This window comes from Prionailurus bengalensis, chromosome D4 (genome assembly GCF_016509475.1).
Source record: "Prionailurus bengalensis isolate Pbe53 chromosome D4, Fcat_Pben_1.1_paternal_pri, whole genome shotgun sequence".
In the NCBI taxonomy this organism is placed as follows: domain Eukaryota; kingdom Metazoa; phylum Chordata; class Mammalia; order Carnivora; family Felidae; genus Prionailurus; species Prionailurus bengalensis.
Genome location: NC_057359.1, coordinates 37,695,382 through 37,767,470, shown reverse-complemented (window position 1 = coordinate 37,767,470; position 72,089 = coordinate 37,695,382).

Genomic DNA, 72,089 nt, shown 5'->3' with positions numbered 1-72,089 from the left:
ATATTTTTATCTAGGTATTATATCAACTACCAAACAGAGATCTTATAAAATATTTGTGGCATCCATTTCTCCCCTAATGCTCTCAAATTTTCTTCATGTATTTTTAGTTACTGTTATTAGTATGCGTTTATTAGTTATGTGTATGCATTTATAATCATGTCTTCCAGATGAATTGTATCTTAAACATTCTGTGAGATCCCTCTTTTTCTCTGGCAATCAGTTTTGTCATGAAGTCAACTGATAATGAAATCATTCGCTCAGTGTTTTTATGTCTACTCTTTCCGTGATGTATATTTGTCTGTCTACTTGTTTGCAGCATATCTGTGTCTTAAATTTTTTCTTCTAAAAACAGCGTATGCCAGGTCATGATTTTTATACATACTATCAATATATTTTTTAATTGGAGTGCTCAGGGTATTAACATTTAGTGTAATTATTAATATGGTTGGAATAGATGTATCAACTTACTATTTGTTCTTTTTCTCTTTCTTTTCTGTTTCTCTGTTCCCCCATGCATGCCCTCTTTTGGATAATTTGTTGTTGTTGTTGTTGTTGTTGTTGTTGTTCCATTTCAATGTATCTTGACATTTTGGTTATATTTCTAGTGTGTGTGTGTTTGTGTGTGTGTGTGCGCGCGCGCGCACGTGTGTGTGTGCATGTTTGCTCTAAGGATTATGTTATAATATCAGTTTTTTCAGTTCACTTAGAATTAATATTGTACAACCTAACATAAAATGTAAAAAACTTTACCTTTACAGGTACTTTTGACATTCTCTCCAATGACCTTTATGCTATAGGAGTGATATATATTACACCCCCATATATTCAGAATGTTACCAGACAATGTTACAATCTTTGCTGAAAGCAGCCACATATATTTTGAAGAATTTAGGAGGATAAATAGTTTTCTGAAAAAATATTTCCTCAAGTATTTACTGTTCTTCTTCTTATATTTCTTCATCCTCACAGATCCATATTTCCATCTGGTGTCATTTCTCTTCTGTCTGAAGGACTTATCATTTCCCATAGAGGAGTTAGGTTCTTGCTGAATTCTCCTAGTTTCCCTTCATCTGAGGATGCTTTATTCTTGAAGATACTGGTTATTTTTCTTTGCCTCACTTCTTTCTCCTTTTGTTCTAGTGCTCCAAGGACACATTTGATGAATTTTCAGGTAATATTTTACTCTAGCTCCCTGTATCTGAGTTCATTTTATTGCAATTGTTTTTTTTTTCTGTTTTTTACAGATTGTATAATTTCTGTGGACTTATATTCATGTTCACTGTACATTTATTCTGATATCTGTATTTTGCTATTGAACACCAACCATTATATAAATATAAATATATGATTATATACACACATATACATATGATTTTCAGAGGTTATAATTTTTTGCTATTAAGCACCAAGAATCATATATGTGTGTGTGTATATGTGTGTGTGTGTATACATACATGATTTTCATAAATTGTTATTTTCAGTTCTAAAATTTCCTTCTGGTTCCTTTTTATAGTTTCTATTTCTCTACTGAGTAATCCAATAGTTTCAAGTGTGTGTGTGTCTTCCTTTGCTTTATTTAGGTGAATTATAATAATGGATTTGAAATATTTATGATAATTTGAGTATATGGGTCATCTTGGAGATGACCTTTGTGTTAGTCATTTTGGGCTGTTATAACCTAGTGTCATTTAAACGACAGAGTGTCATTTTTTGCTGTTTTGGAGGATGAGGATTCTAAAATTCAGGGGCCACCATATTTGTTGTCTGGTGAGAGCCCACTTTCTGTTTTATAGAAGGCCATCTTCTCCTGTGGTGTCACATGGTGGAAAAAGAGAGCAGAAGCAAGTTCCCTCATTACTCTTTTTAAGGGCACTAACCCCATTAATTAGTGGCACCCTTGCAACCTCATCTAATTCTAATTACCTCCCAAAGACTCCACCTTCTAAAGTCATCATATTGGGGATAGGATTCAAATATACAGATTTTGGAGGGACATATTCAGCCAAAGCAACATCTCCCAGTTTTCTTTTTTCTTGAGAATGGATCACATTTTCCTACCTTATTGTATGTTGAGTAATTTGGGGTTATCTCTTGCATATTTTGAATATTGTTTTGTGTAGACTCTGGGTCCAGTTATACTCTGCTGATGAATCTTGTTTTTGTTTTAGTAGCTATCCAGTTAGTTTCAGACTGTAAGTTTTGTCTTGTGTGCAGCCATTCAAATTGTACATCATTTCTAAAATCTTTGCTCTATGGTTAGCAAACTATTTTTCTATGCATGCATGTTTCACAGGTTAACCTGCAGTTTGAACAGGTCTTCAAATCTTAATTCAGCTATCAATGCTTTTTTGATACTGACTTGGATTTGTTTCACTTATGTGTAGCGGGGGTGAATAAACTGGTACAACTATCTTGGTGTTGGTTTTTGTGTGGGTATAAATTTTAAACACATTCGGGTAAATACCAAGGAGTGTGATTATTGAATCATGTGAAAAGTATATGTTCAGTCTTCAAAGAAACTGCCAACCTATCTTCCAAAGTGGCTGTACCATTTTGCATTCCCACCAACAATGAATGAAAGTTCCCATTGCTCTGCATCCTTGCCAGCATTTGGTGCTGTCAGTGTTTTGGATTTCAGCCATTCTAATAGTTGTGTAGTGGTATCTAATTGTTGTTTTAATGTTCACTTTCTCATCTGATGAACATCTTTTTGTAGGCTTACTTGTCATTGGTCTATCTTCCTTGGTAAGATGTATGTTCAAGACTTTTGCCCATTGTTTTAATCGGGTTGGTCATCTACTTATTGTTGAATCTGCCTGTTTCATACAATTATTTTTTCCTGAACCCAACCCCACTACCTTGAAAAATGGAAAACAATCTTACATTTGACAATAATTTCAGAAAATTACCTTATTGACATACTAAAATGAAGAACCGAAGTGTTGAAAACCAGAAGAAAAATAATCTTCAACTCATCATAATTAACCAACCACTCTACTCATGCAATTTTTAAATAAGTGAAAATAACATTTCAATTAAGATCTGCTGCAAATCCTAGAATATCCATTGCTTTAGAGACAAAAGCAAGCATAATGAATTTTTGTTAGTGATAGAAATTTGTTTCCTTTTTTATACCATTTTGCCCAAATAGATTTTTTTTCATTTTTCAGTTTTATTTAATTTTGTTTATGTTTTCATTTTAATTCCAGTTAATTTACATATGTGGCACATTAGTTTCAGATGTACAATATAGTGATTCAACATTTCCATACAACATCCAGTGCTCATCACATGTGTACATCAGGAAGTTAAATAAGTGAATTCCCATCACCTATTTAACCCAACTCCCCACCGACCTCCCCTCTGGTAACCTTCAGTTTGTTCTCTATAATTAAGAGTCTGTTTCTTGGTTTGTCTCTCTCTCTCTCTCTTTTTTTTCCTTTGCTCATTTGTTTGTTTCTTAAATTCCACATATGTGTGGAAACATGCAGTTTGTCTTTTTCTGTCTGACTTCTTTCCCTTAGCATTATGCTCTCTAGCTCTATCCATGCCATTGTAAACAGAAAGATTTCATCATTTTTTGTGGCTGAATAATATTCCAATATATATATTCCATTATACACACACACACACACACACACACACACACACACACACAAAGTCACATCTTCTTTATCCATTCGTCAATTGATGAACACTCGGGCTGCTTCCATATCTTGGCTATTGTAAATAATGCTGCTATAAACATGAGAGTGTATGTAGTGCTTTGGATTCTTTGGATAAATACCCAATAGTAGGATTGCTTGATGGTAGGGTAGTTCTGTTTTTAACTTCTTGAACTTCCAACTGTCTTTCAGAGTGGCAGCATCAGTTTGCATTTCCACCAAGAGTGCACAAGTGTTCCTTTTTCTCCACATCGTCGCCAGTACCTGTCGTTTCCTGCGTTCTTGATTTTAGCTATTCTGACAGGTGTGAAGTGATATCTCATTGTAGTTTTGATTTGTATTTCCCCGCAGGTAAATGATGATGAACATCTTTTCATATGTCTGTTGGCCATCTGGATGTCTCCCGTACTCTGAAAACTATAAAACACTGATTAAAAAAACTGAAGACAATACAAAAAAATGGGAAGATATTCCATGCCCAAGGGTTAGAAGAACAAATATTATTAAAATGTCTATACTACCCAAAGCAGTGTTTTTTTTTACAGAACTAAAATTTATATGGAACCACAAAAGACCCTGAATAGCCAGAGCAATCTTGAAAAAGGAAAGCAAAACTGGAGACATCACAATTCTGGACTTCAAGATATACTACAAAGCTGTAGTAATCAAACTATATGGTGCTGTCACAAAAAAAAAAAAAAAAAAGAGATAAAGATCAATGGAATAGGATAGAAAACCCAGACATAAATCCACAACTATATAGTCAATTCATTTTTGACAAAGCAGGAAAGAATATTCAATGGGAAAAGGACAGTCTCTTCAACAAATGAGTTGGGGAAACTGGACAGAAACATGCAAAAAAAAAAAAAAAAAAAAAGAAACTGCACCACTTCCTTACAGCATACGAAAAAATATTCTAAATGGATTAAAGACCTAAGTGTCATACCCGAAACCACAAAAATCCTAAAAGAGGACACAGGCGGTAACCTCTTTGACATTGGCCGTAGCAACATTTTTCTAGATGTGTGTCTCCTGAGGCAAGGGGAACAAAAGCAAAAATAAACTATTGGGGCTACATCAAAGTAAAAAGCTTCTGCACAGTGAAGGAAACAATCAGCAAAACTAAAAGGCAACATATGGAATGGGAGAAGATATATGCAAATGACATATCCAATAAAGGGTTAGTATACAAAATATATAAATAATTTACACAATCAACACCAAAACCAAATAATCCAATTTAAAAAATGGGCAGAAGACATGAACAGACATTTCTCCAGAGAAGACATCCAGATGCACTAATAGATTTTCTTTCGAGAGATTCAGTAAAGCAATAAGAAAGAAAACCATTCATTTATTTTTATGCCTTTTTATTGTGTTTATTTTTTAAGTATGTATGTATGTACGTATGTATGTATATACGTGTGTATGTAGACCAAGCTGGGGATGGACAGAGAACGTGCAACAGAATCCCAAGCAGGCTCCAAGTTGTCAGCACAGAGCCCGGTGGGAGGCTCAAACTCATGAATTGTGAGATTATGACCTGAGCTGAAGTCAAAAGTCAGACACTTAACCAGCTGAGCCACCCAGGTGCCCCTATTTATGCCATTTTAATCCTGTCTGTGTTGCTCAAAACCCCTAAGCCTCAAATTGCTCCTTTTAAAAACAGAGATAATAAGTACCTCCCCTCTTAGATTCTTGTGTGGATTAAAACGGAATACATTTTTAATGATCCGTCTCCCACTTAGCAAACATACAATAAATGTTAACTGATGTAACTATTAGAATAAGTGTATATGGGATTTGAATAAAACCTTAATGAATTTGATTCCACTATTGCTGATTCACTTTGGCATGCTTAAACTTGTTTTGTTTTCCACGACAGTGCTAACTAAAAGGACTCTGCTGTGTAACTCTGAAACACTTGTTTCTAAAGTTCTTTTCCTCAGGTGAAAATGACACTTGTTTGACACGTTCAGAGGATCTCTGAATATATCTGAGGCTCCAACTGCCTTTACATTTTGCTTTCCTTTATTTCTCTTCGGGAGGATATAAATTGATCATGTTGCCTTGAACAAATTGGACTGGGGACACTTTAATTTGGTTCAGAGATTACATTATATTTTGGAATTGGAGAGGACCCAGAGGTTTTCCTGCTTGTTATTTTTGGCGTGCATTATATGATGCTCGTCAGATCTCGCCGAGCACATGTGCGCATTGATTAAAACAGCAAAATGATTAAAGCAATATATCAAGTGACAATCTCCAAACAACTTGAAAATCCCAAAGAACTTCCTTTCCTAAGCTAGACAAGTACAGTTAGTGTTCATTTTACAGTGTGAGCAAGAAAATTTCAAAAATTTAGGAAACATAGTTTCAAATGGCCAAGCCTCATACTCAGTGAGTTATTTGAGAAACAACTCATTTGTCTTTTTTTTTTGCCTTAAGGTTGATGTTCACCTAAATTGAGTACAAATCCCCACCACAATTCTTAAAATTTTTATTACTAGACTTATTCCATGATCCTGTACAGTGATGATTCCCCTGTATAGCTTAGGGCTTATTAGGATTTAAAAAAGAAAAAGAAAAAGAAAAAAAAATTCTTATCAAAATGGTTAATAGCTATAATAATACATGTAAATCTTATGTGCTATAACTATTACCATATTAAGATAAATAAAATATATTAAAGAACATTTTTAAAATATAGTTTTATAGTGATAGTATTATTCTACAATGTACATTCCAAAAAAATGTAAAATACCTCAGAAAAAGAGAAAAATAAATGAAAATAAAGCATCAAGCTACTGATAAATGTTACTAGTAATCAAATTAAGATGAAATTATGTGGAAGAGAGCAAGCCCAATTTGGTCAAAAATGAAAGGCAGATTTTGATGGGAAGCTTCATTCTATAATCATTTCTCAAAGGGAAAAAAATCTTGAAACAAACATCATCTGGAATTGACTTATCAAATTGCTTTCAGTAGAATATTTAAAGAGTTCAAGAACTCTTTGATGATCTGACTACTTTGATGATCTGTGATCTCGAATGTGTGGCTGGATGGGACTATAGGTATGGGTTACTGGACATCTAGGGATAGGAAAGAAGGAATTTAGTGACTGGGGAAGAATTTTCGGTAACGCCTCAGCACATGTGGATAAGTAAAATATAAAATGATACTTTTTAAAGCTTGCTACATACACTCCCAAAGCAGGCAGAAAATAAAAATGAATGAAGAATTATAAAATACTCTTGGGCAAGAAACTAAAGGTAAAGTTAATTTTGATAACAGACTGAAGGTAGCAGTCATTACTGTCAAAATCACTTAGCCTTCTCCTTTTCTGAGTTTCCTCCCCACCATGGGTTCCTTCAGTTGGGCTTGCAATGTGCTCCCTAGGTCTTTGCCTGGCTGGCTGTATCTTGTCTATCTCAGCTTCTTGTTTTGTTTCCATCATTCAGCTCTTACTACTAATCTCTTTTTTACACATCTGTTTATTTATTTATTTTATCTCCCTCCCCTGGAATATAATCTCCCTGAAAAAAAGGATCTTAGGCAGATCACTCTCTCACCCGTGCGTAGGACAGTGTTGGGCACAAAGGAAGTGATGAATATACTTTTTTTGATGACTATTTTATGATTATTTTGTGCGGCACAAATTTTATCACTGGAAATACCTAGCCCTCTTGAGGGCAGTGTTGATTAAAAAGCCAATAGAACAGCGTGTTTACACAACTAGATGATAAGATTTCTTCTTATAGCCGGAAAAAGTCAAGTCCGTCTTCCACTAAACACCCCCAATTCATAAAAAGAAAAGAGATATTCCCATAATTCCACTTGATCACTTTCAGAAAACATACAGTTGTTTCGTAGCCTGCTTTATCACGGCTTAGTATATTCTTCAAACTTCTCTACCTTTACCCAAGTGTTCTTTCTCATTTAGACCTCAACTCTAAAGGTAACTCCGTAGGAAGCCTACTGTGCCACCTGAATCATTATTGACATGGTTTTCTCTTCACCCCTCTGGAATATAATAATACATTGCTTGAATTGTAGCTAGCAAGACCTCTACTCTGCTTATTGCTTCAACTATTTGCTTGGAAAACTTCCCTCTTACTTAGCAAGCTAATTAAGAAAAGGAACAACATTATTTATCTTTGCATTATTGACTACACCTAGGAAAGTAGCCTATACATGCTATGTCCTGAAGTAGTAAAATTAATGAAAGTCAACGAAGGTGAATTTAAGAGTTTTTTTTTTTCAAAGTGCTATAAAAATACTAGACAATGAACAAGTGTTTCTATATAGTATCTTCTGATAAATAAGGAAAATTCTAATACAATTTATATTTACATTAGGTCTTGCCTTAATCCAAATTTTCAGATACAGTGGTGGTCGGGGTGGAATAGAAAGTAATCTATTATGGGCCTCTTGGGTGGATCACCCGGTTAAGCATCTCACTCTTGATTTTGGCTCAGGTAGCGCTCTGATAGGTCATGAGATGGAGCCTCACTTCAGCTGTCAGCACGGAGCCTGTTTGGGATTCTCTCTCTCCTTCTCTCTCTGCCCCTCCTCCACTCATGCACTTGCACGTTCTCTCTCTCTCTCTCTCTCTCTCTCTCTCTCTCTCCTTCAAAATAAATAAGTAAACTTAAAAAATTGATTATGAGAGGACAAAAACGAAGGGTCTTTTTTTTTTACAGTACAAATGGAATAAAACTGCTAAAATCTATGTTGACAATTTGACGGTATGCATCAAAGTTTTTAAAATGGGCATTCTCTTGGTCTAAGCAGTCTCATTCTAGAATTTTAATCTAAAGAGATGAGTAGAAAAATATGCACAAAAATGTAGCTATAAAAAGTTCACCATTAAATTGTGTATATATTTGAAAATCTTTTGGCAAACCAAATTTCTCAAAATAAAGGTTTGGTTTTAAGCATTATGTTGTATCAGAGCGTGGGTGATGAAGTCAAAGAACTTAACCCAAATCGGGCTTGATCACTTCTTATCTGTGATCTTAGGTCACTTAACATTTCTGTATTTCTTTCCTTGCTTGTAAAATATGGATAGGAACAGTGCTCATCATGCAGGGCTGTTGTGAGAATTAAATATACTAACATTGACATAGAGTAATGCCTGCTTTGTAGTACAAACTAAACATTAAGCTATACCTAAAATGTTAATTGTGGCTATCAAGAAATTGTGGGTTTACGGACAATTTTAGATTCCAACTTCTTATTTTATATGTTCTAAATTTTCTGCTGCATAACAGACGTTTATTTTGCAGAAAGGATAACGAAGCATTTTAAATAAGCATCGTAATGTCAATTTCTCAAACACTGAGTGCCAGTGTTTGGGATGCAAGAAATAATTATATACATGAATATTTATAGTGAGAAGATTCTTCTTAGTCAGCCTTCTTGCAAAGTGTAGGAACTTTGTAGCATGACTTAAAAGTAGCTACCCTTTCTAGAGGTTATTAATTCTTGGCACCCTCTATATAATCCTTCAATTGACTTGACTTTGCTGAGAATAGGTAGCTGAGTTCGGGGACCATCATGGTGTTAATTTATCACTAGAAAAATGAGAGTTCCTCCAATTCCTCACACATTATTTTCGGTGTGTTTTGACAAAAGGAATGATGATTCCACATGGGTGAGACAGCAAGGCACAATAACACTCAGGAGGGTGGCTATATTTTTTGACATTTGTACAATTTGGGGAGAATACTACTTCCTTTTCATTATTTATTTTTCTAAATATGTCTGGGGGAAAATATGACCATCGGAACATGGAGCATGTCTGTTCTCAGCCTGAACCTCTTAGCAAAAAATTGTAGTATCCTGAGGTACAATAATTTCTGAGAGTGCTTTCACCTCTCTGTCTCCATAACTTCAGGGGTAACAGCCAGTGTTTAATGAAAATATTTTTCAACTAGCTTCTACCTGCTTTTAAGGCTCTTACTTGACTCCTCCACGACGTACTTTATTCTTCTGCTTCTCTTCCTTGTACATATTAAAACATTTCAGAAAGGATAGATCTTGGTAATAAATTTCACTTGGGGTTGTCAAAGCAAATATTGCAATAGACAAAGTCAAACAGGAAAGAAAAACTTTATTCAAAGCTGTTGCAGTTGAAGAGGCCAGGACTCTGTACTCACCTCTACTGAACAAAGGTGGGACTCTTTTTAAACACTGGGGAGAGAGGGACAGATCAAGGGCTATCTGCATTTGTTAATTAGGTTTACCCAAAGAAAAGTAAAGTTACCTCTATGATCATGACAAGAGACGGTTTTACAACTTCGAGCAAGACACCCATCTCAGTTGTGGGTTCTGACCCTCCCACAGAGACTGGGGGACAGGTGCCATCTTCTTTGATGATTATATTTAACTATCCTTGAGAGAAGGGTTAAGGGAAATTTCTACAACTCATATGCATGACAGAATTAGCAATTAAGTTCAGATGTCATTATCTCAAGTGCTTTCATTACTCATTTTTGCATGAAAAGCCAGTTTTCAGTGGTCTGTGATCTTCCAGGCACTAGGCTGACTCTGGGAGGTTTACTCTACAGTAATATATAAAAACTGTGCCAAGCCTGGTGCCTAGCACAAGAAAGGCCCTTAATAAACCTCTGTAACAGGAGGGACAAATGACAAAATCCCTTTCTTTAAAAAACTTAAAGAAATTTTGGCATAGACTTTTGACAATGGGAATGGCAATTTATAAAAATGTTATAATGTCTCAGATGTCTCATTGATTATTGCCCTATGAATGCTTAATCCATTTTTCCTGAATAAAGGCTAGACAGTTGATTTTGTATTTTTCTTAGATTTCCTGGATAAACCAATCTATGAAGCCACGACAATATATCACAAAAGAATTCTTGTCCTTACTGCTTGGGAAGGCCATTGACATACTTAATTTTCTTGCTACTTTTTAATTTAATTTAATTTTATTTTATTTTATTTTATTTTATTTTATTTTATTTATTTTTATTTATTTATTTATTTTTTTAGAGAGAGAGTGGGGAGAGAGGAGCAGAGGGAGAGAGAGAATCTTAAGCAGACTCCATGCTCCACATGGAGCCCCATATTGGGCTCAGTTCCATGACCTTGGTGTCATGACCTGAGACAAAATCAAGAGTCAGACACTCAACTTACTGAGACACACAGGCGCCCCTTAATTTTCTTGTTACTTTAAGAAAAAGTCAATAGTGACCAACTAAAGAAGCACCTGGGTTGTTCAGTTGGTTAAATTTCTGATTTTTGATTTTGACTCAGGTCTTGAGTCAGGTCATGAGATTGAACCCTCCATCGAGCTCTGCACTGACCACACAGAGCGTGCTTGGGATTCTCTGTCTCCCTGTCTCTCTGCCCCTCCCCTGCTCATGTCTTCTCCTTTCTCTCAACATAAATAAATATACATTTTTAAAAAGTAATGACCAGTTAAAATGATTTTATTTTCCATAATTTTGAAAACACATCTCTATACTCTTTGAAGGGGAAAAAGATGCTCTTACTTATTTTGTCTGATCACTTAGTACTTTGAACAGTGCTAAAAAATAGTAACCATTACTCTTGTAGGTTGGGTTCTCCCAGTGTGTTCATGGGAAGGCAGAGAAAGGGAATCAGAGTGGGCAGAGTGAGAGGTTAGCCTGAGATGCAGAAGCTGTGAAGCTAGGCTGGCTCATGAAAGTTATTCTGTGTCTTATACATTATAGCTGATTAGTTATGGGATACTAGCTTTCCTGGGGCCATAGGGTATAACATAAAGCTAGACAGCTCTCTCAAGTCAAGGGCCATTTGGGGAAAAGTGTAACTGCTAAAAGCTATCATCTAGAAGCACTGTCGGCAGTTTGCAGCATACATATTTCAGTCATGAATAGGAATTGGCTTCGAAAGTTTAAGTAACATTATCAATATTATATAGCAAATACTTGGTGGAGCCAGCCTTCACTAGAGGTGGTTTATTTTCATAGCCTGGCTGTTAACTATTGTCTCATGGTATGTGACCTGACAAAAACAATAATAATAAAAGTGACAATAACAAATGTTATTCTCATTATTGCAGTAATAATTTTAAAATGTTAATTTTGAATTATCTAAAGAGGGAGGGATGTTTAGACAGGTGAGATCAATCTGCTTTGGCCAGATAAAGTATTCTAGAAGTATAAGAAATACAGATACAAAGAAAGTATCCTGGTACTATCTGGGAAAACATCAGAAGTCTGCGGAAGTCTTATTCCAATGTATATTAGCCAAGAAGCTCAGAGTGAGCACTGAGAGGACTGGTTATAGTAATGTGAGTTTCTACAGTGCTAAAGAGGTAACAAAGTTGACTGACAACAGTGTTGGCCTTATAGGCAGTTAAACATCATTATCTGTGAACAAGAATGTCCCCTGGGAAGGCACAACCCACCTTCTCAAGTCCAAGAGAGATATTCTTTAAAACTAAACATAATGAAATAAAAAAGATTTCTTTATCAATCAACGATACTGTTTTGGGGTTTCTGCTGTAATTTATTTCAGAATGTGAGCTTCCAAACTTAATCTTCCAAACTTAATCAAATGTGAGCTTCCAAACTTAACACCTTCCAAACTTAATAAAAAAGCAAAGCTGAAAAAAATAGAGCTTCTTTAGAATTGCAAAAACACATGAACCCCAGTTGGTTTTCTGTCCTCTCCCAAGGGATTTGTTTAGACACATTGTGATCAATACTATAAGACAACTCAGGGCTTGCTGAAGAGGACTGATTAAACTACATGGTTTTTAATGCAAATCTACTTATTTAAATGGGTAACAAAATATGGTATCGTTAAAGTTGTAAAGATACTTCAAAAATAAAGAATAAAAGTTTAACTCCATGTAGAAATTAAAACACAATAATAATCTGTCTGCTAGATGGCACTCAGATTTTTCAATCAGAAATCTACAGTGGTTAATAATCTATAGTTATTTTTGTTCAGTGGACACAAACTCTGCACTCACAAAGTGTAACCTTAGGAGCCCAAAGTTTTTTGCCCTGAGAAATTCAACATGCAATCTATCAGACAGTATGCAGAAACACATTTTTATTGGTACTCACAACAAAAGCGCTGAAAGGTCAAGTGGCTTGTTAAAGGTCACATGGATTATCTTTGTTTTAATTTGGATTAGAAGAAAGGCAACTTCACAGAAAAGTCACAAGTAGGAAGCTAAAGGTTGTAATAAAATACTGGACAGTTACTTATGGACATATTATGAAGGGTTCTAATTGCCCACCTAAATTGGATAGATTTTAATAGTCAACAAGAAATCTATGAAAATTTATTAGCAGTGAGAATGACATGTTTAAAATGGTGCTTTATGAAGAGTATAATATCAGAAATGTATGACAGGCCAAGGTATCAAGAAGACCAATCAAGAAAATAGTATAATGTTCCTGTTGAGGGTTATTGAACCTGGAGTAGAATAATGGGAATGGAATAAAAGCAATATATTCTATATATAATGTATATAATAACTATGTATATTCTATATATAATGTATAACATATATAACTGTATATATAATGCATATTTCTATATAATTATATATATAATTTATATTTCATATACTATTATATACAGTCTATATATGGTATGTATCTTGATCAATATATGTATTCATCAAAACTTGGGGATCAATAGCCCTAGGCATCACAATTGCTTTCATAATATGCATGTGAAGGAAAGCAGGCCAATGAGACCCTTATGGAAATTTGGTGGAGTAATAGGGAGAGAGGCCCTTTTGTTCTGGAATTGCTATGTGGATAAAGTATAAGTGTGGAGCGGCTGCTTGGCAATTTACCACCACAAAAAAGATCTCACCTGAATGGAGCCAACATGAAAAATGAGACGGCATTTGCAACAACACGGATAGAGCTAGACAGCGAAATGCCAAGAAAAAGAAGTCAAAGAACGACAAATACCATGATTTCACTCATATGTGGAATTTAAGAAAAAAATACAAGTAAGGGGAAAAGAAAGAAAGATAGAGACAAGCCAAGAAGCAGACTCTTAACTATAGAGAACACGCTGTTACCAGACAGGTGGGTGTGGGGGTGGGAGGGATGGGTAAAATGGGTGATGGGGATTAAGGTGTGCACTGTCTGATGAGCACAGGGTGATATGTGGAATAGTTGGATCACTATATTCTATACCTGAAACTAATATCATATTGTATGTTAACTAACTGGAGTTAAAATAAAAACTTAACAAGTGGGAGAAAGAGCCCTATTAGCACTTGAGCCCTGTGTTCGACAATACCTGAAGTTGTACAGTCTCGATGTGGAAACTCTATGCACAGATACATGTCACTTTTTAGGCAAACCATCTTCAGTATATTTCAATTACTGACAAGTGAAAAAATCATTTTTAAGAAAGTCATAAAGCCAAGGAAACCATTTCTGGAGAGAGGTGATAGGGTTCTAAGCAGCAATTTTCTGTGCTACACAGTTGAAAATGTCATCAACACCGTATTCATGATGTTTTAACAGTATAGTTTTACTAGACTACCCTTGATCACAGGAAGGTCTTAAGAGTCTGTGTAAGACTCTGCGAAGTAGGTGAATAATAAAGAACAAGCAGCAGACATTGGCAATTATTTTGAGATAGTAGGTGACAACTGTGGAGGTGAAAGATTATCTTCACCTAGATACTAGAAAGAAAGGAGGTTTACTGAGGAATGAGGGGCCTGGAATATAGAGGTGGAGGCGTTGCTGAAGTCAGAGTGAGCCAAAGTAGAAAAAAAGGACTTTGAGCCAAACAAGAGAGCTGTGTGAAGAATTCATAAGGGCATTTATTACAGCGTTATTTATAGTAGAAAACTCTCAAAAAAGAGAGGTAATATTAATAATTATCACAAAATAAATTTAAATATTTGATATACAAAATACTCACAAAAAATGCCACTTGAAAAGGCATGATGATCTTCTGTTCAGTTTCTCAGGATTCACATAAGAGTGAAAACATATGGTATCTGTCTTTCTCTGTATGACTTATATCACTTAGCATAACACTCTCCAGTTCCACCCACATTGCTACAAAAGGCCATATTTCATTCTTTCTCATTGCCATGTAGTATTCCATTGTGTATATAAACCACAATTTCTTTATCCAATCATCAGTTGGTGGACATTTAGGCTCTTTCCATAAGGAAAAGAAAAGTTAGAGAGGGAGAGAGGCAAACCATAAAAGACTCTTAAAAACTGAGAATAAACTGAGGTTGATGGGGGGTTGGAGGGAGGGGAGGTGGGTGATGGGCATTGAGGAGGTCACCTGTTGGGGTGAGCACTGGGTGTTTTATGGAAACCAATTTGACAATAATTTCATATTAAAATATAAATAAATCATGATCAAAAAAAAAAAAAGAGAAGGCATGATGGATCACACTCTATATGGAATGGATTGGTCTTGCAAAAATAAGATTGTGTTTCTCAATTTTCTATACTAATAATTTCTATAGTAAAATAATTTTTAAAACAAAATGATGCATGAAAGGCAACAAGGGAAATGAGGAAGAAATTTATAAAAAATATAACATTCAAAAGGGAAAACAGAAAAATTAAATAGGATGTCAAGTCATCTACTTGTTGTTTACTAAACTATGCAGTGGTTAACATACCCAGACACGAATATTTTTTATCTTTATTCTGGGTTGTAGTGGGGTTATTTAAAAAGAGTGTCATCCTTTCTGGTCTTGCTTTTAAGTCTCATTAGGTGGTACCGGAGCGCCATTTAATTTAGGACTAACTGCCTAACTCTTGCAGCAAAACCCTTGTTAATATTCTACATAATGCCATAAGAATTATGAGGTTTTTCCACTATAATGGATAAGAACAGAAATTACTACTCTGAATGTGAAGATTTTTTGGAGACAGTGGGGATGTTCTCCTTTTAGGCAGTTTTTTTTTTCTCCTTTGTCATCCACTTCTCATTTCCTATAAGGACACTAGGTAGTTTCCTCCATGATTTGATCAGTAGTGAGCTAAAAACATGAGGTCTGTCGTATCCAGATCTTTGAAACTTTTTGTGTGGCCTGTGTCCCTCCTTGCTGATTCTCTGTCCTGAAAATTCCAGCCTCTTTCTCTTCCCTTGGAAACCTAGTCCTCTCTTAAACTTGGGAAACTCTTGATTTCAGTCTTCCCCTCCAAGCCCCAACATATCCTGTTGCCTGCAAATTCTTTGTAGGCAGTAAGCTGGGGCGATGATCGAAGTCACTTTAATTTATTTCCCACATCTCGGAGTTACTGTTCATCATTAGCTGAAGTTCAGCATCCTGTAAGAACATTGTTTCCTATATTTTGTCTGGTTATTAATTTTTTCAGGTGGGAATGGTAAATCTGGTTTCTGTTGCCTCATTTTTTATCCCCAAAAAAAGTCTAAAGTGAGCATTGGGGATAGGAAATCCCCAAAGTCCCTTTTATCTTAACGTGCTATTATTTCATTAGCAGTAAGAACACCAACAAAACTTAGAAAACATTTAGTTTCTTAAAGACTTCTGAAATTTTCAGAGAGGGGTTACATTAAAAAAAAAGAGTATTTGTTGTTTTGGAAACATGTAATGTTTTCAGTTAAGTCTAGAAAATAAAACTTGTTTTTCTAAGGTTTTTTTAAATTTTATCCTTTTTTTTCAATATATGAAATTTATTGTCAAATTGGTTTCCATACAACACCCAGTGCTCATCCCAAAAGGTGCCCTCCTCAATACCCATCACCCACCCTCTCCTCCCTCCCACCCCCCATCAACCCTCAGTTTGTTCTCAGTTTTTAAGAGTCTCTTATGCTTTGGCTCTCTCCCACTCTAACCTCTTTTTTTTTTTTCCTTCCCTTCCTCCATGGGTTTCTGTTAAGTTTCTCAGGATCCACATAAGAGTGAAAACATATGGTATCTGTCTTTCTCTGTATGGCTTATTTCACTTAGCATCACACTCTCCAGTTCCATCCACGTTGCTACAAAGGGCCATATTTCGTTCTTTCTCATTGCCACGTAGTACTCCACTGTGTATATAAACCACAATTTCTTTATCCATTCATCAGTTGATGGACATTTAGGCTCTTTCCATAATTTGGCTATTGTAGACAGTGCTGCTGTAAAAATTGGGGTACAAGTGCCCCTATGCATCAGTACTCCTGTATCCCTTGGGTAAATTCCTAGCAGTGCTATTGCTGGGTCATACGGTAGGTCTATTTTTAATTTTCTGAGGAACCTCCACACTGCTTTCCAGAGTGGCTGCACCAATTTGCATTCCCACCAACAGTGCAAGAGGGTTCCCGTTTCTCCACATCCTCGCCAGCATCTATAGTCTCCTGATTTGTTCATTTTGGCCACTCTGACTGGCATGAGGTGATATCTGAGTGTGGTTTTGATTTGTATTTCCCTGATGAGGAACGACGTTGAGCATCTTTTCATGTGCCTGTTAGCCATCCGGATGTCTTCTTTAGAGAAGTGGCTATTCATGTTTTCTGCCCATTTCTTCATTGGGTTATTTGTTTTCCGGGTGTGGAGTTTGGTAAGCTCTTTATAGATTTTAGATACTAGCCCTTTGTCCGATATGTCATTTGCAAGTATCTTTTCCCATTCCGTTGGTTGCCTTTTAGTTTTGTTGGTTGTTTCCTTTGCTGTGCAGAAGCTTTTTATCTTCATAAGGTCCCAGTAATTCACTTTTGCTTTTAATTCCCTTGCCTTTGGGGATGTGTCGAGTAAGAGATTGCTATGGCTGAGGTCAGAGAGGTCTTTTCCTGCTTTCTCCTCTAGGGTTTTGATGGTTTCCTGTCTCACATTCAAGTCCTTTATCCATTTTGAGTTTATTTTTGTGAATGGTGTGAGAAAGTGGTCTAGTTTCAACCTTCTGCATGTTGCTGTCCAGTTCTCCCAGCACCATTTGTTAAAGAGGCTGTCTTTTTTCCATTGGATGTTCTTTCCTGCTTTGTCAAAGATGAGTTGGCCATACATTTGTGGGTCTAGTTCTGGGGTTTCTATTCTATTCCATTGGGTCTATGCGTCTTTTTGTGCCAATACCACTCTGTCTTGATGATTACAGCTTTGTAGTAGAGGCTAAAGTCTGGGATTGTGATGCCTCCTGCTTTGGTCTCCTTCTTCAAAATTACTTTGGCTATTTGGGGCCTTTTGTGGTTCCATATGAATTTTATAATTGCTTGTTCTAGTTTCGAGAAGAATGCTGGTGCAGTTTTGATTGAGATTGTATTGAATGTGTAGATAGCTTTGGGTAGTATTGACATTATGACAATATTTATTCTTCCAATCCATGAGCAGGGAATGTCTTTCCATTTCTTTATATCTTCTTCAACTTCTTTCACAAGCTTTCTATAGTTTTCAGCATACAGATCTTTTACATCTTTGGTTAGATTTATTCCTAGGTATTTTATGCTTCTTGATGCAGTTGTGAATGGGATCAGTTTCTTTATTTGTCTTTCTGTTGCTTCATTGTTAGTGTATAACAATGCAACTGATTTTTGTACATTGATTTTGTATCCTGCAACTTTGCTGAATTCCTGTATCAGTTCTAGCAGACTTTTGGTGGAGTCTATCGGATTTTCCATGTATAATATCATGTCATCTGCAAAAAGCGAAAGCTTGACTTCCTCTTTGCCAATTTTGATGCCTTTGATTTCCTTGTGTTGTCTGATTGCTGATGCTAGAACTTCCAGCACTATGTTAAACAGCAGCGGTGAGAGTGGGCATCCTTGTCGTGTTCCTGATCTCAGGGAAAAAGCTCTCAGTTTTTCCCCATTGAGGATGATGTCAGCTGTGGGCTTTTCATAAATGGCTTTTATGATCTTTAAGTATGTTCCTTCTATCCCGACTTTCTCAAGGGTTTTTATTAAGAGAAGGTGCTAGATTTTGTCAAAGGCCTTTTCTGCATCGATTGACAGGGTCATATGGTTCTTATCTTTTCTTTTATTAATGTGATGTATCACGTTGATTGATTTGCGAATGTTGAACCAGCCCTGCATCCCAGGAACGAATCCCACTTGATCATGGTGAATAATTCTTTTTATATGCTGTTGAATTCGATTTGCTAGTATCTTATTGAGAATTTTTGCATCCATATTCATCAGGGATATTGGCCTGTAGTTCTCTTTTTTTACTGGGTCTCTGTCTGGTTTAGGAATCAAAGTAATACTGGCTTCATAGAATGAGTCTGGAAGTTTTCCTTCCCTTTCTATTTCTTGGAATAGATTGAGAAGGATAGGTATTATCTCTGCTTTAAACGTCTGGTAGAACTCCTCTGGGAAGCCATCTGGTCCTGGACTCTTATTTGGTGGGAGATTTTTGATAACTGATTCAATTTCTTCGCTGGTTATGGGTCTGTTCAAGCTTTCTATTTCCTCCTGATTGAGTTTTGGAAGAGTGTGGAGTTTAGGAATTTGTCCATTTCTTCCAGGTTGTCCAATTTGTTGGCATATAATTTTTCATAGTATTCCCTGATAATTGTTTGTATCTCTGAGGGATTGGTTGTAATCATTCCATTTTCATTCATGATTTTATCTATTTGGGTCATCTCCCTTTTCTTTTTGAGAAGCCTGGCTAGAGGTTTGTCAATTTTGTTAATTTTTTCAAAAAACCAACTCTTGGTTTCGTTGATCTGCTCTACATTTTTTTTTTTTAATATTCTATATTGTTTATTTCTGCTCTGATCTTTATTATTTCTCTTCTTGTGCTGGATTAAGGCTACCTTTGCTGTTCTGCTTCTATTTCCTTTAGGTGTGCTGTTAGATTTTTTATTTGGGATTTTTCTTGTTTCTTGAGATAGGCCTGGATTGCAATGTATTTTCCTCTCAGGACTGCCTTCGCTGCATCCCAAAGCGTTTGGATTGTTGTATTTTCGTTTTCATTTGTTTCCATATATTTTTTAATTTCTTCTCTAATTGCCTGGTTGACCCACTCATTCTTTAGTAGGGTGTTCTTTAACCTCCATGCTTTTGGAGGTTTTCCAGACTTTTTTCTGTGGTTGATTTCAAGCTTCATAGCATTGTGGTCTGAAAGTATGCATGGTATAATTTCAATTCTTGTATACTTATGAAGGGCTGTTTTGTGACCCAGTATATGATCTATCTTGGAAGAAGAATATACACTCGAGAAGAAAGTATATTCCGTTGCTTTGGGATGCAGAATTCTAAATATATCTGTCAAGTCCATCTGATCCAATGTGTCATTCAGAGCCCTTGTTTCTTTATTGACCATGTGTCTAGATGATCTATCCATTTCTGTAAGTGGAGTGTTAAAGTCCCCTGCAATTACCACATTCTTATCAATAAGGTTGCTTGTGTTTATGAGTAATTGTTTTATATATTTGGGGGCTCCGGTATTCGGCGCATAGACATTTATAATTGTTAGCTCTTCCTGGTGGATAGACCCTGTAATTATTATATAATGCCCGTCTTCATCTCTTGTTACAGCCTTTAATTTAAAGTCTAGTTTGTGTGATATAAGTATGGCGACTCCAGCTTTCTTTTGGCTTCCGGTAGCATGATAAATAGTTCTCCATCCCCTCACTCTCAATCTAAAGGTATCCTCAGATCTAAAATGGGTCTCTTGTAGACAGCAAATAGATGGGTCTTGTTTTTTTTTATCCATTCTGATACCCTATGTCTTTTGGTTGGTGCATTTAATCCATTTACATTCAGTGTTATTATAGAAAGATACGGGTTTTTCTACTACAAAGCTGTCATCATCAAGACAGCATGGTATTGGCACCAAAACAGACACATAGACCAATGGAATAGAATAGAAACCCCAGAACTAGACCCACAAACGTATGGCCAACTCATCTTTGACAAAGCAGGAAAGAACATCCAATGGAAAAAAGACAGCCTCTTTAACAAATGGTGCTGGGAGAACTGGACAGCAACATGCAGAAGGTTGAAACTAGACCACTTTCTCACACCATTCACAAAAATAAACTCAAAATGGATAAAGGACTTGAATGTGAGACAGGAAACCATCAAAACCTTAGAGGATAAAGCAGGAAAAGACCTCTCTGACCTCAGCCATAGCAATCTCTTACTCGACACATCCCCAAAGGCAAGGGAATTAAAAGCAAAAGTGAATTACTGGGACCTTATGAAGATAAAAAGCTTCTGCACAGCCAAGGAAACAACCAACAAAACTAAAAGGCAACCAACGGAATGGGAAAAGATATTCGCAAATGACATATCGGACAAAGGGCTAGTATCCAAAATCTATAAAGAGCTCACCAAACTCCACACCCGAAAAACAAATAACCCAGTGAAGAAATGGGCAGAAAACATGAATAGCCACTTCTCTAAAGAAGACATCCGGATGGCCAACAGACACATGAAAAGATGTTCAGCGTCGCTCCTTATCAGGGAAATACAAATCAAAACCACACTCAGGTATCACCTCACGCCAGTCAGAGTGGCCAAAATGAACAAATCAGGAGACTATAGATGCTGGAGAGGATGTGGAGAAACGGGAACCCTCTTGCACTGTTGGTGGGAATGCAAATTGGTGCAGCCGCTCTGGAAAGCAGTGTGGAGGTTCCTCAGAAAATTAAAAATAGACCTACCGTATGACCCAGCAATAGCACTGCTAGGAATTTATCCAAGGGATACAGGAGCACTGATGCATAGGGCCACTTGTACCCCAATGTTCATAGCAGCACTCTCAACAATAGCCAAATTATGGAAAGAGCCTAAATGTCCATCAACTGATGAATGGATAAAGAAATTGTGGTTTATATACACAATGGAATATTACATGGCAATGAGAAAAAATGAAATATGGCCTTTTGTAGCAACGTGGATGGAACTGGAGAGTGTGATGCTAAGTGAAATAAGCCATACAGAGAAAGACAGATACCATATGGTCTCACTCTTATGTGGATCCTGAGAAACTTAACAGGAACCCATGGGGGAGGGGAAGGAAAAAAAAAAAAAAAGAGGTTAGAATGGGAGAGAGCCAAAGCATAAGAGACTGTTAAAAACTGAGAACAAACTGAGGGTTGATGGGGGGTGGGAGGGAGGAGAGGGTGGGTGATGGGTATTGAGGAGGGCACCTTTTGGGATGAGCACTGGGTGTTGTATGGAAACCAATTTGTCAATAAATTTCAGGAAAAAAATAAATAAATAAAAATAAAATTAAAAAAAAAAAAAAAAAAAGATACGGGTTTAGAGTCATTGTGATGTCTGTTTGATTTATGCTTGTAGTGATGTCTCTGGGAGTTTGTCTCACAGGATCCCCCTTAGGATCTCTTGTAGGGCTGGTTTAGTGGTGACAAATTCCTTCAGTTTTTGTTTGTTTGGGAAGACCTTTATCTCTCCTTCTATTCTAAATGACAGACTTGCTGGATAAAGGATTCTTGGCTGCATATTTTTTCTGTCTAGCACCCTGAAAATCTCGTGCCAATTCTTTCTGGCCTGCCAAGTTTCAAAAGAGAGATCAGTCACGAGTCTTATAGGTCTCCCTTTATATGTGAGGGCACGTTTACCCCTTGCTGCTTTCAGAATTTTCTCTTTATCCTTGTATTTTGCCAGTTTCACTATGATATGTCGTGCAGAAGATCGATTCAAGTTACGTCTGAAGGGAGTTCTCTGTGCCTCTTGGATTTCAATGCCTTTTTCCTTCCCCAGTTCAGGGAAGTTCTCAGCTATTATTTCTTCAAGTACCCCTTCAGCACCTTTCCCTCTCTCTTCCTCCTCTGGGATACCAAATATGCCTATATTATTTCTTTTTAGTGTATCACTTAGTTCTCTAATTTTCCCCTCATACTCCTGGATTTTTTTTATCTCTCTTTCTCTCAGCTTCCTCTTTTTCCATAACTTTATCTTCTAGTTCACCTATTCTCTCCTCTGCCTCTCAATCCGAGCTGTCATCGTTTCCATTTTGCTTTGCATTTCGTTTAAAGCGCTTTTCAGCTCCTCGTGACTGTTCCTTAGTCCCTTGATCTCTGTAGCAAGAGATTCTCTGCTGTCCTCTATACTGTTTTCAAGCCCAGGGATTAATTTTATGACTATTATTCTAAATTCACTTTCTGTTATATTATTTAAATCCTTTTTGATCAGTTCATTAGCTGTTGTTATTTCCTGGAGATTCTTCTGAGGGGAATTCTTCCGTTTGGTCATTTTGGATAGTTCCTGGAGTGGTGAGGACCTGCAGGGCACTTCCCCTGTGCTGTGGTGTATAATTCAAGTTGGTGGGTGGGGCTGCAGTCAGTCTTGCTGTCTGCCCCCAGACCACTGCTGGGGCCACAGCCAGACTGGTGTGTGCCTTCTCTTCCCCTCTCCTAGGGGTGGGATTCACTGTGGGGTGGCGTGGCCCGTCTGGGCTACTTGCACACTGCCAGGCTTGTGGTGCTGGGGATCTGGCCTATTAGCTGGGGTGGGTAGGCAAGGTGCACGGGGGCAGGAGGGGCAGACTTAGTTTGCTTTTCCTTAGGTTATCCACTTCAGGAGGGGCCCTGTGGCAGCGGGAGGGAGTCAGACCCGCTGCCGGGGATCTGCTGGCTCCGCAGAAGCACAGTGTTGGGTATTTGCGCGGAGCAAGCAAGTTCCCTGGCAGGAACTGGTTCTCTTTGGGATTTTGGCTGGGGGATGGGCGAGGGAGATGGTGCTGGCGAGCGCCTTTGTTCCCCAACAAACTGAGCTCTGTTGTCCGGGGGCTCAGCAACTCTCCCTCCCTTTGTCCTCTGGCCTTCCGGCTTTTCCAGCAGAGCTGTTAACTTATGACCTCCCAGATGCTAAGTCGTGCTTGCTGTCGGAACACACTCCGTCGGGCCCCTCTGCTTTTGCAAGCCAGACTCGGGGGGCTCTGCTCTGCTGCGGGCCACCCTTCCGCCCTGGTCCCTCCCGCCGGTCCGTGCAGCAGGCACCGACTCTCTGCCCTTCCTACCCTCTTCCGTGGGCCTCTCATCTGCGCTTGGCTCCGGAGACTCCGTTCTGCTAGTCTTCTGGTGGTTTTCTGGGTTAGTTAGGCAGGTGTAAGTGGAATCTAAGTGATCAGCAGGACGCGCGGTGAGCCCAGCATCCTCTTACGCCGCCATCTTCTCAGAATCCCTCCTCAGATGTTTTTAAAATAAAAACTATCATGATAATGAAAGGAGAACAAGAAATGGCAAAGAAGTAGGAATAAGACATTTTCAGACCTAATCTAAAATAATTATTCCTATAATCATTATTTTGGAATTTAAGCAATGTCTGTATTTCATGTATTTTGCATCAGCTTAAGATTTTAGAACTAGAATAGGCATTTAAAGATATACTTTACCACTTCCCCTGCACCAACCAGTATTGTGAGAAGAAAATTGATACTGACAAAAACATCAAAACTTCTAAAACTCTGTGTTACTGATTCAAATAGAGATTCCTTAGCCCCACTGCTTCAAACTCCTATTCCATGATATATTATTCGCCTTACCTTCCTTACCATAAATATTACTTTGGGTTTCTTTTTTTCTTTTTCTTGTCTTTTTTTTAACTTAGAATGAAATGTAACTTTAGGACAACTTTGGGTTTCTTTTAAAAAAAGATATTTTATTTTCCTTTAATGGATACCCAGGGATATATGTTTGTAACAAGTTTCCAAATGTTCTTGATGACAGTAGTCAGTTGACCACACATTGAGAAAAATTGACTTCCTGGAGTTGTATAGTGGTAGGGTAAAGTTGGCTTATAGAAGTGTATTGCTCAATAAGGATAATTGTTTGTCATGTCATTTCCATCTCCTTCTCCTCCCTCTCCTCCTCCTCCTCTTCCTCCTCCTTCTTCTACTTCTTCTTTTTCTTCTTCTTCTTCTTCTTCTTCTTCTTCTTCTTCTTATGGTTTAATGTAGGAAAGAGAAAACATTAAGGAAATTGATGTTTATCCAACATTTTAACATTTAAACTGATTTTATAAACAGACTAAAATGGATTAATGTATCAATACACTATCATGACGATTTGTATAAATTCCATCTTAAAAATCCATTCATGAACTCAGAAATCACACACTCCTTTCTTTCATAGCCAATATTCTAAAAATAATGTCTGCTTTTAGTACTTGCTTTTATGTCGTCATCTTCCTATTAGGCCTCATATATTGTGTGTTTTCACTTCTCAGACATCACCTCTTGCTAAGGTCATCTAAAAACAAGATCTATTAGTCATTATTCATTATATTATATTGTGAGTAGCATAAAGTCTTGGTTGATTTTTCCAGCAATTAACATTATTGAAAATATTTTTAAATTATTCTTCTCCTTCCTTGGCCTCCCAAACCATATTCTTTTCCCATTTCTATTTAATATTTGTTAATGTTTATTTATTTTTGAGAGAGAGAGAGAGAGAGAATGAGTTGGGGAAGGGTAGAGACAGAGGGAGACACAGAATCTGAAGAAGGCTTCAAGCTCTGAGCTGTCAGCACAGAGCCCAATGTAGGGCTCAAACCCATGAACAGTAAGATCATGACCTGAGCTAAAGTCAGATGTTCAACCGATTGAGCCACCCAGGTGCCCCAATGTTCCCATTTCTATTTAAACATCACTAGCATTTCTTATAGAGCCCTTAAATGTACATTTCCATTTCTTAACCTCTACTCAGTTTGGCCTACTTATTCTTATCCATAAATACAATAGCCCCTTCTCCAGTACAGACAACTTTCTTGAAATGTCTATTGAAGTTTTCCATCTGGTTGTATAAAAACTACCCAAATCTTATTAAATTCACTCATCATATTTCCACCTCTGTCAAAAACTAGACTTCTGTCACCACCATTGCTTATTTTGGTGAATAACCAAAATTATCAAAAGTCTACCCATCTAATCTAGAAATTTTGGAATTTTTTTTCCTATGAGCCTATTACTTATTCAAATCACAGCAATCACACATTCAGTTTGAGTTGGACACCACAGCAACATTTAAAATTTGCTCCAATCAACTACTTAAGCACTTCTTTATTTTTCTATTATACAGATAGTAGCAAAGATGCTGAAAAATCTTAATTAAATTTGGTTGTAATCATGTTTATTCAAAGTTATGATTTAAAAATCTTATAAAACAATCATGATTATAAAGCTATTGATTTTAGAAACAAATGGAATTCTTTTTCAATAGCACAATTATCACGTATCTTTTCAATAGCACATAACTAGCTTTTCACATCTAAAAATTGAGTTCATTTTGATTTTCTCACTGAATTGTTTTCTTTACACCTTGTACCCAGAGTTTGACAGATATTTTTATTTCAAAATATGTATTTGCTAGTTTAGTTTGACTAGAATTCTAGCTTCACTTTATATTAAAATAAACTTTTAAAACAGACACTTGACAGATTAACTTCTGTCAGGCTTTCTAGGATGGAATCTACAGTTATTTGATGCCTTATACTGTTTTTTTTTCTTTCTTTATAATTTTTTGGCGAATTTCTGTATTTTCTGTCCTGTTATATAACCTATTTCATGTATACTTGTCAGATTTTTTCTGAACACATATCAGTAAGAAGGACACAGCACAGTGAAATAAAGAGTTTCCATAAAGATATAAAAATATACTATCATAAAAACAATCACAAATCTCATGGCATTTAAAAAATAACTATTAAAACTTCACATTTCTTAAATATGCCCTTCACTCCACTGCCTCTTACATTTGTTTTTTGTCTTAGATGGAAAAAAGTGCATTGCTACAAATAGCAAAATAAAGTCTATGTTTATAGGGAAAGAAAACATGACAACTATGTACTTTTTTTTTTAGTACACCTAATTCAAGAAACTTAGTAGTATGAGTCCCAGAAGTGCTTTAACCAAATGTTGAATTTTGTTCAGAAATGGAAACACATATAATGAATGAGCACTTTATGTCCAAAGGGAGGAAGGACACTCTAAACAACTTCTGACAGGAAAAAAATCAACAACAAATGTAGATGTTTATGTTGCTAAATAGTCTATTGAGAGTAAATTATGGAGTGTCGAAGGTCAGTGTTCCTCCTCTGAGAACAATTGGAAGGAGGAATCAAACGTCTACTCTATCTCTATTCATGGAATACAGCTATTCAATGTTTTCTTAATGTACTTTTCTCTACCAGCCTTAAGCTTGGAAAAATATTTTCACCTATTCAGCCATAAAAAACACAAGTTTATAAATTAATTTCAAGCATGGCATTTTTAAAATGGCACAAATTTAAGGTAGGAAAGATGAAACAATGGCTTTGCTTGTGAGCTACTACAGTTTCATAGCTGCAGTAAAACAAAATGGAACAAAGCAAAGCAAAATGGTAAAATACTGGTGTAAGGACTAAGAATCATAGCCACACTCCTATGTCTGACATTTTTTAAGGGAAATACAATGCACTTTGTAGAGAACAGGACAGAACATCTAGAAAGAACAACCAGAATAGAAAAGAATCTCAAAGCTATAGCTTTCAAAAATAGATGAATGCGTTACTTGTCAAAATTCGCTAACAAATATGTATGCATCCATATTAAAGAGAAAAAGTAATCTCACAGATCCCAGGAATTAAACTTTGTTTTCTGCTATGTTACTCACCTGAGTAAAATATAAAGCTATGGTCTATCATTTTTATATAGCTGAATCTTCAAACTTGGCAGAAAAATAATATACGTTTATTGTCCTGAAACAACTTTATTTATTTTTTTACTTCAAGACATTATTTCTGAGAAGGAGCTGAAAACTTATCCAGCCAGTTCAAGAACAACTTGATCAAATGTATTATACCTGACAATTTCATGTTTAAATGCAAACAAAACCTAAATGTCTTTCTCCCTCATTCCCCGTGTTCCAAATGAGAGTTTCTGTCTTAAGAATCTATCAGTTAAATAATTTCTGCTTTATGGTATGTTATTCCAAAATACTAAGAGCCATCAATAAGGGAAGATAAAGAGTTCAGGCTGGGAGAAGAGGCATGTGAAAAATGGTAGCCGCATTTCTTTGTTCACTCCACATTTCTTTCTTCACTCCACTACACAGAAATTTCAGAAAATATACTATTTATCCATCTAGATCTATCATCTGTCTATGTATCTATTTCTATGTTAGCTTTGTGTAAGTGATGTTTGAGAGAAATACATGTTTCAAAAGATATATTTGCTATTTTAAATTTTACTAAGTGAATTCTTCATATTTTATGGCTGTGCCTAAGCTCTTTATTTTCATCCGTTATTGTTTTCTGGTAATTCAATAACTTCCATTAATAAATGGTTATAATACTACTATTTATTATTACTACTAATACATTATCATTATGGTAGCATATATTTCACTGGAAGATTCCACTTTTTCTTTTATATTCAAATTTCAAATATATTAACACCTATTTAGATTGAATTCAGATGTTTAACGGAAACTTTACCAACCACAAGCTCATTTAGTTGACCCCTGTGTCTTCTTGACATTCCCCTGTGGTTTTTCCAAATGCTGGCTTAGTTTCTGGCACTACAAAGGCGCACCAGGCTCATTTTACATATTTACTGCCTCAGTTCTGGAATCAGTCATTTCTCCAAGAAACCCAAGTTCCTTTTATTGAAGAATAATATTAAAAACCAAGATGCAGGTATTAGGATTATTGTTGCTTATAGATAATCTCGGATGCTAGAGCAAAGAAATACATGTGTGTGTGCTAACCCATGAATATACACGTATCTATAAATATTTCTATATGTATTCATCCATGTCTATATTAAGTTACTCACGAGCTCATACTGATTCATCTGAATCGAATCCATTATCACGTAGATAATTTCATCATCCTCTTGCTCTAACCCCTCAAACCAAGAAAACTAGCTGATCTTTTTACTTAACGGTTCAATTCCATTGTGCCTGTTTAGTGATTTCAGAATTGTCAATGCTGACCTCCATGGGAAACCATTTTATCAACTCACCTAGAGTACAGCGTTTATATACTATTCCCTTTGTATGTAACCTTACACACTTCACTTATTTCCAAAATTACTTAGGTCAGCTTCTTTTCCCCTATCTCCTTCAGTGAGGGTGTTTCACACATTTATTATCCAGTTAAATCTTCGGCTACATCCTACATTCCATCCTGTGACCCCCTCACCTCTGAAATGATTTTTTTTTAATTTGCATACATTAAGGTCTAATCCTTGTGCTGTAAAGTTTTATGACTTTTAGCAAATACATGGTGCCATGTCTACTACCATTACAGTATCATTCACAACAATTTAAATGCCATAAAATTATAGTATGCTTCGCCTAGTCAATACCTCCCATCCCAAATCCATGGCAAACTTGGATATGTTTACCAGCTCTATAGTTTTGACTTTTCCAGAATGTTAGAAAAAAGGGACTTATGCATTAAGTAGCATTTCTGATCGGCTTCTTTCACTAAGCAATGTGCATTTAAGATTCATCCATCTTGTGTGGCTTATTAAGTCATTCCTGTTTTATTGCTGAATAATATTCTATTTGTGAATATACCATACCTGTTTACCCATTCACTTATTGAAAGAAATAGTGACTGCTTCCATGCTTGGCAATTTTGAATAGAGCTGCTATAAATATTTGTGTGCATGTTTTACTGTACGTTTAAGTATTCAAACCATTCGGAAAAGTATCTAAGAGTACAACCATCAGATTGTATGATAGTGTTATGTTTAACTTTATAAGCAATTTCCAACTGTCTTCCAAAGAAGTTGCACTTTTTTGCATTTCCATCAACAATAAATGAGAGTTACTGTTGCTTGGTATTCTTGAAAGTGAATATTCTTCTTCTTCTTCTTCTTCTTCTTCTTCTTTTAAACCATCTATCAAATGTGCAGTGGCATCACATTGTTGTATTGCTTTGCATTTCTCTAAAGACATTGATGGTTAGCATCTGTTCCTCTGCTTATTTGCTATTTATATCTTCTTTGATGCGGTGTTTATTCAGCTCTTTGGCCCATTTTTTAAATTGGGTTGTTTGTTTTCTTGCTGAGTTTTAAGAGTTCTTTGTAATATTTTTGATTCATGTCTTTTATGAAATATGTGTTTGCAAATATTTTCTCCCAGTCTTGGCTCATCCTTCATTCTTTTAACAGTGTGTTTAATAGAGCAGAAGTATTTAATTTTACCAAGTCCAACTTATTTTGTTTTATTGGATCTTGCTTTTGGTGTTATATCTGAGAACACAACACCAAACCCCAAGATACAAATTCTCTTGTTTTTTTTGTTTTGTTTTGTTTAAAAATTTGACAGTTTTGATGTTACATTTAATGTATCATCCAATTAAAAATTTTTTTAATGTTTCTTTTTGAGAGAGCCAGAGAGAGAGACAGAGCATGAGTGGGGGAAGGGCAGAGAGAGAGGGAGACACAGAATCTGAAACAGGCTCCAGGCTCTGAGCTGTCAGCACAGAGCCTGACTCGGGGCTTGAACTCACGAACCACGAGATCATGACCTGAGCCGAAGTTGGACACTTAACTGACTGAGCCACCCAGGCGCTCCTGTATCATCCATTTTTAATTCATTTTTATGAAAGTCTGTGGTCTGTGTCTAGGTTCTTTTTTTGCACATGGATGTCCAGTTGTTCCAGCAACATTTCATTTGTGCCTTTGTCAAAGACTAGTTGGCAGTATTTGAGTGGGATTATTTATTGGTTACTATAGTTTTACTATCATAGGTGTGAAAATTAATTAGTGTAAGTTCTTCAACCTTCATTCTAGGTCTTTGCTTTTCCATATGAACTTTAGAACCAGTTTTGTTATTGTTGTTGTTATTTGTTTTGTTTTAATATCTGCAAAATAGTGTGTTAAAGTTTTGGTTTGTTGTTTGTTTTTTAACCACAAGTGCGTATTGAGTTTTACCAAATAAATTTTTACCATCAATTTATATTATTCCTTAGCCTCTAGGTGCAGTTTACAGAGAATAATTTTCAGATATGAAACCTACCTTCCGAACTAGGAATAAATCAGCTTAATTGCTATAACATTGAATGTATAGATAAAATTAGAGGGGTGCCTGGGTGGCTCCTTTGGCTAAGTGTTCAGCTCTTCATTTTGGGTAAGGTCATGATTTGGGGATCAGGTTTGTGGGATTCAGCTCCACTTTCTGCTATCGGCACAGAGCCTCTCTCTCTGCCCCATGCTCGCTCACACACTCTCTCCCCACTCTCTCAAAATAAATAAATAAACATTAAAAAAATAAAATAAAATTAGAAAGAACCATTATCTTAACAAAAGTGAGTCTTCTAATCCATGAACATAGACTATCTACTTATCATTTAGATATTCTTTGATTCCTTTCATCAATATTTTAGTTTTCTATATACATATTCTATACATATTTTGTTAGATTTATACCTTTGTATCTTGTTATTTTGGTTCTATTACAAATTATATTTTAGAATTTCAAATATTTGTCTTTCACTGATGATTGTTATGAGTAGAATGTGTTTTTCTAATAATTCATATGTAGATGCCTCAATCCTCAAGGTGATTTTATTTGAAGATATGACCTTTATGAAGACAATTAAGGTTAAATGAGGCCAGAAGGGTGGAACCCTAACCTAATAGGATTAGTGTCCTTGAAAAAGAGATATTAGGTCAATAAAACTAAAAGGCAGCCTGGGGAATGACAGGGGATATTTACAAACAACATATCTAATAAAAGGTTAGGATCCAAAATCTATAAGGGATTTATCAAACTCAACACACAAAAAAACAAATAACCTAGTTAAGAAATGGGTAGAAGGCATGAATAGACATTTTTTTTTCCCAAAGAAGATAGCCAGATGGCTAACAGATACATGAAAAGATGCTCAACATCACTCATTATCAGAGAAATACAAATCAAACCCACTATGAGATATCACCTCACACCTATCAGAACGGCTGAAATTAAAATTTTTTCTTTAATATTTATTTATTTTTGAGAGAGAGAGAGAGAGAGAGAGAGAGAGAGAGAGAGAGTCAGTCGTGGAGGGAGAGGGAGAGAGAGAGGGAGACACAGAATCTGAAACAGGCTCCAGGCTCTGAGCTCTCCTCACAGATCCTGAGACTGGACTCAAACTCACAGACCCTGAGATCATGACCTGAAGTGAGGTCAGATGCTTAACTGACGGAGACACCCTGGCACCCTTAGAATGGCTGAGACTAACAACACAAGAAACGACAGGTGTTGGAGAGAATGTAGAGAAAAGGGAACCCTCTTGCCTTGTTGGTGGGAATGCAAACTGGTGCAGCCACTCTGAAGAACAGTATGGAGATTCCTCAAGAAACTAAAAATAGAACTACTTACAATCCAGCAATTGCACTATTAGGTATTTACCCAAAGGATACAAAAATACAGATTTGAAGGGGTACATGCACCCCAGTGTTTATAGCAGCAGCATTATCAACAGTAGCTAAACTATGGACAGAGCCCAAATGTCCATTGACTGATTAATGGACACAAAAGTTGTGGTATAAATATACAATGGAATATTACCCAGCCTTAAAAAAAGAATGAAATCTTGCCATCTACTATAATGTGGATGGAGGTAGAATGTACTATGTTAAGTGAAATAAGTCAGAGAAAGACAAATACCATATGATTTCACTCATATGTGGAATTTAATAAACAAAACAGATAAATATATGGGAAAGGGGGGAAGAGAAGAGAGGGAAACAAACCACGAGACATTCTTTAATGATAGAGAACAAATTGCAGGTTGATGGAGGGAGATGGGGTAGATGGGTGAAGGGCACTAAGGAGGGCACTTTTGACTAGCCCTGGATGTTGTATTAAGTGATGGATCACTGAATCCTACTCCTGAAATCAAACTTGTACTGTATGTCAACTGAAATTACATTAAAAAAAAAAAAGCAGGGGGAAGATACTAAGGAGTGGTCTTTCTCTCTCTCTGTCTCTCCATCTCTTCCATGTAAGGACACAGCAAGAAGAGAGACATCTGCAAACCAGAAATGAAGCTATACTCATTTGATTTGATAGCTCCAGGCATGTTTTTTAATAGATTCTTAAGGATTTTTACATATACAAGCACACTATCTGCAAATAAATAGTTTTATTTATTGATTTATTTATCCACTTCCAAACTGTATACTGTATTTCTTTTTCTTATTTATTGCACTAGCTAGGATTCCACTATATTGTTGAAATGAAAGTGGTAAGAGCAGACACATTTTTTTTGTTCTTCACCTCAGGGGGGAAACAGTTTCTCATCATAAAATACGATGTCAACTGTAAGGTTTTCTGTAGATGTTCTTTACGAAATTGAGGAAGTTCTTTTATATTCCTAGTTTGCTGACATATTTTTTATCACAAAAGGATGTTGGTTTTTGTCCAATATTTGTTGCATCAGTTATTATGATCATATGATTTTTCTTCTTTAGCTTGATGATGCGTTGGCTTACACTGAGTGATTTTCAAATGTGAAGCCAGCTTTGCATACCTGTAATATAGCATGTTTGCCTGTGGTGTGTGACTCTTTCCATGCATTGTTGGATTAAATTTTCTAATATTCTGTTGAAGAATTTTGCACGTACTATTCCTAAGAGATACTGGGCTGTAGTTTCTTTTGTAACATATTTAGCTATTTTTAATTTTAGGGAAATGCTGCCCTAGAATATCTTCTTGGAGAATTGATACACTTATCATTATATAATGCCCTTTTATCCTTGAAAATCTTTGTTCTGAAGTTAGTTTTGTACGAACCTAATAAAGCTACTTCAGCTTTCTTTTCAATGAGTTAGAAGTATTTCTTCTGTTTCTAATTTCTAAAAAAAAAATCCAGAAAATTGCTCTATTTTTTTCCTTAAATATTTGGCAGAATTCATCAGTGAAACCATTAGCTTGGTTGCTTTCTTATTTAGGTGATTAATTGTTAATTCAGTTTGTTTAATAATTATGGGTCTGTTAGGATTATCTATTCCTTTTTTGTGTTTTTGGTAGTTTTGTCTTTCTAGCAGTTGGTCCATTTCAAACAAGTCATAAAATTTGTGAACATTTAGTTTTTCATAGTATTTTTAATACCCTTTTAATGTCTATGGGATCACACATAATGACCGTTCTTTCTTTTATGATATTGGTAATTTTTATCTTCTCCTTCTTATTTAGCCTGCGTAGAAGCATATCAATTTCATTGATTTTTAAAAATGAAACAGTTTTTGGTTTCTTTAATTTTTCCCACTGTTTTCAATTTTATTCAATTCTGTCCTAATTTTTATTATGCTTTTTTTTTTGCTTGCTTTAGGTTTAAATTGTTCTTCTTTCTCTAGTTTCCCTAAAGCGGAATCTTAAGTTATTTATATTAGATCTAGTATAGATACCTTTAAGGCTATGATTTTTTTTATGCATTGTTTTCACTGTACCCCACAAACTTTCATAAGTTATATTTCTATTGATTCAAAATTTAAAAAAATATCTTGGGACTTTTCTCTGATCCATGTTTTTAAAAATAATATTGTTATTTAATTTCCAAGTATTTGATGATTTTCTGGATTTCCATTACTGATATACAGTTTCATTCCGTTGGCTTAATTTGGTGATTGTTCCAAGAGAACTTGGGAAGAATGTATATTCTGCTCTTGTTGGATGGATTATTCTGTAATTGTCAGTTCAAACATAATTGTTAGAAGTGTTTGGGTCATCTAAATATTTATTTTCTTTCTGTTTGATTTGTCAATTACAGAAGGGTGAGGTGGTATTCCAGTATAATAGTAGATTTTTCTTTTTTTCTTTTTTTCTTAAAATTCTCTCAGTTTTTGTCTCATATTGTGATGGTCTGTTGGTAAGCGTGTACACATTTACGATTGTATGTCTTCCCGGAGAAGTGACAAATTTATTATTGTTTAATGTTTCTTATATTCCTGTAATCTCCCTTATACTGAGGTCGGCTTTGTGTGAAAGTAATATAGCCACTCCAGCTTCCTTTTTTTTTATTGAAGTATAGTTGTCATTAGTGACTCAACAATTATGAATTTGACTATGCTCACCCACAAAAAGTGTAGCTACCATTTGTTACCATACAACAGTATTACTATATTATTACACGCCAAAGTCCTTTCAGTTCCTATTAGCATGGTCTATCTTTCTCCATTCCTTTAACCTTTTTGAGTATATGTACATACATATATGTATATATATTTAAAATTAAAATAGTTAAAACAAGTTGGATGCTTTTAAATCTATTCTTAGAATCCTTAACTTTAATTGCATTTGTATTATTTACATTTAAACTGATTATTGGCTCGGTTAGGCTAATTTCCACAATGTCTGTAACTGTTTTCTACTTGCTGCATTTGTGTTCCTGGTATCTATTTTATTTTATTTTGTATTTTTCAAATTGTTATTTAAACTCTAGTTAGTTAACATATAATGTACTATCAGTTTCAGGTGTAGGATTGAGTGATTCATTGCTTACGTATAACAAACACCCAGTGCACAAGACAAGGGCCCTGCTTAATTCCCATCTCTCTTCTAGCTCATTCCCCCACCCATCTCTCTTCTCCATCAAACCTCAGTTTGTTCTCTATAGTGAAGAGTCTCTTATGGTTCGCTTCCCTCTCTCTTTTTTTACCCCTCCTCATATGTTCATGTTTTGTGTCTTAAATTCCACACAGGAGTGAAATCATACGGTATTTGTCTTTCTCTGACTTATTTTGCTTAGCATAATACAATCTAGCTTTGTGTCATTGCAAATGGCAAGATTTCATTCTTTTTTTAAAATGGTTTTTCAATGTTTTTTTTCAATGTTTTATTGATTTTTGAGACAGAGAGAGGCAGAACATGAGCGGGGGAGGGGCAGAGAGAGAGGAAGACACAGAATCTGAAGCAGGCTCCAGGCTTGAGCTGCCAGCACAGAGCCCAACACGGGGCTCGAACCCACAAACTGTGAGACCATGACCTGAGCCAAAGTCAGACACTTAACCAACTGAACCACCCAGGCACCCCAAGATTTCATTATTTTTAATGGCTGAATAACATCCAACTATATTAATCGAAACATCAATATATCTGTATAGATATATACCACATCTTTTTTATCCATTCATGTGTTGATCAGCATCTGGGCTCTTTCCATAATTTGGCTACTGTTGATAATGCTGCTATAAACATTGGGGTGAATGTGGGCCTTCAAACCCTGATATCTTTTTAAAATATATTTTCTGTCATATCTATATTTTTAAAGATTTTTAGAAACTGTCCTAGAGTTTAAAATATATATCTTAAGCCATTGGAAGTCCACATTCAACTAATAGTATCCGTGTAATGCAGGTGCCTTATAACAGACTTCACAATTCGCCCCTCACACTACTCACGATACTGTTTTATTATTTTTATTTAAGCATATGCTAGTATCGTCCACTGTATTACTATTATTACTTTGAACAAATATTTGTTTGTTTTAATTCAATAAGAATGAGAAAAATAAAATATTTTATTTGCCTTCATTCATGCCTTGCTAATGCTCTTTTTTTATTCACATAGATTCAAGTTTCTGACCTATAATCCTTTTTTTCTGCCTGAAGAACTCAGTTTGACATTTCTTGCAACGTCTGCTGACAATGACCTCCTTCAGTTTTGTTTGTCTGAGAAAGTCTTTTTGTCCTTTATTTTTGAAAGGTAATTTCACTGGATACAGACTTTGAGGTTTATAGTTGTTCTTTTCAATACTTTAAAGTGTTTCACTTTATTATCTTCTTGCTTGAATGATTTCTGAATAGATGTTGGCTGTAATTATTATTTTTGTTCTTCACTGATAAAGTTTTTCTTTCTGTCTCTTTTCAAGAATTTCCCTTTGTCTTTGGTATCTTACAATTTGAATATAATCTGCATAGGTATGAGGGCTTTTTTTTTAAGTAAAAGGAAAAAAAACCAAAAACACTTCTTTAGCATTTATCCTGAATGGTATTCTCTGAGCTCCTAAATCTGTGGTTTCATGTCTGTCCTTAATTTTGGCAAGTTCACAATCATTACTACTTGAAGTATTTTTGCTGCTCTTTCTTTTCTCCTTCAAATCATTCCAATTATGTATATGTAACATCTTTTGTAATTGCTCCATAGCTCTTGGATGTTTTGCTCTGTTCTTTTCTTCTTTTTTCTCCTCATATTTCAGTTTGGAAAGTAGCTGTTCACTTAGTCTACAACATCTCTGAACATTCTTTGACCACACTGAGTCTCCTGATGAGTACATTGAAACACTCTTCATTTCTGTTAATTTTGCTTTCTAACATTTGTTTTTGACTCCTTATTAGAGGTTTGATATCTGTTTACATTGCCCATTCTATTATTTTTTTTAATACTTATTTATTTTGAGAGAGAGAGAGACAGAGTGCAAGTAAGCGAGGGCAGAGAGAAACACACACACAGAATCCAAAACAGGCTCCAGGCTCCGAGCTGTCAGCACAAAGCCCGATAACTCATGAACTGCGAGATCATGACCTGAGCCCAAGTTGGGCGCTGAGCCAAATAGGCGCCCCATATTATCCATCTACTGTTATGTGCAGTTTTTTTTCCTTAGAATCTTTTTTTTTTTAATTTTTTTTCAACGTTTTTTATTTATTTTTGGGACAGAGAGAGACAGAGCATGAACGGGGGAGGGGCAGAGAGAGAGGGAGACACAGAATTGGAAACAGGCTCCAGGCTCCAAGCCATCAGCCCAGAGCTCGACGCGGGGCTCGAACTCACGGACGCGAGATCGTGACCTGGCTGAAGTCGGACGCTTAACCGACTGCGCCACCCAGGCGCCCCTAGAATCTTTTAATATATTAATCCCTTATTTTAAATCTCCTTTTTGATAATTCCAAGATCTATATCATACATGAATACAGTTTTCATGAATGCTTTGCTCTTTAGATCGTGGTTTTATTCTGGGTAGATGGCATGCTTTGTAATTTTCTGTCGAAACAAAAAATAGACCTGTTGTATCAATTACTGATAAGATAAGCTTTGTGTGAAATAGACTTCTAGGATTTGGGTTCATTTTAATGTTTAAAGTAGTTATAGGTGACAGTCTTTAAATTCTTCTAGTATTATTTATTTGTGTCTTATCTCTTGACCCTGGCTAGACTGAGCTCTCCACCTCGGAGAGTCTGTCTTGCAGCTCGATTCATTATAATCCACCGTTATTACACTGGACCCTATTTGTTGTATGGTATGGTGCAGAGAAAGGGAAGTGCTTTATAAACTTCAGATAAATTTCACTGTTTTAATAAGACTGGGTCTGGGGCCTGTGACCCTCATGAGTGTTTCTCCAATGGTGTAGTATCCCTTTCCACCTACTCATACTCTCTTCTTTGAAATCTTGATAATAGTTGACCCCCATTTGGTAAAACCAGAAATCCTGAGCAGGCTGGGATAGGAGAAATGCCCATGTCCCAGCTGAGATTAGGCTCTGGTAAAGTCTTTTGTCCTGAGGAATGGACCTCTGTCACAGAGAAGGCTCTTGCAGTATTTTACAATGAATGCGCTAGGAAGGCCCTTTTTCAAATCTTCTGAGTGAGAACCTGGTAGGCTTCTTGAATGTGTAAACCCCACGAATCTGTGGTTTTGGTCCAAAGGAATTTCTTACTCTGATGCTAAGCAACAGTCAGTTTTCAATGACTTATCGAAATTATCATAATATTAGTAATCATAATATTATTTAAATATCCCTTTCCTTTATTTTGCCTCAGCAATTTCTGCTCCAGACCTGCACATTTTGGCTGTGCCTCTGGATGCACCTCTGTTTCCAGATTTTGAAGTAGAAGTTTGGCCTGTAACTTAGTTCTTTGAGAAGTCTCAAAATGTCCTTAAATTTCAGTTTTTCCAGCTTTTTCTTGCTGTAAGGATGTAAGTGATAACTTCCAAAGTCTTTAGAAGATGGAACTGAACCACAGGTCCTCTACTTACCATGCTCATATTTACTTTGCAAAAAGATATTGGTAGACCATTTTAGCAATGGTTAGCACCCAGGCTTTACAACCCAATGGAGTTCTAAAAATAATATATTAAAAAATTTTTTTGATGGGTGCCTGAGTGGCCCAGTTGGTTAAGCTTCTGACTTCAGCTCAGGTCAGGATCTCACTGTTGGTGAGTTCAACACCAGCATCAGGCTCTGTGCTTATCAGTGGAGAGCCTGCTTCAGATCCTCTGTTCACCTCTCTCTCTGTCCCTCCCCTCCTCACACACGTATTTGCGTGCAGACAAGCAGGATCCCTCTCAAAAATAAATAAATTAAAAAAAAATAAAAATAATTAAAACAAATAAAAATAAATTTTGAAGTTGCACAACTATGTACTTAGTATCCATCAATTAAAAAACAAATTCCCTTTAAAGTAGAATGTTCTTGGGGCGCCTGGGTGGCTCAGTGGGTTAAGCGTCCGACTTCACCCGGGTCACGATCACGCGGTCCGTGAGTTCGAGCCCCGCGTCAGGCTCTGGGCTGATGGCTCAGAGCCTGGAGCCTGCTTCCGATTCTGTGTCTCCCTCTTTCCCTGCCCTTCCACCATTCATGCTCTGTCTCTCTCTGTCTCAAAAATAAATAAACATTTAAAAAAAATAAAAAAAAAATAAAGTAGAATGTTCTATTTAACTTTTATTTGGTCTGTAACAATTCTTATGTAAAAATAATTTTAAATAATTTGTGTGTGACAAGCAGAATAATGTAAGAGTTCGAGGCTATAGAAATAAATATACATGGGTTAGGGCCAGATTAAGAAAATTTATAATTTAAGATATATTAATGGTAAATTAATCTCTAGTTTTCACATCTGTTCAAACAAACCTCATTTCTTCTCTTGTCACACTAATTTTCCATCATAGCTCATACAGCCTTAGAATCAATACAATTTCTACTAAGGAAGTTAGAAATAGCAGCCAGCCATCTTTCCATTTATCTACCCATCTAAAGAGGAATCATCTTGAACTGATAAAACCTTTCAAGTTTTAAAGATTATCAGGAAAATACTAGAAGAGCAAGAATAAATGAACTGTTTGAGTTATCTTTCTCTCTTTTTTGAAGTTTCTTAAAGATTTCTAGTTTTACTTAGATTTGAAAGGAAAAGTACAGCAGAAGTTCAAGTATAATATGGCCCAAGGGAATATGGATATGAAATAATCTAAATGGCAAACTCATCGCTTTCCTAGCTCCTAAGGAGATGTTTAATGGATTTTCAATGGAAGCTTCATAACACTGCACAGCAGGGAATCAGTTTTCATATGAATTCAAAGGAAAAAAGGACTCTTTGATCCCAAAGAGGTTAAAATGCCCTTCCCTTTACTGCCATAGAGAGAAAAAAAATATATAGTTCACGTGGAAAAGGGATGGTAGAAGAGAAAATAAAATTGTAAAACCACATAGAAATATCGAGACAAAGCATGCAGTGGAGGGGGGGAGAGGGAGAGAGAGAGAGAGAGAGAGAGAGAGAGAATGGAAATATGAATAAGTTACTATAAATCCTACTATCATTCCCATTAACAAGTAATACAAGAAACAAACATTTCAAATAATAATTTGGAGGAAAACAAGTCTTTCTTATATTTCAGTAGATAATAATATCATTTAAAAAGACTAGGTGTTTTTTATGTAAAAATTAAGGTTTTTTTTTTTCCTTTTATTTTGTGCGTATAGGATACAAAGGTAAAGGGAAAAAGCAACACGCAATATCCTGCTAGGTTTTGAGAATGTTCAGGAAAAAAAAAATCAGGCCAAAGCAGAAATCTATTCTTGACCACACTCTTTATAATTCATCCTCCTGTGTACGGTGAGGAGAAATAAGTTTGATATTAGAACTCATTCCAAACCATTGAAGCTTACAGCCTCTAAGTATCTTCAGAAAAAATATATGTTCTCATTTGAGAGTAAAGTTTTAATCATTTTCTAAAAATCATTCCATTTTAAAATTTTATTTAATTTAGGGGCGCCTGGGTGGCACAGTCGGTTAAACGTCCGACTTCAGCCAGGTCACGATCTCGCGGTCCCTGAGTTTGAGCCCCACGTCAGGCTCTGGGCTGATGGCTCAGAGCCTGGAGCCTGTTTCCGATTCTGTGTCTCCCTCTCTCTCTGCCCCTCCCCCGTTCATGCTCTGTCTCTGTCCCAAAAATAAATAAATGTTGAAAAAAAAATTTATTTAATTTCTATTAACAAGGTTTGACTTACATAGATAATTTTGCTGTGTGAAAAATTTCATGATATCTGAGTCACAAATTTGGTATTTGGTAGTAACCAGGATATGTATTTCAACAAAATTGTTTCCCCGTGTATTATAAATTTCACTATGAATAAAGAAGAACATGGAAACATAAAGGCTACAAAACACCACTGAATTTTAAATCCTGTAACAGCCAATTCACTGGAAAGCAAATATAAGAATAGACCTGTTGACTTCATGATTTGGCAAACCTTTTTGTATTATCTGGATAATATTTTCTATGTTTCTATATCACTAAACTGTTCCTTCAATAATTCTAGGCCTCGGAATCAAAGAGAACAGAGTTTATTGGTAACTTCAGAAATGAAGTTTTAGAACTATGTTATTTTGTAACTAAAATAAATATTTTAAAAATAGTAACATGTAGTTTAAGACAACTATCCCATCATTCAATAGATTTCACACTTATTTTAGAATAAATTTTACATTCATTCTAATCTAATTAATTTCTATCACATAAGAATTTATTATTTACTTATTATGTATGATCTAATTACCATTATTACAGAAGTGACTATACTTGATTTGACTATATTATGACATCTATGGTAAACAAATAAACCAAATAAGGATTTAAACTTATTAGTAAATATTCCTGTAATCTATTATCTATTTATGAAGAAAATATGCCCATTGGAACCTTGAAACATATTTTTTAAAATTTTGTTTCTTAAATAATCAAGAAGTCCATTTCCCACATATACAGCTACAATCAACAAAGTTAAAATTATCTTGTCTAAATGTAACATACAGTTGAATTATCAGACAGATCATAGGTGTGGAAAGAGCAGAAATAGGTCAAAGTAGAGAAAGTGTTCTGTAAAATAAATGCAAACATTTCATCTTTTCCGATATTTGAGTAGAAAAAACAATGTGTCTTCTCAAGAGTTATCACGTCCCCATTTTCTCTGAAATACACAATCTGAGAAGAACTTGGAGGAAAGGACACAAGCTATTAGCCATATTCATTTTAAACTTAAAATTATTTTGTACAGAGATTCTTACATATTTCAGTTATATCCAAGACCTATCTGTGAGACTCCACAGAATTAATCAATAGTCGTAAGTAAATTGTATTCAGACTTCTGATTTTGGTGTGTGCTATATCTTGTCAGTATAAGACGCTGACACTTTAAACCACTTTCTCAAAATAAGCCTTGTATATATAAATGGCAATAGTCAGATACTACCTATTTCAAAATCATTGCTTGCTATATTCACCTACCCTATCTGTTCTTACATTTTCAAGAAATTGAGTAAGTTTCTATGATATATATTGATATATATTGAGTGATATACATAAAGATAGATATTAAGTTTCTGTTATATGTATATATATTTATATATATAAAGTTCTTATTTATTTATCTTGAGAGAGAGAGCATGTGCCAGTGCAAGTGGGAGAGGGGCAGAGAGAGAGGGAAAAGAGAAAGAATCCCAAGCAGGCTCTGTGCTGTTAGCACAGTGTCCCACATGGGGCTTGATCTCATGAACTGCGAGATAACAACATGAGGCAAAATCAAGAGTTGAACATTTAACCAACTGAGCCACCCAGGCGCCCATGTATGATATTGACTTAACTGTATTATCATTATCCAGTCACGGATATAATATCAGTAGTGTAATCAAAACTGATATTTCAGGCAGACTCAGGCTAATTAGCGACTAATCAAATTATCAACCCTATGCTATTTAAGTTGGTTGTTTTGTTTGCATATACGCTTTCTAGTTAAATCCAAAAATAGGTAATTAGTAGCTTATATTAAAGTATTTTTTGTTTACATGTGAAAATCTAATTAAATAGTAAGTAACTGGCATTCAGGGGAGACCAAAAATTTTCATTGTGAATCCTCACAAGTAAATTAATATTTGACTTCATTTATTGGTATTACTAAACTTTCCTTGACTAATGTGCCATTTACTTATATTAGACTGGACCACTGATTGAGGGTTAAGATGGAAAGAGGGAGGAAACTAGAGTGTGATCAGCATTGCCCAGACCATTAGGTATCTTCACATGCGTTAAAACGTAGTGCATGCAACTTCTTTCTGACGCTTTTACTTTGGGCCCCACCTGCACCAAGATTTCGATTCCAAAGTTTCTGCTCTTCCATTTCCAGTGTATCCATCAAGCAGTTACTCCCCATCCTTTTCCCCCTTAGTCCCTGACACCCACCAATCTGCCCACTGTCTCTATGGATTTACCCCTTCGGGATATTTCATGTATGTGAAATCATATAATATGTGACTTTTTGTATCTGTCTTCCTTAACTTAGCATAACGTTTTTGAGGTTTATTAAGGTTGTAGTATGGATCAGGAGTTTTACTCTTTTTTTATGGCTGATTGATATTATATTGTATGCCTATTCCATTATTCGCTTATCTATTAATCAGTTGGATATTTGGATTGTTTCCATCTTTTGACTATTGGTTAAGCACCTGTTTGCAATTAATTTGGATATATACGTAGAATTGGAATTGCTGGATCATGTGGTAATTCTATGTTCAACTTTCTGAGACACCACCAAACTGTTTTCCGCAGTAGTGGGACCATTTTACATTACCACCAGCAATGGGTGGGCACTCACATTCTTAAAGTCATGCCAGAAAGTATCGCAGAAAATTTTGAAACAACACCTGAAGCTATAGTTCTTCTTCAAATGGTTCTTAAAAGATTTGTTTACTGAAAATTCAGAGTTATTGTTCCCATCAGGAACACTAATCAAGTCTTGAGATGTGTCACAGAGGCAACGACGTTATGACTGACAACTGGCCATCAGTTAAGAAATGTTAAATTGGATATAAAAACATGTCTCTCAGAATTAATGCAATAAGAAGTTCTAAACATCATCCTTTATTTAAATGTATGTAAGGTGACTTTTAGTTTTTTGTTTAGTAAGGATTTGAAAGTAACTAATGCTTAATAACTATTACTGTGAAAATATGACGGGGCACCTGCGTGGCTCAGTCAATTAGTCATCTGATTTCTGCTCAGGTCATAATCTCGCAGTTGGTGAGTTTGAGCCCCATGTCTGACTCCATGCCGACCGCTCAGAGTCTGGAGCCTGCTTCAGTTTCTGTGCATCTCTCTCTGTTCCTCCCCTGCTTACACAGTGTGTTTGTCTCTCTTTCTGTCTCTCAAAAATAAAGATTAAAACGTTTTTTGAAAATATGAAAAAATTAATAAGTATTTATAACAAATTATCCTAATTAAGCTTAATTCACCCTAAACCATACCACTTCATGCAAAAATTCTTTAGTTTTTTTTTAAATTTTTTTTTAACGTTTATTTATTTTTGAGACAGAGAGAGACAGAGCACGAATGGGGGAGGGTCAGAGAGAGGGAGACACAGAATCCGAAACAGGCTCCAGGCTCTGAGCTGTCAGCACAGAGCCCGACGCAGGGCTCGAACTCGCGGACCGCAAAATCATGACCCGAGCCGAAGTAGGCCGCTTAACCGACTGAGCCACTCAGGCGCCCCAAAAATTCTTTAGTTTTAATATCCAATATGTTGATTTTATTTTAACTCTTAAAGTTCAGTATGCATTTGAATATATTCATAGGCCATGGAATTTTATCTTCTCTAGTTATTTATGTTCTTAATGGTACATTTCAAGAAAGAATCCCAAATTAGCAGGGGTCTCATCAGGGCAGACCCAAGTTCTGGTGGGCCTAGATATTTTAAAATGTGTGTGATTCTTTTTAGGAAAGAGGATAAGAAATTACCAAAAAAAAAAAAAAAGAGGTACAAATGTTACTATGTATCTAGAAATAAGAAAAAATACACAGTGAATTTTGGTATCTGTTGATTTCCACAAGCATCAAAAACTCCTGGGGACTTGATTGCAATCCATACAAGTGAGCGATCATCTTTGAGTCTGAGCTTTCTTGGCTTCACAGAAAATCTGCTCATATATGTATCAAGGACTACTTATCATTGTCTTCTGTCTACCTGCAGGATAGGAGGAAATGGACTGAATCCAGAAGCATGATAAATGCAGCAAAAAGGACTTTGACCTCCAAGAGACCACATAGGTTTCATAATGGAATAATTTTGCTTTTGGAAAATACCTGTGAGAATTTCATGAAATGCCACAGCGGGAAGGTTGAAATGTATCTAATCTAATAGTCTTACTTCAGAGATGAAGAAAATGAGTCAGAGAGAAGTGAACTAACTTGCATAAGATTATAATTCTAAAAATTTTTTTTAAGTTTATTTATTTATTTTGAGAGAGACAGAGATAGTACAAGTTGGGGAGAGTCAGAGAGAAAGGGGGAGAGATTCCCAAGAAGGCTCCTCACTGGCAGCACGGAGCCTGATGAGGTGCTTGAGCCCATGAACCATGAGAGCATGGCCTGAGCTGAAACCAAGAGTCTTATGCTTATCGACTGAGCCACCCAGCCGCCCTGATCCTAATTCTAGTTAAAAGAGGACCAGAATGCAGGTTTTGCCTAATTTCAGTATAGTTACCTTTTACTGTAGAAAAAAAAGAAAGAAAGGAAGAAAGAAAGAAAGAAAGAAAGAAGAGAACACTCTAGAATTATTTTTATGCTTAGTACTATTGAATCATGCAAATTGATCCAGTTAGGGAAACAGAGTTAGGGAAGATGATGGAGGAAAACAAAGGAAACCAGAAGCGAATGGGTACTTCCTATATGTTAGTAAGCATACTCTGCTCTTTGTAATATAGTCTCACATTTCATAATCATAGTATTGAGGATACTAAAGCTCAAAGATGATATCTGACTTGATTTAGTTTTCTTTTTACTGCCAGTTGTGTCATGAAAACAATGGGCCCTGTACACGGCTGAATATACATGCCTCTGCCTTTTATACCTCTGCATCCTTTCTGAGCTTCCTTATGTCCTATCTGCCAAATTACAAATTTTCCTTTGAGGACAAGATCACTGTCAAGATTCTTCCCAAACATACCAGGAGGATGTGTCAGCGCATTCACACGCAGAAAGCTACAGTAAAAGATACTATGTGACAAGTGTTATATCACTGGTACAATAAAGTGGCTTAAGAGATCATCTGGGAGATGAGTCTTTTCAGGATGATGTGACCTGAGAAAGCATCAGAGAAGACATTGCATTGAACTTCATTCTGAGTAACAAATGATAAAAAGACATTCCATTCCACGTGAACGATGTCAAGTTTGAAAAGCATATCTCAGCTTGGCTAAAGCAAAAGGCTTTCATTGCAAACTGATATGGAAGAATGCTGATGAACTGGCTAGGAATCATCATCTAATGAGGAGTCTTGCTTGTTAATGCAAGCAGTTGGGGTTTCAATTAATAGCTAATTGAGAATGTGCTGGAGATTTTTACGATGATGATGATGTCAACAAAGAAATAGTTTTCAAAAGATTACTTTATCCTTGATATATAGGATGAATACGACAAGAAAAAAAAAGACAGGAAAGCCGCAAGGAAGTTGTTAAAAGCAAGATGTGAGCAACTGGAAATGGAAGTGATGTATAACTTAGCTATAACATCAAACTAACTATGGCCCTTTTTTTGAAGGCAGAAACATGATTCTTCATGGTAGTTACTCTACATTTATTTTGTCTGAGTTCTACAAATACAGAAGCTGTTCCATTAGGGTCTACAATTGACAGTTTATTTTCTAGATTCTCTTGCTTCTCACTAGTAGAGCACTCTCTCCTTCTGATTTGACCTCTACTCCCCCAGTCAATAGACCATGAGACAGTGACATCTTCTTTTGAGCCCTCAGTCAATAAGTGGGTGGCTTAACAAAGATTAACAGTGATGATGATCATCCTTTATAAGCCTGACATTGTCTTTCAGGAAGATGAGAGGATGGCTAATTAGATCCCAGTCTTGTTCAAAGTAGTGAAACACTTAGGAGTTTCATGAAAATGGTAAAATAGAACTTTCTAATTAGGCTTAAATACTAGTATTTTATGCTATGTAAAAAAAAACAAAAACAAAAACCAACTTTTGCTATGAATCCAGTTGCACTTTTTTACTTTACTGGCTCATCAGCCAAACCAAAACAAGACAAATGTAATATTTTCCAGATATCATGTTAATGCAGAAGTAGTTGACGGGTGGCTTGTGTTTTGGCGCATTATATGAAGATTTGTAGAGATTTAAGCCTATTTCACAGTGACCAAAATAGCTACATTCTATAATATTTGGATCGATGTACGTTAAGCTTCCCTAAATCCTTGCCATTTAGAAAGAAATCTGTCAGAGGCATCATGAATAGAGCAGTTTTTCAGTCACATCCTGAAATTTTAGGATTTAGTTAGGTAGAGTAAATGGAGTAAGTTAGGGTTGAGAGAAAATCATCATTGATATCCTAATAGACTTCAGTTCTCTGAGGTTGGGTCAATGGGTGTTGAGGATTTGGGCTGCAACACCCGCTAAGTTGAGTGAGTGATTTCTGTTGTATCACATTTATTGCAAGAGATAGTTGGGGAGGGCCATACCAATGCTTACAGAAGCAGCATCTCTCACAGTTTTATGAAAAGAAACTAACTTCCAAAGTTAGAAGCTTTCTAAACTCCAGGCACAAACCCATTGAATTAGAATCCCAGGTGGCAGAATGGAAAATCTGCATTTTTAACAATGATTTTTATGCACTTGAGTGTTTTAATAATGGTCTTCAAACTTTTGCTCACGTTACCCTTAAAAGAAATTTTAAAACATATATTCTTTCACATTTAATGTTTTCTTCAAAAAATTTAACATTTTTGTGATGAAAATGCTAAAGGTTTACTCTCAGAAATATCAAATATGCAATACAGTGTTTTTAACTATAGTGTGATGATTGATGTATTACTTAATTTAATTGTGGTAACTTCTTCACAATGTACATATGTACCACATCATCACATGTGCAATTTAAACATATATAATCTTATCTGTCAATTAGGCCTTGATAAAACTGAGAGAGAGAGAGTGAGAGAGAGAGAGAGAGAGAGAGAACTCGCACATACACAAGCGAGGGAGGGGCAGAGAGGAAGGGAAAGAGAGAATCCCAAGTCAGTGTGGAGCCTGACTCTGGACTCAAACCCAGAAACTGTGAGATTATGACCTCAGCTAAAACCAAGAGTCAGATGCTTACCGATTGAGTCACCCAGGCACCCCTGCTTGTTGCAATCGGATCCAAATAAAATACACACATTATATTTGGTTAATACAGCTCTGAATTTCCTTTCAGTTTATAGCATTTCTGTTTAATAGAACTTGCCGTGAACATGGAAATCTTCTGTACGTATGGTCTCTATGTGTGGTTATTTTGCCCTTGAAGTACACTTGGATGAACTGAATTTTTAATCTAATTTTTATTGATGTAAATTAAAATAGCCACATGCGGCAAGTGACTGCGGAATTGGAAAGTAAAGACCAAAGAAATGACTCTCTGTCTTTTGTCTTTAACTTACACTTTGTCTGTTAAAAGTATTAGATGTTTTTTGTCTATACATTATCCCATACATATTAGTCTGGAACTGTTGGCTATATTTTTGAGATGGCATTTTATTTCTTCCTCTGTCTCATATATTTTCTGTAAACTGAAACTCAGATCTGGAAGTCTGATCAATTTAAGATTGATTTTCTACAAGAACATGGTGTAGTTAGTCGCTATTGTATTCTTCCATTAGGAAGCCTCTGTGTCTAATTGCTTCCTTTTAGTGATCATTGCCTAGATCCATAATTTCATTTGTGGTTACAAATGATGATATTCTAATTCTGTTCTTTCTTTTCATTAAAACTAGAATGCTCTGATAAAGAGAAATGCCTTTCTCAATTATTTAGTTATCCAGAAAGGTACTTTGAACAGCAAGGTGATATAAATTCTTGTTTCTTATGCTTCTTTTCAGTTTTCAAAATAATAACTGGGTTCTTTAGAATTTTTTTCCAATTTATTTAAATCCAAGTTAGTTAACATATAGTGTAAGAATGGTTTCAGGAGCAGAATTTAGTGATTCATCACTTACATATAACACCCAGTGTTCATCCCAACAAGTGTCCTCCTTAATGTCCATCACCCATTTAACCCATCCTGCCACCCAACACCGCTCCAGCAACCCTCAGTTTGTTATATGTGTTTAAGAGTCTCTCATGATTTGTTTCCCTTTCTGTTTTTATCTTATTTTTTCTTCTCTTTTTCTATGTTCATTTGTTTTGTTTCTGAAATTCCACATATGAGTGATGAGTGAAATCATATATTTGTCTTTCTCTGACTGATTTCACTTAGCATAATGCACTCTAGTTCCATCCACATCATTGAAGATGGCAAGATTTCATTGTTTTTGATGGCTGAGTAATATTCCATTTTATATATATATATATATATATATATATATATATATATATAAACCATTCCATTATATATATATATATATATATATATATATATATATATATATATAAAACCACTCTTCTATATCCAGTTATTAGTTAATGGACATTTAGGCTCTTTCCATAATTTGGCTATTGTTGAAAGTGCTGCTATAAACATTGGGGTACATGTGCCCCTATGAATCTTTTAATATATTGTTGGATCCTGTTTCCTAGTATCTTGTTGAGAATTTTTGCATCCATAGTCATCAGGGATATTGGTCTGTAGTTTTCAGTGGGGTCTTTGTTTTTTTTTTAGAATTTTATAATGTCAGTAAATTATTTTTATTATTTTCTTTAATGCCAGTATGATCTCATGGATTTAAATAAATGTGATGCATCTCAACTAATATAATTATTTTTCTTCTTGATGATCGAGTTTTTTTTATTATTCAGTAAATGAGAGTACCTTTCAGTTCACTCTTGAAATCATTTATATGATATCAGGGAGTGGGGGAAAAATTTTTTTGCTTTATTATATAAGACATTCCTGGCTGGTCTAGTGTATTTCCTGTTCTAGACCTGGAATCAGCCATCTCTGAGAAATGGTGGTTTAATTTAGTTGAAAAGAGTTTTAGAGACCACAATTTGGTCACTAAGTTGACTATTTTCTTTCTTGATACTTTTAAGGAACAAAAAATTAAAAACAAAAAACTTTTTTTAAATGGCATTGTGAGGGGTTCATACTAATACTTCCAAATCAAATTCATTATGTAAAGGTTGTTACTTAAACTTATTTAACTTGTATTTCTCTACCCTTTGTTCAGTGTAGAAAATATACTCTTTAAAAGATATCATTTAAATTAGTCTTGTTCTTTATCCCACAATACAAACATAATATCCTCTGAATGAAAAAAAAATGAACTAATGTATAAAGCACTGAATTTTCAATAGTATAAACAAAACTTCTACAGAATATTAACAGTGTAAAAAAATTCAACTGAGTAAATTTAAAAAATCTTACTGGCTTTATTCAATGATTTGTGAATTGGGCAGCATCCAATCTAGCACACTGAAAAGAAGCTTCAGGGAGCTGTACAAAATGACACTTTTAGAGGCAGAAGGGAACAGGAACAAAGAAGTTATACCAGGCAACAAAGCAGATTGGTTATGGCAGAGTAACTTTCCTTGAGGGGATAGCAGGAGTTATCAGGGAGATTACCTACTTAGTGCTGATCACATGATTCCTGACTGACTGTGAAGGAGTTTGGAACAGGTACCCCCGATGTGCCACTTAAGCATGAAAACTATATTAAGCTGAAGGCAATCAAGGCCCTAGGGGCTCAAGAGAAACTTTTGCCTCTCACTTAACTACATAGAAGAATCTAAATTGAGGAGTCCTTCCCAAAAGGATGGTTGTTACCAGAGATAAATTTTATCTGAGTGACCTATCGTTATGGTAAGACAAAACTCATTATCAAACATCTGCAATTCTTCTCATTGTCCTATGAATTGCATGTCTTCTCTTTGAAGTATTAGACTCCTACCCTGTATCCTTAGTTTAGAATGACATATATACCTCATTTTCCTTGACTGTCCTTGGAGTTTCATGTTAATTCCCCATATGTAGTAAATTAAATTTGCTTTTCTTCTGTTTGCTAATCTGCCTTGTGTCAATTTGATTATTAGAACAGTTAGAGAGACCTTGAAGGGGTCAGGAAATTCTTCCTCGCCTGCAATTGGTTTAAGATTCTATTTCTGAGAATACTAAAAATACTTAAGTCTTGTTTTGGTGATGTGGGGCTTAGCATAAGTGACTCCATTTTGGCCTTGTCTTGTTTTTAACAACTAGGATAAATATTATATCCTAATACTACTTTTTACAATGAAGCCCACATTTTTTTTTGTAATCTAGATATATATCTGTACTTAACCCATTAGAATAATCTAGATTCTATTAGCCAAAAATAATCTAGGAGAAGAAAAATGTTCCCTTCTTCCCTTCTATATTCTTCGGTTGGCCTAATAATTAATTATATTGACATAAAACAGATTAATTTGAAAAAAAATAACTACATACTTACTGGAGTCCCACAAACCAATGTCGTCAGGCCATTGAGCCTCATACACCAGACTAAGTTAAAGAGATGCTAGGAGGGGTCTGGAGCTTTAAAGAAGAGGAAGATAAATCACAGGAAGATGAAAAGAGCAAATGTTTTGTTAACAATTGTTTGCCATGCCATGCAAGTAAATCTTTCTTATATAAAATCTTATCTCTGGTAATAGCTCTCTTCCTGGTACAGGCCTCCTATCTAAAGTCTTTTAGACAGTTAAGGAGAGATACAAAGCTTTTCCTGAACCTGTTCGTTCTTCATTATCTCTATCTCAAAACCATCCTCATGCCGAAGTAGTACATTTTGGAATAGCCTATTCTGTTCCTTCTCAATAGGACGTAAATCTATTGTGATAAAACATGTGGTTGAAGTTGAAATTTATATTCATGAATATGAAAACTGCAAGCACAATTTATCCAACAAATACAAGATGCTTGAGGTTTATTTTTTTTTAATAAGAGAAGCCAAATATTCACTTAGATTTAATATGGATCAATGGCTGTTTTTTTGAGCTGAGACATTTAGAATATACGTCTCAGGTGAATGGTATGAATATTTACAAAATAGAGTGTGAGGCTCAGGTTTACTTATTTGGAAATAATGTTTGTATGCAAAAAATTAGAATTTTAGATCTTCAAATATGTTTCATTTCATTGAGTCACAATGAGAGAACTATTAATACATAAAAAAAATCCTCAATCTCACTTATAAAACAGGTAGTATTAGTAAGAGCAGAAGTAAGCTGACACTGTTCTGCTACACCTATACTTCGGTGTACAATACAACATATGTCTGAATCAGAATTTAAAAATGATTTTAGATTGTGTTCCTGTAAGCAGAAAGAGTTGGGAATGCCCAGAAAAAGAAAGATGAGACTTTGGTTTTGTGACATAGGAGACGTCACGTTAGGCCCCCAGGTCATAGATCGTAGGTCATAGATCACGGAAAATAGGAGTTGTCAGAAGCACAAAAAAATGCAAAAGCCTCAGTAGTTATGGATTTTAAATGAATACAAAAATGTAAGAGTCTCTACCAGGCCAGGAAATACTCTAACCATATCAGAGACAACATATAAGTGGTAAACTCCCAGTGCTGTTCAAAAGGAAGCAAGGTGTTACATTGCTTACATGAGATAAGCCAAAGATGGCATCTGGTTTATACTGGCTCACAGAAGCATGCCCAAAGTCCCTTCTCCTTGTCCAACAGTTATCTCTGCCTCATTATAATGTCTCCACCCAAAGGGGGGGCATAAGCTTCATTAACGTAACACGGGATGCCTTTATAGGCATGATTTCTAAACACACAGGCACCGTCTTCAGCCCACCTTTACCTGCCATGACAAAACTCCTCTTTAGAATGAATGAATATTCATTCATTCTAAACCCTAAATAAAGAACCCATTCAATCCCGCTCAGGAAGTCATGGCTTTGGCAGTTATTCCCCATGACCTCCTTATTTGTAGCAAATAAAGTTTCCTTTTGGTGACAACTCCACCTGATGAAATCTCTAGCTGTAACTCACCAAGGAGCAAACTCACATTAGTTTGATTACATTTCTAGGAATCAGGGGTTTTCAATCCTCATGAAAGTGCATCAGCATCACTTATGGTGGTAGAGAGGAGGAAAAATAATTTTCCCTACCCTTCTAGGTTCTTGGCTGGGACCCATTATGTAATGAAAGACAGATTGTGGGCTAAAAGAAAGCCAACCACGAAGTAGGTTAGTAAATGCTTTATTCATTTTCCTACTGAGGATTATAGCCTGGGAGAGTTTTCAGATTGCTCTAAAGAACAGCTCTGAAGCTTGTTAGCTGTAGGGCATTATATATACAAAAGGGGAAAAGGGTTTTCCAGATACATGTGTGTCCCCAGTATAATTTGTGATGTTTGAAAAAATTAGGGTTTTCTGATTTACACTTACACCTGAGAAAGACCTTTAGGTCATCTTAATATATTATGTTTCTATCATATTTGATTATCTGAAAATATTGCCTGCATGCCTCTGCTTAATTGGTTTTCCAGTTCTTCCTGTTTTTCATGTTTCCTTCAGGTCACTTGAGAGGGTCACAAAAGGTGACATCTGTCACCTATTGCAGTTCTAGTGTGCAAGAGTAACAGGAGAAAAACAAACAGAAGTTTAATAACATGTATATACCTCCCTTATACAAGGGAGATACCCAGCAAAACTCCCTAAGCCCTCACCTTAAATACCTTTTTCATCTGAAGACAAAAGATGTTGGAAGGTGAAGAGCTAATTATGGGAGATTATCAGACAAAGCACAGTAAACTATATGGTTATCATGCAGATTTACGTTCCTGCCTTCTCCATTGAAGAGCATTTCTAGAGATTTAGCCATCCTCCTTTTCCTGGTACAGAGGAAGACTCTCCTACAAATGGAGCTTTCCCTTACAAATGTAAATGTTTCTTACAAAAGGGTAACATCGATTATGTTTTCAGTTAATCCTGTGTCTGCTATTTCTCAAAAATACATGCTCCAGATAAATCTGGATTCCAGAGGCTTATTTTTGGGTCCCAAATTCTGTTCCCCTTGAAAAGTCCTGCATGTGACAATTCTGATTCCTCTGATTTTTTTAAGTTTATTTTTGAGAGAGAGAGAGAGAAAGAGAGAGGGAACCAGTGGGGAGGGGCAGAGATTGGGGGGGTGGTGGACAGAAGAACTGGACTAGGCTTTGTCAACAGCAGAGAGTCCAATACGAGGCTCAAACTCACAAACTATAAGATCAGGACCTGAGTCAGAGTCTGACATTTAACAAACTGAGCCACCCATGTGCCCCTGTTTAATCAAATAAATTTCAAATCCACTCACCCTTTCAGGCTGCAGGCAGTCTGATGCCTAGCCTATATAAAGAATCCCAGAACAGGAGCACCTGGGTGGTTCTGTCAGTTAAGTATCTGACTCTTGAGTTCAGCTCAGGACATGATCCCAAGGTTTGTGGGATTGAGCCTTGTCTTGTGCTCTGTGCTGAGCATGTAGTTTAAGATTCTTTCTGCTCCTCCCATGCTCATGCTCATGCGTGAATGCATGTTCTCTCTCTCTCTCTCTCTCCCCCTCTCTCCGCAAAAAAAAAAAAAAAAAAAAGAAAAAAAAAAAAAAAAAAAAAAAAAGAAAAGAAAAGAAAAGAAAAGAAAAATCCCAGGAGAATTTACACTGCTTTAGAAAATGAGGTTTTCTTATTATTTTATTTTTTAAATGAAAAAAATAAATGGATTATATAATGACTTAGAGGGAAAAAGACACAATTTGTTTTAATGGACTAGTCTAGTCTGTATGCTGAAAAAAATTAATGCGTTGCTGTTCTAAATACACTAAAATAAAAATACTAAATGTACATAGATTGCATCTGAAAGAAGAGTTAAGCTCTTCTTAGGAAATTTGATTTACCCTGTAAGGTAAATATACACAAATAAATAGAAGATCATTTTCACCAGCACTATAAAATCACTCAGGAACAAATGGAATTCATATATCTATTTTTCTTTTTATGGAGAGACAGAGAGAGAGAGAGATGACAGAGATGAAAGGTTGAGGGGGATATATGGCTTTTCATATGTTTAAAAATTTACTTCTTAGATGTAGACACTTTAAAATTTTTTATATATTCATAATTGATCCTTTTATCATTATTTTTTGATCAAATTTTATCAAATTTTTTTTTATCACTGGTAGTGATATTGTGATTTATAATAAGAAACATGTATTTGGTACTGGCACAAAAACAGACACAGAAATCAATGGAAGAGAATTGAAAACTGAGAAATTGACCCACAACTGTATAGTCAAGTAATCTTTGACAAAACAGGAAAGAATATCCAATGGGAAAAAGATAGTCTCTTCAACAAATGATGTTGAGAGAACTGGACAGCAACATGCAGAAGAATGAAACTGGACCACTTTTGTACACCATACACAAAAATAAAATGGATGAAAGACCTAAATGTGAGACAGGAAACCATCAAAATCCTAGAGGAGAACAGAGGCAGCAACCTCTTTGACTTGGCCGCAGCAACTTCTTACTTGACATGTCTCCAGAGGCAAGGGAAATCAAAGCAGAAATGAACTATTGGGACCTCATCAAGATAAAAAAACTTCCACACAACAAATGAAACAATCAACAAAACTAAAAGGCGACTGATGGAATGGGAGAAGATATTTGCAAATGACATATCAGATTAATGGTTAGTATCGAAAAACAATAAAGAATTTACCAAACTCAACACCTGAAAAACAAATAATCCTGTGAAGAAATGGGCAGAAGACTGGGATGCCTGGGTGGCTCAGTAGGGTGAATGTCCAACTTTGGCTCAGGTCATGATATCACCATTCCTGAGTTCAAGCCCAGCATCCGGCTCTGTGCTGACAGCTTAGAGCCTGGAGCATACTTAGGATTCTGAGTCTCCCTCTCTCTTTTCCCCTCCCCTGCTCATGTTCTATCTGTCTGTCTCTCTCAAAAATAAATAAACATTTTAAAAAAATAATAAAAAATTAAAAAAAAAGAAATGGACAGAAAACATGAATAGACAATTTTTCAAAGAAGATATCCAGACAGTTAAGAGACACATGAAAAGATACTCAACATCGCTCATCATCAGGGAAATACAAGTCAAAACCATGAGATAATACCTCAAACACAGAGTGGCTAAAATTAACAACTCAGGAAACAACAAATGTTGGTGAGAATGTGGAGAAAGGGGAACATTACTGCACTCTTGGTGGGAATGCAAACTGGAGCAGCCACTCGGGAAAACTGACTTATTTGAGGAAACTGGAGTTTCCTCAAAAAATTAAAAATAGAATTACCCTATGACCCAGCAATTTATCTCAAGGAATTTATCTCAAGGATATAGGAGTACTGATTCATAGAGGCACTTGTACCCCAATGTTTATAGCAGTGCTATCAACAATAGCCAAATTATGGAAAAAGCCCAAACCAACTGATGAATGGAAAAAGAAGATGTGATATATATATCACATCTATATATATATACATATATATATATTAATTAGCTATATATATATATATATATATATATACTTACTCAGCAATAAGAAAGAGTGAAATCTTGCCGTTTGCAACAACATGGATGGAACTGGAGGGTATTATGCTAAGTGAAATAAGTCAAGGACAGATATCATACGTTTTCACTCATATGTGGAATTTGAGAAACTTAGAAGACCATTGGGGAAGGGAAGGGGAAAAATTAGTTACTAACAGAGAGGAAGGCAAGCCATAAGGGAACCTTAAACACAGAGAACAAATTAAGGGTTGATGCAGGGGTGGAGGAGAGGGAAAAATGGGTGCTGAGCATTGAGGAGAGCACTTGTTGAGATGATCAGTGGGTGTTTTATGTAAGTGATGAATCATGAGAATCTACTCCTAAAGCCAAGAGCACACTGTATACACTATATGTTAGCTAACTTGACAATAAATTATATTTAAATAAATAAATAAATAATAAAATATTATATATGCCAAAAAGATAAATGTATTTGGTCTTTGTCTTGTTTCTAACACAGAGCTCCCAAACCCTTGGAATTCCCTGTGTGATACGAGCAACAGGAGCATCTTTTATAATATTTATATATATCTGTTAAATTATAATATTTTAAATATATAATATATTTTAATATATTTATATTAAATATAATAATATTATAATATTTGTTTTCTTGTCCTTAGTTCCTGCAATAGCTTCAGAGCCTTAATGATGAAATATGTGTCTTGCTATATGTAACAAACCCCTATATATATATGTATATATAATATATTATTATTATATGTATTATTATATTATATATTCTATTATTATATATTGTTAGCTAATTATATATATAATTTATTCTCAAGTTAGCTAACATACAGTGTATAGAGTGTGTTCTTGGCTTTGGGATTAGATTCCCATGATTCATCACTTACATACAGTAACCAGTACTAGTCCCTACAAGTGCTCTCCTCAATGCCCATCACTCATTTTCCCCTCTCTCTCCCCCCCACCACCCACCCTCAGTTTGTTCTCCAAATTTAAGAGTCTCTTATGATTTGGCTGTCCTCTTGGTTTGTAACAATTTTTTTTTTTCTTTCCCTTCCCTCATGAGCTTCTGTTAAGTTTCTTAAATTCCACAAATGAGTGAAAATATATATCTGTCTTTCTCTGGCTTATTTAACTTAGCATAATACCCTCTGGTTCTATCCACATTGTTGCAAATGGCAAGATTTCATTCTTTCTCACTGCCGAGTAGTATTCCTTTGTGTGTGTGTGTGTGTGTGTGTGTGTGTGTGTGTGTGAGCGTGTGCATACGTATACCATATCTTCTTTATCCTTTCATTGGCTGATGGACATTTGGTCTCTTTCCATAATTTGGCTATTGTTGAAAGCGCTGCTATAGACATTGGGGGTGCATGTGCTCCTATGAGTCAGCACTCCAATATTCTTTGGATGAATTCCTAGTAGTGTTATTGCTGGGTTGTAGGGTAATTCTATTTTTAATTTTTTAAGGAATCTCCATACAGAACAACCCCTTTCGACCACTTGGCTTATGTTAATAAGATGACTTTTAGAAATCCCCTGAAGGTGGGAATTGGTTTCCATGGGAGCCAATCCTGTGAGTAGAGTGTTGAAATTTTCTGTCCCATCCCTTGACCTTCTGGGAAAGGAGAGGGTCTAGAGATCGAGTCCAATCACCAGTGACCAAGTATTTAATCAATCCTACCTATGCAATGAAGTTTCCATAAAAAAATGAAAAGGAGATGTTTGGGAGACCTTTCAATTTGGTAGAGACTTGGGGAGAATGGCCTGCTACAAGAGGGTATACAAACTATGCCTCCTTTGCCCATTTTTCCCCTTACTTTGCCCTATGCATTTCTTCCATCTGAACTTTTCTAAATAACATCTTTTAATAATGAACCCATAATCTAGTATTTCTAGTAATCTAGGAATCTATATTGTTTCTCTGAGTTCTGTGAGTTGCTCTAGCTAATTAATGGAACCCAAAGAGGTCATTAGAACCTCTAATCTATAGCTTTTTGGTCACAAGCACAGGTGATAGATAACCTGTGCTTTCAACTGGCATCTGAAGGCTCTGGGGAGGGGCATGTTTTGTAGGACTGAGTCCTTAACCTGTGGGATCTGATGCTGACTTGGGTAGATAGTGTCAGTTGATAGAATTTAGTTGAATTGTAGGACTCTCAGTTTGTGTCTACAGATTGCTTGGTAGTGTGTGGAAAAACCTCCCCTCCTCAACACTGGGAAATGGGTCCTGGATCCCTTTTACTGGTAATACATTTTTTTTTATCTTCAAATCTATTCTGTTTGATATACATGCTGTTACTCCAGCTTACTGATCAGTTTTTGCATGTCATATCTTTTCCCATCTTTTTACTCTGAACCTACATATTATTTTATATATTACATATAGACACAATATTGTTGAGTCATGCTTTATCCATTTTGATTATCTGTGTCTAGTATTTGGCTTTTAAAAACAGTGTAAATTTATTATAATTATCAGTACGGGTTGGTTTAACTGTGTGTCATGGATGTTTATGTTCTATTATTGTATATGCTTTTTGTTCATTGTATTCTCACCTCCTTGCCTTCTTTTGAATAGCATATATTTTAATATTATTTCATCTTAACTTATTTTATCCTAACTTTATTTTTTTCCTAATCTTCTTTTATCCAAAAATTCTAATTTATTATCACTTCTTTGATTTCCTTTTTTGGTGCTTGTATTTATGTTTACATCATGCAAATCAGTCTAGATTTTCCACAGGCAAACTGACTTCAAGGATACAAAGAGAAAGGGGGGTCTCAAGTTATTACAAAATAAGTGCAGGAGATAAAAGCATCATTCCTTAGACTTTGTATGATATATTATAAATACTTTTGTTTTTTACGAAAAATAACCTTTAAATGGACTTTTGCTTGCTGTTTTTATAGAACATTTTTAGTACTTTTTTATAGTAACAAAATCATCTTTAAGAAATTTACTTATTTTACACAGGTTTAAAACAGACTAAAATACTATTTACTATAACAAGTACAAAGGGATTGTTAATTTATTCTAACACCATCACATTTTAGCTGGTGAAATTTACATGTCCTATGGCATAATTTTTTGTAGGTGAAATTTTAAATAACACAGTATTATATAATTATAGATACCATAAAATCTTGTAGTGAAAGTCATAATACTACTTCAGGTAGAGAATCTTCAAAGTTAATGGTGGTAAAGCATTAAGCCTAGTAGTTTTCAAAGTTCACAAAGAAGTATTAAAATAAGGTAGTCATGAAGTTAATTCTGGTTGAAAATAAATATGAATACATGGAGAAAAAAAACGACTAGAAATCAGTCATACAATGGTTATGGGAAGGTGTTGGAGACAGAGAGGCACCTGAGCTGATGGCCACATTATCTCAGAAATTTAATAATTTCAGATATTTTGGATATCACACCATTGCTTAATTTCAGGTGAGAAAATCGTAACCTGCACAAACAATATAGTAGGGCCAATATTTCAGTTAAATTCTAATTCTAAAATACATATTCCTAATATTGTGACATCTGTTGACTGCCTGTGTTGGAAGAAGAGTGATGAATGTGAAGAAGCTATTTTGCAGTTTGGATGTTTTCATTTTTATTGATTTTTTATTCTCAAGTTAGTTAACATACAGTGTAGTTTTGGTTTTAGGCGTACAACCCAGTGATTCATCTCTTATGTATGACACCCAGTGTTCATCTTAAGAAATGCCCCCCTTAATACCTGTCACCCATTTAACCTACCGCCCCACTCTGTCCATCAACCCTCAACTTGTTCTCTGTATTTGTCTCATCATTTGCCTCCCTCTTTGTTTTTATCTTATTTTTCCTTCCCTTCCACTCTTTTCATCTGTTAAGTTTCTCAGATTCCACATATGAGTGAAATCATATGATATCTGTCTTTCTCTGACTAATTTTGCTTATTATAATACCCTCTGGTTCCATCCACATTGTTCCAAATGACAAGAGTTCACTCTTTTTCATCCCCAAGTAGTATTCCTTTGTGTGTGTGTGTGTGTGTGTGTGTGTGTGTGTGTGTATGCCACATCTTCTTTGTCCATTCATTAGTTGATGGACATTTGGGCTTTCTCCATAATTTGGCTATTGTATTGCTGATAGTGCTGCTATAAACACCGGGGTGCATGTACCCCATTGAATCGTCATTTTTGTGTCCTTTGGATAAATAGTTAGTAGTGTTATTGCTGGGTCATAGGATAGTTCAATTTTACATTTTTTAAAGAACCTCTACACTATTTTCCAGAATAGCTGCACCAGTTCTGATTCCCACTAACAGTGCAATAGGGTTCTCCACATCCCACAATAGGCTTTCTCCACATCTTTGCCAACATCTGTTGTTTCCTGAGTTGTTAATTTTAACCATTCTGACCAGTGTGAGATGTTATTTCATTGTGGTTTTGATTTGTATTTCCCTGATGATGAGCAATGTTGAGAAATCTTTTCATGTGTCTGTTTGCCATCTGGGTGTCTTCTTTGAAAAAGTGTCTATTCATGTTTTCTGTCCATTTCTGCATTGGATTATTTGTTTTTTTGGGTGCTGAGTTTGGTAAGTTCTTCATAGATTTTGGATACTAACCTTTTATTGGATATGTCATTTGCAAATATCTTCTCCCATTCCATTAGTTGCCTTTTAGTTTTACTGATTGTTTCATTTGTTGTGTGGAAGCTTTTTATCTTGATGAGATCCCAGTAGTTCATTTCTGCTTTATTTTCCTTGCCTCCGGAGATGTGTCAAGTAAGAAGTCAAAGAGGTTGCTACCTGTGTTCTCCTCCAGGATTTTGATAGTTTCCTCACTCATACTTAGGTCTTTCATCCATTTTGGATTTATTTTTGCATATGGTGTATGAAAGTGGTCCAATTTCATTCTTCTGCATGTTGCTGTCCAGGTCTCCCAGCACCATTTGCTAAAGAGACTGTCTTTTTTTTTTAATCTTACAAAAGGGCAATATAGATGTTAGGTTATATTATTAAATGGTATTTTTTTAAATTTTTTTTTCAACGTTTATTTATTTTTGGGACAGAGAGAGACAGAGCATGAATGGGGGAGGGGCAGAGAGAGAGGGAGACACAGAATCGGAAACAGGCTCCAGGCTCTGAGCCATCAGCCCAGAGCCTGACGCGGGGCTCGAACTCACGTGGGGAGAGATCGTGACCTGGCTGAAGTCAGACGCTTAACCGACTGCGCCACCCAGGCGCCCCTTAAATGGTATTTTTAAGTGACATAATTATTGTGGATTTATCTATATTAGTGATATCAGTAAATGCAAACCTAACAATTTAAAGTAATAATTTGAGGCCCAAGGAGAAGAAATTGATATAACATTTGCCTTAATGTTGAATGGCAATTAACTATTACATAAGAGAATGGATGATTCTGAACTAATAATGCCAACAGGATGAACCTTCTAATAGTCAATTAAGCAGAGTTATAGAGACTGGCCTGCAGTTGAGTCTTTTGGTCTGCTGTTACTAAACTGTATCCTTATTAGAATACAAACTGGTTATCACCTTCAGAAGATTATTTAGTCACTTCTTTAATACAGATTTATGTAAACCACATCTGTCTAATTAGTGAAGGCTCAGAAACTTAAGAAGACCTCACTGAATGTTATAAAATTTAAAAATTAAAACTAAAGAAAAATATTAAATATCTCTTCATTCTGTTCTATTTCATGTAACTTGCAAAAATTTTGAGAACTTTCAAAAGTTGAGGTAACTTTTTAGAAATTCATGACCCTATATTTGCATGTGTATATAAGCATATTATGTATATATGTATATTCTTATGAGTTTTGACACATAGTTATATATGCATATATTGAGTATATACATATATATGTGTAAATACTCATCTATTGAGCATATATGCATATATACATACATATTCAATCAACTACTCATAGCTATACAAATATGTATAATGTGTCTACATATCCACATATATACATACACAAACTCTTTGTATATGTGTATTAAGCAATTGTGTAATTTGTTCAAGGCATTCTTTTTAATACACTTTTAATTTTATAATGTTTTTATATTTGCAAGGACATTACAAAGATAGTCTGGAGAGTTTCCATATACGTATACCCTGCTTTCCCTATTTTTAACATCTTAAATTAGTATGGTACCTCTGTCACAATTCATGAACCAATATTGATACATTATTATTAGCCATAGTCCATTCTCTATTACGATTTCCTTAACTTTTATCTAATGTCCTTTTGCTGTTCCAGGGATAGGATATCACATTACACTCTCATGTCTTCATAAGTTCCTCTTGGCACTGGCAATTTCTAGGCACTCTTTTTTGGTTTAATCTTCAAATAACCCTACAGGTTTGAGACTCATTTTACAAGTGAGAAAAACCATGCCTTTCAGGCACATTAAATAAGAAGACATGGGAATTTAATTCAGGTCTATCAGATTTTGTTATCAATTATTTTATACTATATCTCAGTCACTCTTATGTATATAATTTTACCAAAACTAGCTAAGACTTAATACAATGAAGGAATATTGAACCACATATAATCTTCCAAAAAAAGCACAATATAAAGCTATATGCAAAAATAGAGTCATCGGTTGCCACATTTTTGAAACATTTCGATTACGTATTTAACATAATATACATATTATGCATCTAAGATTTTAATGGTTTGTTGCATAGACACTGAGATTTCCAGCTTCTCTTGTCAAGGGAACTAGACATCCATAACCATGGCCATAGTACTGAAATTGAAGATCCCGTATGTATTCTTAGTCTAGAGTTAATGGGGCTGTCTCTCTCAAGAAGATGACAGGATCTTGGGCAATGAACACTTTAAGGGTGACTCTGACACTGGTGACTAGGGTTCTCTGCTACCTTCTTCTAAATTTCTGAATGCTATGGTAGAAATATTTACATGCCCTCCAAATTCATATATTTAAATACTAATCTTCAAAAATGATGATATTAGGAGCTGGGCCTTTGGGAGCTGCTTAGTCATTAGGGTGAAGCCCTCATGAATGGAATTAGTGCTTTAAAAAAGAGAATCCACAGAGATCCCTTTCTCTTCCTACCATGAAAGGACACGAAGAAAAGGTACTGGCTATGAACTAGGAAGAGAGTTTCCATTGGAACAAGACCATACTGGCACCTTGATCTTGGACTTTCCAGCCTTTAGAATGGTGAGAAACAAATTTCTCTAGTTTATAAGCTACCTAGCCTGTAATATTTCAAAATTTTTTTAATGTTTATTTTTGAGAGAGAGAGAGAGAGAGAGAGAGAGAGAGAATGGAAGAGAGAGAACACAAGCGGGGAGGGGCAGAGAGAGAGGGAGACACAGAATCCAAAGCAGGCTTCAGCCTCTGAGCTGTCAGTACAGAACCCTACGCGGGGCTCGAACTCACAAATGGCAAGGTCATGACCTGAGATGAAGTCAGGTTCTTAACCAACTGAGCCACCCAGGCTCCCCTGTAATATTTCAAAATAATAGTCTGAATGGACGAAGACACTGGGCCTCCAAAAGATTCTGACATGATTCTAGAAACGATTAAGACCTCTACCATATGACTGAGAAACAATCTCTTCCAATTCCGAGTCAGTTACAAGTCAAATTTAGCTGATTCAAACAATAGAGATGTGAAGTTGTTGTTGCTGTTCTTTGCATCATTTTGTTGGGTATTATCATTTTATTTTGATAGAATCATAAGACTGAAAGAGATTTAAAAGAATATTTATTTCAGTGATTTTCAAATTGTTATGAAATATTAGTAACATGCAAAAATCAATGTTAAGGGTCATAACAGGAGTTTTTCTTAAATATATACAGATAGTATCAGAATACATCATAGGTATAAATGATAAACAATGTTTTATAAAGCTTACATGTGTTTATTAAGGGCAATGGTAAAGGTATTTTATAACATGAGGCATAGTGAAAAGAAGATTGATATATGCTTTGCTTAAACATCCAGAAATGGAAAATTCACTGCCTACCCCAACCAACTAACTCAATGTTGAACTAATTCTAAATAAATATAGGAAGACACTTCTTTTGTTGAGTTGAAATATACCCTCCTATCATCTCTATCCTTCTTACACTGTCTTTTAAGCATTAAACAATGTGCCTCATCCTTATACTTCACCTTACTTTTTTATTTGAAAAGTTATCTTCAACATTGTCTTACTTTGGTTAAGTGTTTGTATTTCATTTGGCCATTTATAAGAACAAATATTCCCATGTCTTGCTTTTCTTTATTCCATAAATATATAACAGTAGTACAGGTTACCATGCTTTACAACTAAAGGCTTTGTGATAGCTATCAAGATCTTTTGTAATTGCAAATACATGCACATAGTATTATGAGTTATTATCAAATTATTTATAGCTCTTAATCAGTTCTTATAATTGAAGAATAAATATATATACCCTGAAAAGTGATATAAAATGGTATAAATGCAGCAACTTGTGGAAATCACATTTGTCAACATTTTCATTTGCTGTCTGGGCCAAGCATTTGATCCTTCAGAATTTGTAGCTTAGAGTGCTTTTAATAGGTACCCTGTATATACCTAAAGGCTGAGTAAAAAGAGAAGCCAGAGCAAATAGAAAATTACCATATAAAACCCGACTGTCAGTTCCAATTTAGATCTTTCCACTCTTATTACTCAAGGTTAAGCAGGTACACCTTAGAGCTGCTGCTGCCGGCAAGCAATTCCAGGAGGAGTAAGGAGCTTGGTCACTTGATTTCCCAAATATCGTTCTTTTGCTGCAGAGGGGGCATGGCCCACTTTCCACAGCCAAGTTTATCTCTGTGGTAAGAAGACATCAATACAATTTCGTGTCATGGGCAATTTGTATTGGATCAGTTACATGCTGGCTTAATAGAGCAGAAGTTTTGACATTATTATGAAACATTTACATCATAAAATTTATGAAAAATCCTGTCCATTGGCCTAAAATAATTTGACATTTTACTCTGCTCACTAGAAGAGGCCAAATTATAGATTTTCTTTTTAATGTTGAAGGGTTGATTCACTTCTCATTAATTAAATCTCCAAAGTATTTGGAATTAAGCTGTCAGGTTTTATAAATGAAGCAAAAGGCATTCTAATTCCTCACTCTGAGTATCTCAGAATTTAAATTACACCTCTAGGAGAAGAAGAGAACACGACGATTGTGCTTGACTGTTTGGACATCAGTGCAGAAAGGAGAGAAGAATGTATTTCTATTACCTTGAGATGAATAATAATGAAGTGGGTATTGGAAGCAAAGCGTCTTTTAGCTAAAGCAGTGCACGGAATCTGTATGCAGTATCTAGTCAGAGTACTTTGCAAGGAAATCTGAGCACGTCCATTAGGGGATTTTTTGGGTGAATTTACAACATAAAATCCTCTAATGGACATGCCCAGATTCTCCTTGCAAAGTACTCTGACTAGGTACTGCATACACATACACACACACACACACACACACACATACATACACACACACACACACACACACACACACACACTGAGGACAAAAGAGGAGTCAGAAGAAATAGAAATGTGCCATTACCCACTACTCAGATGTTTAAAGTCAACTAGGGGTCCAGGAACATGATATATGTCAAAGCCAATTAAAGGTACCACAAAAACAAAAAAAGTAGAGGATACAATTGAGCCTCATCTATGGAAAAAATAACATTTTAAACGGGTCTTGAGGAAAATATAGGATTGAAATTGTTCAAAAGAAGAAGGAAGGACTTTGGAATGAGATTATTAAATATTAGTGACTTTTCCAAAATTCCTTAATTCGAATTATATTTGAATTAGTTCGGGGTGCTATGACAGAATATCAGAAACTGGGTATCTTATAAAACAAATTTATTTCTCACACTTCTGTAGGCTGGGAAGTTCAAGATCAAGGTGCCATCAAATTCAGTGTCTGGAGAGGCCCTGATTTCTTGTTCATAGAGGGCCCTTTTTTGTTGTATCCTCACAAAGGGGAAAGGGGGTTTCTTTTTTTTTTTTTTAATTTAAATGTTTATTTATTTTGGAGAGAGACAGAATGTGAGTGGGTTGGGGCAGAGAGAGAGGGACACACAGAATCCAAAGCAGGCTCCAGGCTCCCAGCTGTCAGCACAGAGCCCGATGCGGGGCTCAAACTCTCGAGGTGTGAGATCATGACCCGAGCCAAAGTTGGACGCTCAACCGAGTGAGCCACCCAGGCGCCCCAAAGGGGGTTTCTTTTATAAGGGTACTAATCCCAATCATGAAGTCTCTGTCCTTGTAACCTAATCAAATTCCCAAAGACCCCACCTCCAAATACCATCACATTAGGCATTAGGATTTAACATGAATTTTGAAGGGATACATTTAATCTATAGCAGAAGGATTGACAAAAGGTAGTATATACACCAAACTGATGAATTGAGAAAATTACTGAATGGAAGGATCCGGGTGGGGATCAATATTTTTAATAAAAACAAAGAAAACAAACTGAAAACGCTTGATCTACCTTCCTATTTTCTGTTCTCCTTATAAAAACTCTGAAAGATTTGTGTATTCCTCATGAATCTAATTTTGGGACTTCCTCCTATATTCTCTTGAATGCAGAAGAAAATCAGACGTTTCCGCACCATTTTACTCATACTCTTAGGTCAAGAAAGGTTTCCACGTTGCCAATCCTAGTGTCAGTTTTTCATCTTCATTAGTGAGTGACCACATGTCTCAGTGTCAGTAGTAAAACCAAGGCTTTTCTGAGTAAATTGGGACAGGTGGTCACCTTCTCCTTTTTGAACTATTTTCTTTTTTTAAATTTTATTTATTTTTGTTTTTTTCTTAAATATGAAATTTATTGTCAAATTGGTTTCCATACAACACCCAGTGCTCATCCCAACAGGTGCCCTCCTCAATGCCCATCACCCACCCTCCCCTCCCTCCCACCCCCCATCAACCCTCAGTTTGTTCTCAGTTTTTAACAGTCTCTTATGCTTTGGCTCCCTCCCTCTCTAACCTCTTTTTGAACTATTTTCTTTACTTGACCCGAGGAACCACACTCATGCTCCTTGTCCTGCTGCTGTCCTAGGCCACCATGCTGTTCCTGTACCACTGGAACTAATACTGTGAAGGTATTTCCACTTTTCTTTATTTTGCTTCTAATGCTCTAATGCTGTACCTATAAATATCTGCTTGACTCTCTCTGTGATTTCATTCAGGTCTGTGCAGTAATGTCACCTTCACAAAGGTACCACCTGTGACTATGCAACTTGCACGCGTCACACACATGGTCTCTATTGCTTTCACCTTTATTTTTCTTCATGAACGTTATCACCATCTGATTTTATTATATGTAAATATTATAAAGATATATAATATCTTTAACATATTAACTTATGTAAGAAAAATAAATATAGTAACATTAAAACATACATTGTTTCTTTTCCAATAGAATTGTAACTGTGTGAGCTAGAGCCTTTTCTCTTGTCATTACATCTCTAGCACTTAGGATAATGTGAAACAAATAGCTGAAGCTCTAAAGTATTTGCCCAGTGAAAAATGAAGTCATCATTGGCTCTCAGGCACTGTTCTAGACAGTATATACAAATTAACTATTTGGTCCTCATATCAACCTAGTGAAGATGGCAATATTATTGACCTTTTACAGTGGTGAACACCAAGTAAATGGGTGAAACAGATGCAAATCTAGCTTTTCCTGATTTCGGAGTTTTGGTATTGAAATACTACACTATACTGCCTCTTGTGGGCTTGTAGGGTAACTGCAGGGTAGCGAGTCGACAGGTCAGGTTGATTATTTGGAAATTGAACTGCAAAAAGGTAAGAAGTCTAGGTCAAATGTAACTTTAACCTTTTGGGGAACCACTAAACTGTTTTCCAAATGGCTGCACTGTTTTACATTTCCACTAGCAGAGTATGAGGGTTCAAATTTTTCTTTTTTTTTTTTCTTTTTCTTTTTATTTTTTTTTATTTTTTCTGAAATTTATTGACAAATTGGTTTCCATACAACACCCAGTGCTCATCCCAAAAGGTGCCCTCCTCAATACCCATCACCCACCCTCCCCTCCCTCCACCCCCCGTCAACCCTCAGTTTGTTCTCAGTTTTTAACAGTCTCTTATGCTTTAGCTCTCTCCCATTCTAACCTCTTTTTTTTTTTTTTCCTTCCCCTCCCCCATGGGTTCCTGTTAAGTTTCTCAGGATCCACATAAGAGTGAAACCATATGGTATCTGTCTTTCTCTGTATGGCTTATTTCACTTAGCATCACACTCTCCAGTTCCATCCACATTGCTACAAAAGGCCATATTTCATTTTTTCTCATTGCCACGTAATATTCCATTGTGTATATAAACCACAATTTCTTTATCCATTCATCAGTTGATGGACATTTAGGCTCTTTCCATAATTTGGCTATTGTTGAGAGTGCTGCTATGAACATTGGGGTACAAGTGGCCCTATGCATCAGTGCTCCTGTATCCCTTGGATAAATTCCTAGCAGTGCTATTGCTGGGTCATAGGGTAGGTCGATTTTTAATTTTCTGAGGAACCTCCACACTGCTTTCCAGAGCGGCTGCACCAATTTGCATTCCCACCAACAGTGCAAGAGGGTTCCCGTTTCTCCACATCCTCTCCAGCATCTATAGTCTCCTGATTTGTTCATTTTGGCCACTCTGACTGGCGTGAGGTGATACCTGAGTGTGGTTTTGATTTGTATTTCCCTGATAAGGAGCGACGCTGAACATCTTTTCATGTGCCTGTTGGCCATCCGGATGTCTTCTTTAGAGAAGTGTCTATTCATGTTTTCTGCCCATTTCTTCACTGGGTTATTTGTTTTTCGGGTGTGGAGTTTGGTGAGCTCTTTATAGATTTTGGATACTAGCCCTTTGTCCGATATGTCATTTGCGAATATCTTTTCCCATTCCGTTGGTTGCCTTTTAGTTTTGTTGGTTGTTTCCTTTGCTGTGCAGAAGCTTTTTATCTTCATAAGGTCCCAGTAATTCACTTTTGCTTTTAATTCCCTTGCCTTTGGGGATGTGTCGAGTAAGAGATTGCTACGGCTGAGGTCAGAGAGGTCTTTTCCTGCTTTCTCCTCTAAGGTTTTGATGGTTTCCTGTCTCACATTTAGGTCCTTTATCCATTTTGAGTTTATTTTTGTGAATGGTGTGAGAAAGTGGTCTAGTTTCAACCTTCTGCATGTTGCTGTCCAGTTCTCCCAGCACCATTTGTTAAAGAGGCTGTCTTTTTTCCATTGGATGTTCTTTCCTGCTTTGTCAAAGATGAGTTGGCCATACGTTTGTGGGTCTAGTTCTGGGGTTTCTATTCTATTCCATTGGTCTATGTGTCTGTTTTGGTGCCAATACCATGCTGTCTTGATGATGACAGCTTTGTAGTAGAGGCTAAAGTCTGGGATTGTGATGCCTCCTGCTTTGGTCTTCTTCTTCAAAATTCCTTTGGCTATTCGGGGCCTTTTGTGGTTCCATATGAATTTTAGGATTGCTTGTTCTAGTTTCGAGAAGAATGCTGGTGCAATTTTGATTGGGATTGCATTGAATGTGTAGATAGCTTTGGGTAGTATTGACATTTTGACAATATTTATTTTTCCAATCCATGAGCAGGGAATGTCTTTCCATTTCTTTAAATCTTCTTCAATTTCCTTCATAAGCTTTCTATAATTTTCAGCATACAGATCCTTTACATCTTTGGTTAGATTTATTCCTAGGTATTTTATGCTTCTTGGTGCAATTGTGAATGGGATCAGTTTCTTTATTTGTCTTTCTGTTGCTTCATTGTTAGTGTATAAGAATGCAACTGATTTCTGTACATTGATTTTGTATCCTGCAACTTTGCTGAATTCCTGTATCAGTTCTAGCAGACTTTTGGTGGAGTCTATCGGATTTTCCATGTATAATATCATGTCATCTGCAAAAAGCGAAAGCTTGACTTCATCTTTGCCAATTTGGATGCCTTTGATTTCCTTTTGTTGTCTGATTGCTGATGCTAGAACTTCCAGCACTATGTTAAACAGCAGCGGTGAGAGTGGGCATCCTTGTCGTGTTCCTGATCTCAGGGAAAAAGCTCTCAGTTTTTCCCCGTTGAGGATGATGTTAGCTGTGGGCTTTTCATAAATGGCTTTTATGATCTTTAAGTATGTTCCTTCTATCCCGACTTTCTCAAGGGTTTTTATTAAGAAAGGGTGCTGGATTTTGTCGAAGGCCTTTTCTGCATCGATTGACAGGATCATATGGTTCTTCTCTCTTTTTTTGTTAATGTGATGTATCACGTTGATTGATTTGCGAATGTTGAACCAGCCCTGCATCCCAGGAATGAATCCCACTTGATCATGGTGAATAATTCTTTTTATATGCCGTTGAATTCGATTTGCTAGTATCTTATTGAGAATTTTTGCATCCATATTCATCAGGGATATTGGCCTGTAGTTCTCTTTTTTTACTGGGTCTCTGTCTGGTTTAGGAATCAAAGTAATACTGGCTTCATAGAATGAGTCTGGAAGTTTTCCTTCCCTTTCTATTTCTTGGAATAGCTTGAGAAGGATAGGTATTATCTCTGCTTTAAACGTCTGGTAGAACTCCCCTGGGAAGCCATCTGGTCCTGGACTCTTATTTGTTGGGAGATTTTTGATAACCGATTCAATTTCTTCGCTGGTTATGGGTCTGTTCAAGCTTTCTATTTCCTCCTGATTGAGTTTTGGAAGAGTGTGGGTGTTCAGGAATTCGTCCATTTCTTCCAGGTTGTCCAATTTGTTGGCATATAAGTTTTCATAGTATTCCCTGATAATTGTTTGTATCTCTGAGGGATTGGTTGTAATCATTCCATTTTCATTCATGATTTTATCTATTTGGGTCATCTCCCTTTTCTTTTTGAGAAGCCTGGCTAGAGGTTTGTCAATTTTGTTTATTTTTTCAAAAAACCAACTCTTGGTTTCGTTGATCTGCTCTACAGTTTTTTTAGATTCTATATTGTTTATTTCTGCTCTGATCTTTATTATTTCTCTTCTTCTGCTGGGCTTAGGCTGCCTTTGCTGTTCTGCTTCTAGTTCCTTTAGGTGTGCTGTTAGATTTTGTATTTGGGATTTTTCTTGTTTCTTGAGATAGGCCTGGATTGCAATGTATTTTCCTCTCAGGACTGCCTTTGCTGCGTCCCAAAGCGTTTGGATTGTTGTATTTTCATTTTCGTTTGTTTCCATATATTTTTTAATTTCTTCTCTAATTGCCTGGTTGACCCACTCATTCGTTAGTAGGGTGTTCTTTAACCTCCATGCTTTTGGAGGTTTTCCAGACTTTTTTCTGTGGTTGATTTCAAGCTTCATAGCATTGTGGTCTGAAAGTAAGCATGGTATAATTTCAATTCTTGTAAACTTATGAAGGGCTGTTTTGTGACCCAGTATATGATCTATCTTGGAGAATGTTCCATGTGCACTCGAGAAGAAAGTATATTCTGTTGCTTTGGGATGCAGAGTTCTAAATATATCTGTCAAGTCCATCTGATCCAATGTCTCATTCAGGGCCCTTGTTTCTTTATTGACCGTGTGTCTAGATGATCTATCCATTTCTGTAAGTGGTGTATTAAAGTCCCCTGCAATTACCACATTCTTATCAATAAGGTTGCTTATGTTTATGAGTAATTGTTTTATATATTTGGGGGCTCCGGTATTCGGTGCATAGACATTTATAATTGTTAGCTCTTCCTGATGGATAGACCCTGTAACTATTATATAATGTCCTTCTTCATCTCTTGTTTACAGCCTTTAATTTAAAGTCTAGTTTGTCTGATATAAGTATGGCTACTC